This window comes from Antennarius striatus, chromosome 16, assembly GCF_040054535.1.
Source record: "Antennarius striatus isolate MH-2024 chromosome 16, ASM4005453v1, whole genome shotgun sequence".
Taxonomy (NCBI): domain Eukaryota; kingdom Metazoa; phylum Chordata; class Actinopteri; order Lophiiformes; family Antennariidae; genus Antennarius; species Antennarius striatus.
The window spans coordinates 18,879,032-18,947,826 of record NC_090791.1 but is presented as its reverse complement, the minus strand read 5'-3'; the positions used below and the strand labels follow the sequence as shown (position 1 = coordinate 18,947,826).

At 41.1% G+C, this 68,795-nt stretch overlaps 2 protein-coding genes across 3 annotated transcripts in view; both read left to right on the top strand.

Moving 5' to 3' along the window:
- Positions 1 to 2,538, top strand: part of LOC137609483 (protein starmaker-like) — a 9,774-nt gene extending 7,236 nt beyond the window's left edge. Inside the window, exons 4-6 of the mRNA XM_068336534.1 lie at positions 929 to 980; positions 2,100 to 2,136; positions 2,229 to 2,538. Of these exons, the coding sequence (XP_068192635.1) occupies positions 929 to 980; positions 2,100 to 2,136; positions 2,229 to 2,265 (126 nt within the window). The 3' untranslated portion in view covers positions 2,266 to 2,538. The remainder of the gene's footprint in view (positions 1 to 928; positions 981 to 2,099; positions 2,137 to 2,228) is intronic.
- Positions 2,539 to 17,010: 14,472 nt separating this feature from the next.
- Positions 17,011 to 56,794, top strand: abcc1 (ATP binding cassette subfamily C member 1 (ABCC1 blood group)). Of its 2 annotated transcripts, XM_068336102.1 has the most exons (31): positions 17,013 to 17,173; positions 19,805 to 19,981; positions 22,208 to 22,333; positions 23,535 to 23,672; positions 23,906 to 24,031; positions 24,638 to 24,699; positions 25,942 to 26,073; positions 27,206 to 27,433; positions 29,164 to 29,341; positions 31,284 to 31,445; positions 32,861 to 32,953; positions 33,246 to 33,449; positions 33,902 to 34,048; positions 35,429 to 35,516; positions 35,690 to 35,759; positions 36,181 to 36,307; positions 37,059 to 37,235; positions 38,632 to 38,799; positions 40,227 to 40,401; positions 40,805 to 40,865; positions 41,587 to 41,710; positions 41,796 to 42,003; positions 42,702 to 43,012; positions 43,106 to 43,305; positions 43,677 to 43,803; positions 44,534 to 44,635; positions 46,309 to 46,455; positions 47,133 to 47,291; positions 51,875 to 52,041; positions 53,395 to 53,589; positions 56,443 to 56,794. In XM_068336102.1, exons 1-31 carry the CDS (start codon positions 17,120 to 17,122, stop codon positions 56,549 to 56,551), a joined length of 4,542 nt encoding a protein of 1,513 aa, XP_068192203.1. In that variant the 5' UTR covers positions 17,013 to 17,119; the 3' UTR covers positions 56,552 to 56,794. The 2 variants fall into 2 exon arrangements, with proteins under 2 accessions (XP_068192205.1, XP_068192203.1); XM_068336104.1 differs by lacking the exons at positions 53,395 to 53,589; positions 56,443 to 56,794 and having other exon boundaries at positions 17,011 to 17,173; positions 51,894 to 52,035.
- Positions 56,795 to 68,795: the final 12,001 nt, after the last annotated feature.

Here is a 68,795-nt window from a genome sequence, read left to right as displayed (position 1 = left end):
ATTTGTTTAAGTTCCAAAGGCTGCTGATGAGTTAGAGATGCCCTACATCACATGTGTCAAACTCAAGGCCAAATTTGACCCGCCACGTCATATTATGTGGCCCGCGAGAGCATAGAAGGTGTCTAAAAATAAGTAGGTCAAAAGTGTGCTTTGAGGACACTAAATTTCCCACAGTGCAGTAATTAATCCCGTTTTAACTTTGACAAAAATGTTTTGAACAAAGTTAATGTCCAAACTTGTGTTTGATGTTATTTTTCTTTATTCACTTGGATAGTTTGATCCTTGATTATTGGAGTACTGCAGGTTTCATAACCTGACGAATTAAAATGATTCATAACAGAGCAACAAGCAAATATTTTTTTTTGTGATTGTAATGTTTTTAACTTGAATTAGTGATGAATTCAGAGTTATTTAAAATTAAGGTGTAGTTAAATACATGTTGTATTACATTGACTTACATTTATAAGTTACATCTGGCCCTTTGAGGACAGCCGTTATGCTGATGTGGCCCTCGGTGAAAATCAGTTTGACACCGCCGCCCTACATGGTAGGATCAGCCACCACTGAAGTAATGCACACATGAATGGGTGAATGCTGGTTGGAATAGAACGGTGCTATTCAAGTATGGACCATTTACCCTTTTTTTTATGGGCCATTTATCATTTATGCCATGACTGAGAGAAAGTTTGACCTAAATTTGATTCACCATCATATTCTCATGCCATTTCTAACATGTTATCAACTTTTTTGTCCTGATATAAATGCCTTCCATACAACTAACATTTTTGCATTTGTATGAATTTAGCTTTTGCAGTGCAGTCCCATTTTATCCAGCAGGTTGAAGCAGACAGCATATTTGTCAAACTAATCTTCTGATTCTGCTATAACATTACCAGCATTTATGTGTGTTTAATTTCTCTCTTCACAGATGTGCAGTTTCTGCCATGTGTGCCCTATGTGCCAATCTATTTGCCAGCCTGGTGAGTAGGTGAAAAACTGTCAATCAACAGCTTTTTATAGTATTGTATTATTATCAAATAATATGTACTTTACACATGTACAGGCTGGTGCAACGGAGAGGGATAAAAAAATAAGAGTATACAAAGGCCTAAACTCATACTGTCTTAACTTGCAATATCACATTACGTCTTTGCAGCACTTCAGTACTAGATTTAAATACTAGATAAAAATATTCTTCTTTTTATCAGTTTTTACAACTTATTGGCATGTAGGGCGGCAACAAAACACTTTCACTCCTGCCTATCTACTCCAGTTATGCCAAGGATATCCAAGCTGTAACATCTCATCTCAGATTTAACTTCCCAGTATTATACATCGTCCTCACGTTCCAAATACAATCCTGGTCTTCCATTTGACCCTCAAAATTCTTCCTGCTGGTGGCTTCCTCGCACTTCTCACCATCAGTAATCATACGAACCTCTTGTGACCTCTTGAAGCCCATCACAGCCAGGAGGACTTGGTACATTTGCTGCTGTTTCTGTGTTTTTTTGGGGCGGATTGTGTTGTTAACCCGTTACCCAAACCCCATCCTAGAGGACCAGGGGATTGCTACCCTATGACGTGTTCAGTATGGGTAACCCTAACAGGAGGTTGAGAATCCAGCTGACCTGGCTCAAAGGGTTATAGGGATGCACAAACAGCTCTATCCCATTGGGATAGGTGGCAATCCCATTGGGGCCAACCAGAATGTTGTAAAGTCATAAATTTGATTCTGTAATTTCAGACAATGTGCAGAGATATCTTTGTAAAATATAGTAACATGATATAGAGGAGCAGTTTTTAATTTTAATTGTACCTCCATCTCCCATAATATTACAGGAAGATTTAAGATTGAAACACGGTCCCAAAGAGAGCAGGATCTCCACTTTCCTGTAGACCAAAGGCTGAACAAGCCAAGTGATCCTCCCGCAGGATAATGTTTTGTTAACCAAACTAGTACTTTCAGTATTTTCAAATAAACAGAAATGAAGACCTGATCAAATCAGTCTTCATATTAGGAAATTGTAAGGAACTACTGATGTGGAATGTTGAAGTTGTTGAAAGAGTTTCCAGCTCACAGTTTGAACTCTCTTTTTTAGGAGGGTTTCTCGATGAAGTGACTGGATCAATCTACAAGTAAGACATATTTACATTTGACATATTTACATTTACTTTTTCAAACATTTGTGAGGTGGAATCCATAATCCCTGATTGTCTCTCATCCACAGGACTGTAGCTGATGTATTTGATGATGATGACAACTGAACCCAACCACATGTTGCCACTATGTGGCCAAACTAATATTTCACCTTCACGTCTGAGTTTTGTTATTTTTGTCTTTTCTTGAGAACGCTCACAGTGCCTGAGTACAATTTATTTAAAGATTAACTATAGCTGTGTACTGTTGTTCACTGGAAATTCAAAATCTGTACTTGATAAAATGAGATGAGATGAAATTAAATATTTGAGGTCATATCTGGGATTTGTTGAATAAAAAATGAGGGGACATTTTCACAGAAATATTTGTTCTTTCACCATTTTCACTCTATTTTGTTAAAACTGGAGCAAGATAAATCCAACAGGATCTAAATACATGATATGAGAACAGTGCAGTGTATCTCCACCTATATACAGTATTTGAATAAGCTCAGTTGAAAACCTCACGCTGTCACCTTCCGGCATCAACCAGGAAGTTCGGGCCGCTAGCCGAGTTAGCTCCGGTCTTCACATTTGTCCATGTCTCTTCACTTGAGGAGCCGTTTTGGCTTCGTCGAACATTGCGTTTATATTCTTTGATTGTGACGGACCTCATGTTGTCGTGTGGGGAACCCTGATGCTTTATTCACCAGCACCGAACTCAGGAAGCCGGCATCTACCCGGATGGCTGGACCATAACGTGGAAGCGGCCTTCGTCTTCGCGATCGCCTGTCCCACACACGGAGGCATTACGGCTTCATCTGACAGTCTTTTTTTTTGTGACAGCGAAGAAAAAAAGAAAACAGTCTGATATAATTTTTTTATTGTTGAATTTACACAGTTTCTCGCTAGTTAAAAATTACACTCTATTGACATGTTCTTTATCCAAAACCATGAATGCCATACTAGATAAATGAAGGTTGCTGGTAAGGATGACATGAAGGCACATCACAAACTGGCACGCAAGGGTTGGTAAAAGCAGACTAAATTCAATGAATGGTTAGCCACAAGGTGAAAGACAAACAGAAAATCACACAGGAGGAGCAGGGTTTCTGAAACAAGTGGAGGGATTACTACGAAGACAAAGGATCAGTGAATTATAACACAACGTGGTGGGGAAAAACTCACTCACTGAGAAAGAAACTCAGGGTAGGACCCAGACTCTGGTCGGTTAGGAAAGGAAATACAATGGGGAGAGACACAGGGCAAGGAAAAAAGAGAAACAGTGTGTCTGTGTGTGTGTGTGTGTGTGTGTGTGTGTATGTGTGTGTGTGTGTGTGTGTGTGTGAGAGAGAGAGAGAGAGGGGGAAGAGAGAGCAAGATAGATATTCTGATTTTTCAAAAAACATTTTATTTTAAAGTGCAACCTTTCCTGTTTTGATCGATTTTTTAACTCAACGAATAAAAATGTGTGACATGTGATGTCCAGCCTGGCTCCATGGACTAGTGCTCCTTTAAAAACCAGCACAGAGAGTTAGATTTTTGGTGCCTTTGTTTATAAAAAATATTCCAGGACTTAAAAACACCCTGATAAAAAGGAGACAGCCCAGTGTAGACTGTCCCAAAAAAATCTACATTCTACTGCACTTGTGCTAATAATCATGACGGTGGTCTACTCATGTCAGCTTATGCCACAGTTGTGATGCCACAAGATTGTTTAAAACCAGAACCCCACCTTTAAAAGATATCATAGGGAGCAACCACTTCCATTTGGAGAGTTTTTCTGTGACACCCTCGTAGTTCCCCTGGACCATGTTTTCATTACCCAGATAGACTCCCAAGTATTTCAGACCATCCTTTTTCCAAGCCTGGCTCTAGGGAAGAACTCGGAGGCCTTCACGCCACTTCCCAGCAGCAACAGCCTCACTTTTTTCCCAGTTCACCTTCACTGCTGATATAATAGAAAACTAGTTAATGACAATGGTTAAAATGTCTGTTTCCTTTTGGTTTCTACAATGATATCATCAGCATGTGCTGATAAAACAATTCTTCTATTAAAACCTGGTAAAATCAATCCTTGAATGCTAGAGGGTATTTTGTCATGAAGGAGTTTGCGAGAGAGTATGTAGAGCATCCCGGACAGAGCACAGCCCTGATGGACACCTCTACACCCTGATCTTGTAACGCGGGTGAGGTTGGACCCAAGTACAGCACAGACTGAGACCAGATCAGGAATAGTCCAAAAGTTTACTCTGAAGCTTCGCACGGAATGGCAGTAATATCACAGCGAAACAGTCTCAGTAAACAGGTATCCAGCTCACAGGTAGCAGACAAGGGATGAGCAGGCAGAGGAATCAAGGACTGAAGACTGGTCAGATTACCGGGGCAGAGACGAGGAAGACGGGTCGAAGACAGGCAGGGTCGGAACCAAGGGAGCAGTCCGGAGATTAACGCGAGAGAGCTTTGCATGATATGAAGACAATCTGGCAGAGACTGAGAGTAATGGGAGGGTATATGTACAGAACAGGCAGGTGAAAATCAGGTGAGGAAACACAGGTGAAGGTAGTTGCACTAATGAGGTGGGAGTGGCAGGCAGGTAGAGCTGGGCAGATGAGAGGAAAACCAGGAGCGAACTGTGACAGATCTTAGCTATAAAACCTTTGCTGAACCCAAGCTTCTCCATAACTCTCCAGAGGAAGTTGTGCTCAACTTGGTCAAATGCTTTTTCCTGGTCTTGAGAAATCAGGCCGGTGTTTTTACCCAATGAGCTTGAGACCTCCGAAACATCCCAAATTAGGTAGACATTGTCTACCATGGACCTGCCGGGCACACAGTAGGTCTGGTCCCGATGGATGATCTGTTCCATAGCTCCTCTCAGCCTGTTGACCAAGGCTTTGGACAGAATCTTGTAATCCACACATAGCAAAGACACAGGATGCCAGTTTTTTATGTCCTGCAGGTTTCCTTTTTTTTTGGCAGGAGCGTTAGGACGGCCCTGCGACAGGATACAGGTATGGACCAAGAACCAAGACTTTCATTAAAAACATCTAGAAGGTCTGTAGCAAAGATGTCCCAGAAGACTTTATAAAATTTGACTGTGAAGCTGTCGATGCTGGGAGCCCTCCGTCCTTGCATACTTTGCAGAGCGGCCTGTGGCTCCTGCATCTGCAACGACTTTTCAAGCTGGGAGTTGGTGTCCTCAGACACCTGAGTTAGTCCATTGCAGAACCCCTCCAACAGCATGTCCTCTTCCTCACACTCCAAGAAGTAGAGAGAGGAGTAAAACTCCTCTGCCTGCCTTGAATCTTGTTGGGTTCACTCGGTTCCTGTCCTGTGTCTGATAGCGATGTGTGGATTAGTTTCCTCTGTCCATTCTTTTTCTCCAGGTTGAAGAAGAAGCTAGAGGGAGCATCCATCTCACAGATGTTTAGGAATCGAGACCTGACCAGTACATCTTATACCATATTATTTAGCAGGTGTTTTGAAGTCCTCTCTTTGAAGACTTCAAAACATCATTCTTCAATTTTCACGCTGTGCTGATTTTTTGTTTCCTGCAGAAAATACTTGATTTTTTCTGCAGAACGTTTTTCTCTGTTGACTCTTGCTCAGATTCAACACTGGAATATCGCTATTGTCTGACACATACTCTTCTTCACTTTGATCTGTCTGTAACTGTTTCATTTATCTAATTTACCCCAAATCTTCTAGTTTTAGTTTCATTGTTTGTGTTCTTAGTTTTCTTTTTATGCTTTTGGGGGACTTTATGTCTCAGCTTCTTCCACATGTTCACCCCATGTTCTTCTAATTTCTCCTGTGTTTCACCTGTGTTTCTCCTGTCTCACTGGGTTAGGGTTAGGGTTAGGGTCACCTACCATGTCTGTTCTTCACGTACACTATTTTTTTCTGTTTCTGACCTTTTTTCCTCATTCACGTCATAATCCTTCACCTGACTTCTAACGTCTTCACCCTAATACACCCCGTGAACTCCCAACACCTCATGCACTGGACTGGACAGGTCAGCATCACGGCGCAGCCAAGTGCAAGGAACGCTCCTCACAGTGACACCCAGGTCCACAGCAGCAGTAGACACCCTGGCCGGAGCGTATGCCGTAGCAGGGGCCAGCGGTTGTCGCCACTACCTGAACCAGCAGAGCCAGCTCACCAGGCCCTCACGGTGTGTCCCTGCTCACCACAACCAAAGCATTTCATGACTGATGAGGCTGCAAACAACACATAGTCATAATCATCTACTTTAACCAGGAAGATGTGGTTGAGCTTGTCATCCCAGTTGTTCATTATTATATACAATTCTCTCCGATGAGAGAGAGAGAGAGAGAGAGAGAGAGAGAGAGAGAGAGAGAGAGAGAGAGAGAGAGAGAGAGAGAGAGAGAGAGAGAGAGAGAGAGAGAGAGAAAGAGAGTGGCAGATAGGCCAGATATAATTTGCAGTCCAAATTGTTGTGTAGTTGCTGAAGTGGGAAGTGGGGGCAAGATTTCCAATCCTTGGATTTCCTGTCAAGCAGTAGCATGAAGAAAATAGCAGTATCTTAGACTTTAAATTAAAGTCTATATAAATATTAGTAGGAAAAGCAAAGAAAGAGAAGTAACAGAAGCTCCAAAGTAATTAAAGTAACTCCCTTTATCGGGAAAGACAGAAAAAATACCCTCAGCAGTCTAGGTCAATAGCAGCTTATCTAGTAGAATCTGTGTTGTTTTTAATAGTAGTCTTCAAAAAAGGAGGAGAGTTTTGAGTCTACTCTTAAATAAGCAAAGGCTGTCTGCTCCCAGGACCGAGGCAAGGAGATTGTTCCGGAGTAAAGAAATACATCCTCAATGTAAGATGGAGCCTTACAGTGAAGAGCTTTATATGTGATCATGAGCATTTTGAATTTTATTCTAGATATAATCGGAAGCCAATATAAGGACTCTGGGAAAGGAGTGATGTGCTCTCTCCTCCCAGATGGAGTCAGTACGAGGGCAGCTGCATTCTGAGCTTGACCAGTCCGATAATAAAGGAATTGTAGTAATCCAATCTACAAGTACCGAAAGGCATGAATGATTTTCTTTCTGCCTCTTTAAAGGATAAGAAATTTCTAATTTTAGCAATTCTTCGTAAATGAAAAAACGCTGTCCGAGACACAGACTTAATATGAGAGTCAAAGGTCAGATCTTGATCAAAAATCACTCCCAACTTCCTGACATCATTAGTAGAGAATGAAGCAATGTTATCTACGTTTATTACAAACTGCAAGAGGACACAAGCCAATGTCTTATTGTGCCAGTCCCAAGCCCGGATAAATACAGAGGGTTGCTTCAGGAAGGGCAGCCGGTGTAAAACTTTTGCCAAATCAAACATGCAAATCAAACCTATGACTTCCATACCGGATCAGTTGAGGCTCGGGTAAACAACGACCGCCATCGGTGCTGTTGACCTACAGGGTGCTGGTGGAAATTAGACTACTGTTGGAGAGAAGAGGAACGCCAAGAGTATAGGACTGAGATTAGGGACGTTGAATGTTGGAACTATGACAGGAAAAGTTAGAGAGTTGGTTGACATGATGCAGAGGAGGAAGGTAGACATACTGTGTGTCCAGGAGACCAGGTGGTAAGGTAGCAAGGCTATAAGTTTAGGAGCAGGGTTCAAGTTCAAGTATCATGGTGTAGATAGGAAAAGAAATGGAGTAGGAGTTATCTTGCAGGAGGAGTTTGTTAGGAATGTCCTGGAGGTAAAAAGAGCATCAGATAGAGTGATGAATCTGAAGCTAGAAGGTGTGATGTTCAGTGTTGTTAGTGTGTATGCTCCACAGGTAGGATGTGAGCTGGAGGAGAAGGAGAAATTCTGGTTGGGTTTTGATGAAGTGATGCAGAGCATACCTAGAAGTGAGAGAGTTGTCACTGTTGCAGACTTCAATGGACATGTTGGTGCAGGAAACAGAGGTGAGGAGGTGATGAGCAGGTTTGGTATCCAGGAGAGGAACACAGAAGGACAGATGGTAACTGACTTTGCAAAAAGGATGGAAATGTCTATAGTGAATACTTTCTTCCAGAAGAGGCAAGAACATAGGGTGACCTATGAGAGTGGAGGTAGGAGCACACAGGTAGACTACATCTGAAGGAGATCAGTGACTGCAAAGTAGTGGTAGGTGAGAGTGTAGCCAAACATCATAGGATGGTGGTGTGTAGGATGACTCTGGTGGTGAGGAAGATGAAGAGGACAAAGGCAGAGCAGAAGATGAAATGGTGGAAGCTTAAAAAGGAGGAGTGTTGCATGACTTTTAGGAAGGAGTTAAGACAGGCTCTGGCTGGTCAGGAGGTGATGACTGGATGACATCTCATTAGCTGACAACTACAGCTAATGAGATCAGGGAGATAGGTAGGAGAGTACTCGTTGTGTCATCTGGAAGGAAAGTAGATAAGGAGACTTGGTGGTGGAATGAGGAGGTACAGGAGTGTACACAGAGAAAGAGGTCAGCTAAGAAGTAGTGGGACACTGAGAGGACTGAGGAGAGTAGACAGGAGTACAGGGAGATGCAGCGTAAGGTGAAGATAGAGGTAGCAAAGGCCAAATAAAGGGCTTATGATGAATTGAGTGCTAGGTTGGACAGTAAGGTGGGAGAGACTGATCTATACAGGTTGGCAAGACACAGAGACAGAGATGGGAAGGACGTGCAGCAGGTTAGGGTGATTAAGGATAGGGACGGAAGTCTATTGACAGGTGCCAGCAGTGTGATGGGAAGAGTACTTTGAAGAGTTGATGAACGTGGAAAATGAGACAGAACGAAGACAAGGAGAGGTGACTGTTGTGGACCAGGAAGTAGCAAAGATTAGCCAGGGTGAAGTGAGGAGGGCACTGAAGAGGATGAAGAGTGGAAAGGCAGTCGGTCCTGATGATATACCTGTAGAGGTATGGAAGTGTCTAGGAGAGGTGGCAGTAGAGTTTCTGACTGGGTTGTTAAACAGGATCTTAGATAGTGAGAAGATGCCTGAGGAATGGAGAAGTGTGCTGGTGCCCATTTTTAAGAGCAAGGGAGATGTGCAGAGTTGTGGCAACTACAGAGGATTAATGCTGACGAGCCACACAATGAAGTTATGGGAAAGAGTAGTGGAAGCTAGAAAAAGGGCAGAAGTGAGCATTTGTGAGCAGCAGTATGGTTTCATGCCCAAAAAGAATACTACAGATGCAGTATTTGCTTTGAGGATTTTGATAGAGAAGTACAGAGAGGGCCAGATGGAGCTGCATTGTGTTTTCGTAGATCTGGAGAAAGCTTATGACAGGGTGCCCATAGAGGAACTGTGGTATTGTATGAGGAAGTCGGGAGTGGCAGAAAAGTATGTTAGAGCTGTGCAGGACATGTACTCACACAGTGGTGAGGTGTGCTGTAGGTGTGACAGACGAGTTCAAGGTGGAAGTGGGACTGCATCAGCGATCTGCTATGAGCCCCTTCTTGTTTGCTATGGTGATGAAGGGAAAAGCTGAAAGGAAAAGAAGATCTACGTGTATTACAATGTTCAGTTTTGCAACTGTTCAGCATTAAGAAGCTGTGAAGCATCCAGGATTTAATATCCTTGAAGCAGGTCTCTAATTGAGTTAGTTGATCAGACTTGTTTGTTTTAATTGATAAATATAATTGGGTATTGTGTGCATAACAGTGAAAATTAATGTTATGTTTTCTTATATTCCCCAATGGTAACATATATAAATTAAACAGTATTGGCCCCAGAACAGATCTTTGAGGTACTCCACAGGTAAGAGTCTCTCGATCTCAGGATCTATCATTAACATGGACAAACAAATCGGTTGTATAGATATTACCTAAACTAGTTTATTGCCAAGTGTTTAATGCCCACTTTATCTTTTAATCTCCTGAGAAGAATATTGTGATCAACAATTCACGCAAAAAGGAATTCACATCTCAAAAACGATGATAGGATTTTCAAAAGTACTGTGTGTTTCCTGAACAAAGAAAACATCTAACTTTTTAACATTTATCTAACTAAAAACAGAAGCTCTTGTCTCCATGTTCCTTGCTCCATTCACATTCAACATGCCCAGTTTCAAACTACATGTTAACAAGGAGTTAAAAACAAACAAGTACTTAAAACACAGGTTTAAAAAAGCTGACAGCTCAAAAACCAACTAATTGTTCTCCACGATCACGCCTTTTACTTTTGTCATTAGTTTCTTCATTTTTAAAAACCTCTTTGCCCGTAAAAACTGGTTGGTCACTCCCTTCTGGATTTTTAAAATAAAAACGAATGCTAGAATTGCAAGACACAAACTTTTTGTGTCTTTCACAAAAACTGCAGGTATCAGCAAAGTCTGAATCATGCCACTGATGTAGAAACAAATCAAAAGCACACAAGCAAACATTTTAGCAAAACATTTGTTCCCCCACTGTTGAGCAGCTGAATTATGAAAAAATTATGATCACTAATGCTTGCATGACAGAGCTCATTACTTGTGTCCCTTGGAAACAGATCAGATTGTCGTCTGCACCACTATCAGCATATAGCCGGTGGTATCACATTGATACCTTTGAATTTCTTTATTTTGCGTTAGTGGCACGGATGGAATGAGGCGTTGTGTTTGATAACAGACTTACAATTTGGGCTTCTCTAAGTACCGTAGTTGGTCATATCTTCAAGTCTGACTTGCTTTCACTTGATTTGTTTCCACGTAGCAATTTAGTACAAACCTACAATGGGCAACAATCTGTCTCTCTATTTCTTTCTAGCTCTTTCCCTTTCTATCTGTCTGTCTGTCTGTCTGTCTGTCTGTCTGTCTGTCTGTCTGTCTGTCTGTCTGTCTGTCTGTCTGTCTGTCTGTCTGTCTGTCTGTCTGTCTGTCTGTCTGTCCATCCGTCTAGCTTTCACTAACTGGTGGGGGGCTTGTCTCTGCATTTGATGTCTCACCATTAAAAAAGAAGCCAGCAGAGATAGGCCACAGAAAAGCTTCCCAAAATGAGATAAGTGTGGTCGTCTTGTCTCCATGACATGGATGGATGGATTAATGGATGGTGTTCAATGGAAAGATAAACACAAAGAAAATTAGCTTGTTTGAAAGAGATTGGTGCACATTTATTATCACACACTAGTAGTGTCCTTGGTCTCTTCCTTGGTGAACCCATGTCAAGTCAACTGGATGACCCTTTCATTCATCAACCCAGCTTGCAGCCCGAAGGAAAACGACTGGGTGTTTCAAGCACGATGCTTTCCCCATCAAGCATGCCACTCATAACACAAAACACAACGTCTGTAGGTGACAAAGTGGGCATCTCTACTATTTCATGTGAAGTCATATTAGTCCTGTAAAATTGTCATGACTAATCTCCTTCTTCTTTTCCTTTCAGCTTTTCCCTTCAGGGGTCGCCACAGCGAATCACTTGCCTCCATCTAACCCTGTCTTCTGCGTCCTCTTCTCTCACACCAACTACCTTCATGTCCTCTTTCACTACATCCATAAACCTCCTCTTTGGTCTTCCTCTAGGCCTCCTGCCTGGCAGTTCAAAACTCAGCATCCTTCTACCAATATATTCACTATCTCTCCTCTGGACATGTCCAAACCATCTCAGTCTGGCCTCTCTGACTTTATCTCCAAAACCTCTAACATGTGCTGTCCCTCTGATGTACTCATTCCTGATCCTATCCTTCCTGGTCACTCCCAAAGAGAACCTCAGCATCTTCATCTCTGCTACCTCCAGCTCTGTCTCCTGTCTTTTCCTCAGTGACACTGTCTCTAGACCAAACAACATCGCTGGTCTCACCACAGTTTTGTACACCTTTCCTTTCATTTTATCTGAAACTCTTCTATCACACATCACACCTGACACTTTTCTCCACCCGTACCATCCTGCCTGTACGTCTTCAACTCTTTCCCCCATTCTCCATTGCTCTGAACTGTTGACCCTCTCATTCACACACATGTACTCTGTTACTGCGACTAACCTTCATTCCTCTCCTTTCCAGGACAAACCTCCACCTCTCTAGCTTCTCCTCCACCTGTTCCCTGCTCTCACTACAGATCACAATGTCATCTGCAAACATCATAGTCCATGGAGATTATTGTCTAACCTCATCTGTCAGCCTGTCCATCACCATAGTGAACAAGAAAGGGCTCAGAGCTGATCCCTGATGCAGTCCCACCTCCACCTTGAACTCCTCGGTCACACCTACAGCACACCTTACAGTCTTACAGTCCTCATACATGTCCTGCACCACTCTAACATACTTCTCTGCCACTCCAGACTTCTTCATACAATACCACAGTTCCTCTCTGGACACCCTGTCACAAGCTTTCTCCAGATCTACAAAAACACAATGCAGCTCTGTTTGGCCTTCTCTGTACTTCTCTACCAACATCCTCAAAGCAAAAACTGCATCTGTAGTACTCTTTTTTGGCATGAAACCATACTGCTGCTCACAAATGCTCACTTCTGCCCTTTGTCTAGCTTCCACTACTCTCTCCCATAACTTCATTGTATGTTTCATCAGCTTTAATCCTCTGTAGTTGCCACAACTCAGCACATCTCCCTTGCTCTTAAAAATGGGCACCAGCACACTTCTCCTCCATTCCTCAGGCATCTTCTCACTTTCTAACATACTGTTGAACAAACCAGTCAGGAACTCTACTGCCATCACTCCTAGACACTTCCAAACCCCCACAGGTATATCACCAGGACCGACTGCCTTTCCACTCTTCATCCTCTTCAATGCCTTCCTCACTTCACCCTGGCTAATCTTTGCTACTTCCTGGTCCACAGCAGCCACCTCTTCTTGTCTTTGTTCTCTCTCATTTTCCACGTTCATCAACTCTTCAAAGTACTCTTTCCATCTTCCCATCACACTACTGGCACCTGTCAATAGACTTCCATCCCTATTCTTTATCACCCTAACCTGCTGCATGTCCTTCCCATCTCTGTCTCTCTGTCTTGCCAACATGTATAGAAACATTTGAGCTAATGGCAAATCAATGGTACTGATGGAACAAGGTGCTAGCGCCGCTGATGTGATGAGAAAATGACAATGATCAACAACATCAACAAACAGTAGTCTAATTTCCACCGGCACCCTGTAGGTCAACAGCACCGATGGCGGTCATTGTTAACCCGGGCTTCGACCGATCAGACATGGAAGTCACAGGTTTGATTCGCACGTTTGATTTGGCAAAAGTTTTATGCCGGATGCCCTTCCTGACGCAACCCTCTGTATATATCTGGGTTTGAGACCGGCACAATAAGACACTGGCTTGTGTCATCTCGCGGGTACATTAAAGTTGTCATGACTAATATTCTGGAGTAAATATTTGCCAGTTTGATGATCCAGCACTCCTCAACACTCTAAATTACAAATTAGGGATATTAGGGATTTCACTTGGTGAGATTTGATCTGTGTTAAGAAGGTTAAGGTCCTGTTTACTGTTGTGAATACTGTAGTCTGGTACAGTACAATGACCAGTAGCCAGTAGTTGCAGTACAACATTTGCGGGCCAACTCTGGTACCACAATGGACATTTTTTGTGTATGAATGTGTGGAAGTCCATTCATCCATTTTTCAATCCTTATATTTGTTTAATCATCATCTTTTTGTCTGATCATCAAAGCCTAGTGCTGTTTGTGATATGCAAATTTACAGAACAGCGGCTCATCAGTTCAGCTGGGCTTGGAGAAGAGCTTTGTTCATCACACTGAGTCTATTCACAAACTAGAGATGAATCACCTCTAATTTTAATTCCTGGAGCTGATTCATAGTTCAATGACAGAAATCATGATAGCGCTTGAAGTCACATATGAAACACAAATGGTAACATAATTCACAGCCTAGATTTTTTCCTGTGAAATTCTATGACACATTCATATTAACATTTGCAAGAGTACTTCAAGGAAGTTTCTGGCACTTTACCAAATAAGTCTGCACTGTGCTGCCCCTCATGGCTAAAACCTCTGTGATTTCAAAGTTGTAATTAATCCGCTGGATCAAAATGAGTAAGTGTACACTGTATGTAATGTGTTATTTTCAAAATATGAAGAGGGCTCTACCTTCTTGCTTTACACTCTTTAATGATTACTTCAATTTGGCGTGATCTTTTTATTTTATTTATCTATTTATTTTATTTTATATACTGATTTTAATCCCTGCAGGGAAATTAGTGGCACACTCTAGTTAGTTTTGAATCATGCATGTGTACTGTATATGTGTGTGTGCAGGCCCTGAACACACAAACACACACAGGGGGCCTGTAATCATGCAGAGGAGGTAGAATGGTGGTGAGCGACTCCTTCATGATGAGCAACTTGTAAGGGGGATGGCACTCAAGAGTGCCTCGGCAGTGCTCCATAGGTGAGCTGACACCTCCCACTGTCAGGGAGGGAATCAAACCGCCGATCTTGAAACATTAGACGACCCGCTCTCCTGCGCGCACTACCACTGGACCACTGCCACCCCTCCTGATAAACTAATGCTTTCAAATCTGCTTTTGTTTTCTGGACATACAAGACTTGCTGTTTCCACCATACGTCATTATCCAAACCCCCTTTCAGGGAAATCTAGTTTGTATGAGTGGATAACTTGCTTTGGTGCAGTCCTTTTGAACCACAGATTGACAAATAAAAATATTTTGCTAGAATTGCTGGTTGATTGCTATCCTTGCAGAAGTAGCAGTTCTTTCTTCAGATGACAAGTTGCTACCATTGTACCCGTGCTTCGTGGCAAACTTTCTGCTTATCATGCATTCCTTGAATAAAGTTTATGATGGTGAGGTCACACAGTCTTTGACTATAACTCAATGAAAAATTATTTTGCAGTGTTACAGTTCAGCATCAGCTCTCCAAAGAGGCATTCACATCCGATATTTCTTCAGATGTTGCTTCTCTAGTTTCTATATATAATTTATTTTTCATATGTATTACAATATGATGATCATAGATAGATAGATAGATAGATAGATAGATAGATAGATAGATAGATAGATAGATACTTTATTAATCCCAGAGGAAATTGTATATATCCACTGCTCAGGCATTACATAACGAATAATACTGGATAAAAACCAGGAGAAAAAGAAACACTGACATCACAGGACACACCGCAAGACATATACTACAGTAACAGACACATGCAGCACTAACAGGACTTATATACTAAACTATAACTAAAATATAAACACCATAAAATTAAAAAATAAACAGTATCAAATTTAAAAAATATAACAGTATTAAATTGAAATATAAACAGTATAAAATTAAATTAAATTAAATTAAATCCATTCAACCCCGTGCTGACCTCGCCACCTCCCCCCCGCTCCTCCTGAGAGAGTCATTGTACCCCCTGATGGCACGGGGCATGAAGGAGGACCTCAGCCTCTCTGTGGAGGCGCTGTGTGACAGCAGTCTGCCGCTGAAGGTGCTTCTCTGCTGGGAGAAGGTGGTGTGCAGGGGGGGCTGGTGTTGTTCATGATGGCCCTTACTTTAGACATGGTCCTGCTCTCCAGAAGCGTCTCCACAGAGTCCAGGCTCAGCCCGACCACTGAGCCCGCTCTGCGGATGAGTCTGTTCAGACGGTCCATATCTCTTTTCCTGGCCCCCCCACCCCAACACACAATGGCGTATGACAGCACACTGGAGACTACGGACTGATAGAACATGAGAAGGAGCTTAGGACAGATGTTGAAGGAGGCCAGCCTCCTCAGGAAATACAACCTGCTCTGCCCCTTCTTGTACACACAGTTCGAGTTGAGTGACCAGTCCAGTCTGCTGTCTAGCTGCAGTCCCAGATACTTATAGTTTTCTACCACCTCCACCTCACTGCCCTTGATGATCACTGGCTGTGGAGAGGGAGGTGCCCGCCGGAAATCCAGCACCATCTCCTTGGTCTTGGAGACGTTAAGCTGGAGCTGGTTCTGTTGGCACCAGTAGTAGTTAATTGAAAAATGAAAACAATGTCAAAAACTAAGACATGCTGCAATGCATGTTTCTCAAGTCCTTTGTTTTTATGGGAAATTTCTTTTTACACTAATCACTCACATATAATTGTTGCACGCATATTGGCCTAAAACGTTGCAATAGGGAGCGATGGTCAAGGATGAGGAGTGACAGGATGACTGCGTTTCTCAAGGACACCTCGGCAGTGCTCAGAAGGTGTAGCTACAAGGCTACACAATCCTTTTTCAGACTGGTCGCCAATATCCAATTTTTAGCCCATCCAAATTGATATTGGGTATCTCTTTTGTAGTCTGAACAGTCACATACCACATGAAATCTGATTTTTGCCGGACGGATTGAAACCACATTCAGGAGGTAGTTTCATATCGGATATGGACAGCTGCATCTCAGTCTGAACAGCTCCAAACACTCCGATTGGATGCGGTGGTCTGTGATGTCATATCTGCGACGCGAGAGCCAGACGCCAGAAGGAAGAGCGTCGCGCATTACGCAGCAGTAAAACATGGGAGACGTTGAGAGTGCCCCGTGCGTCGGAAATTTTCTCCATCCCTATTAAACAGTGATACCCCCAATACACTAAGAGAACAAAACTTAGTGTATTGGTGGTTGCTGTTTGTGCCGCCGTCGCAATTATATGACCTCACACATTACACCAATCAACGACAGCCCCGCTCCAATGTCGTTGCGACGGCAACTGGTCAGATCGGCTGATAATGTGGTCCAGTCTGAACATAGCAAGATCTGGACACTTACTAAAAACAGTGTGGACAGTCAGCCCTAAAAATCGGATATGGAAGGAAATCTGATTGGTATCCGACGCGCCTGCAGTCTGAACGCAGCCTCATCGTCAGGCGCCCACTGGTCTTAAACCAGCCAAACCGACAGGTGGCAGTAATGCGAGATTACGACTACTAAATGACGTCACATACCAACTAAGAAGAACAAAGGGGGCGGGGGAAACCCGACGTCACCAACCGGTCTGCCTTAGCGAACAGGTTACAAAACAAAAACTGGCTTCCAAAAATAAAGCTGGGTGTCGAACTTTAAATGCGAATGGGGTTTGACACATTCTGCAATCCGGACAGTTTGGGTCCATTTTGGGTGAGTTTTTCTTAGACAGTCATGGTTCCTGCAAACGGGTTCGGTTGTTACCGTTAGCCGTGGGTACATGCTAACCGAAGGTTATTAGTAATATCAGATCAGTATAATGATCCAGCGCATCGAACCGAACAGGAGCTGCTTCAAATCCGAATTGGCCACGTTGAGCAAAGGAAGTGTGAACCGTTTACACGGCAGTGGAGCAGAAATACAACAGTCCGATATTAACAATGTAAAAGGAGAATTTTCTCTATTGCATGTCAGGCAGCATTAAAACAATATCCTGGAAGTGATCAAACAAATGGTTTATATGTGGCGGCATGACTTCTACCTGCGGACAGACGTTCCAGTTAAATGTCACTCGATCAAACATTTCCTTCCCTTCTCGCATCAACACTCGTCTTTTCTGCTTGAAGAGCTCCAACCTCGGGGTAATCTTACGTCACATGTTGAAAGATCCTAGTCCTAGTCATTTCTATTTTCTAATAAGAAAATTAATGTTTTCTTATTTTTATTGAAATAGAGGGTTTTAAATCGGGTTTTTTAACTTACACATAAAACGATTGTTCCATGATTTCACTCTTTTGTACATCCATTGATCATTTTAAATACTTCTAAATCATGAAAATATTATACCAATTATAGATACCGTATTCCCTGCACTATAAGGCGCACCTAAAAGCCTAAAAAAAACTCATAAACCCGTAGTGCGCCTTATAAGCCGGTGTGTCTTATATATGGATTAATATTCATATATTGGTTAAAAACATGATCTCTGAAAAAAAGCCAGCAGTCTGGCCGCCAGTCATGCCGCACTCCGCCACCAGAGGAGCCCCTCACAAGGCACTCGGGCCCACGCCCCCTAACAACGGTAGTCAAGGGGCGTCACCGAAGTCCCGGCTCTGACTGAGCTGCTCTCAGACGGTAGAGCAGACTGTAGGAGCACCGGTGGTTACGCAGCAAAACAAAAGGAACTTTCAACAATTTGACTGACTGACCTCAGTATTTCCTAACTATTTGGCGTCGGAAATAACTCACTTTAAAATTAATTGGTCTTAAAAACGCCATTGTGCTGGAATCTAGTGACGATCCATTCTATTAGTCTGTGGAAACACACGGAGAAACTGGCATAAAGGTGAATTAAAGACCCTCAAAGCTGAACTTCCAGCCTTTTTTGAAATATCAAGAGCAGTCACTGCTAGACAAAGGTGCCAACGGGTGTGCTGCATTGATTTACAAATGTAGTTGATAGCTCTGGGGGGCGGAGGGGCGCATTCAGGTTTGTGTATTCTGTCTGCAGCGACGTGCTGTGAGATTCACGGCGGTGAGACACCGACGTTAAAGTCAGTTCTAGGAGTAAAACAGCGTCACAGTTGACAGTAAATTAGCAGCCTGACATTAAAAACTAGTTAAAAAATTGTTTAGGACACACAGCAGCAAATAGCTGCACCTCACCTCCGACTGGACTACCGATCGATCGAAGCAATAATTAATAAACGAAGACGAACGTTGGAGCTTAAATATCTGCTTCGAACTTCAGATCAGATGCACTCGTAACGAATTTATCCAGTTTTTAATGTCAGATTTTTTAATAGGCGTGTTGACTTCTTTCTAAGATGGCAAATTGATCAGGTTTCCTTGATGAGGCTCAGAATGGCTTATTGACATAACAATAGGGGCCATTCAAAGGTAGTCAGGAAGTCATGAATGCAATCATGACAGACTGAGCAGTGTGGCTCTATCTAGTGGACGGATTGCGCAACTACAGCCGCTGCAGTTTATCAAATGAATTTTATTTATTTTTATTGTGGGCGCTTTATAATCCGGTGCGCCTTATATATGAAATAAATTATAAAACAAATTATTGAGGGTGCGCCTTATAGTCCAGTGCGCCTTATGGTGCGGAAAATACTGTACTTGTAAAGATATTATAAGTCAAAATGTACTTTATACTCTGTATACACTCTGTAGAACATGTTTTTTAATGAATACAACACATGCGCGAAGAAGCATTGTCATACTAAACACAACTTTCAAAAATTTTTTTTATTTTTTAGACAGAAAAATAGAGGAACCACATGTGTGTGTTTGTGCGCATTATTTAACAGTTAAAATATCTATACAGGATATAAATCATTAATTTGAACAGAAGTGAGAAAGGGTCAAACTAAAAGCAAGAGGTGAAAAAAAAGACAAACAACTGGACAGGAGGCGATGCGACACGATGTCTAGTCAAATGCACCGCGCACATGCAACAAAACAAAAAAAAAGCAAGTTCTCCAAGTAACCTTAAATAGAAGACACTGAAGAAAACCTAAGGAGAGAAACGTGAGCTACAGTGACAGCAGTCACTGTAGGGAAGGGAAGTCGCTGTGTGTGACTGGCCAATCACAGAGCGTGAAGACTCTGGCTCTTGGCTCAACCCTAGTGTATGTGTGTGTGTGTGTATATATATATATTTTGTGTGTATATACTCTACACACACACACACACACACACACAGAGGAACCATTTACACTAACAAATGCTAACTGACGGATCGTGATTCGGAGACTTGACGTAGGACCTAACTGGTGAGCACAGATGTAAAGTTGTATTAAGTGTAGTCAGCTTGTTTCTTGTTGTCTCTACCAGGATTGGAACCTTACATGGTACACAACCAACCCAGACTTCACTCACTGTTTCCAAAGCACCGTCCTTGTGTGGCTGCCTTGCCTTTACCTCTGGATATCTGCCCCCATCTACCTCTGCTGTCTCCGCAACTCTCACCGTGGCTACATATGTATGAATGACTTCAACAAAGCTAAAACTGTAAGTTCTTTATTATATTTTATGATATCAAGGTTATTGCTATTACTTTGTGTAAAAAACAATCCGTTTAAAAGCTGGTGTCAAAACAACTGATGGAGCATCGACTATGACAGGGCATCTCTGAATTTATTTCCTGTTCCTAAATAGTTTTCTACCTTCCTGACCTATCATTGTATCATTTACCAACAAACTGTGTTAAGGTTTTAGGATTTGGTTGTGTTAGGGTACCTGTAAAGATCACCAGTTCATCTTTTGAGCAAAGCAAAGTGGTGCAGGAGCTTCAAGCTGTTTCTTGAGGACGGTTCAGCGGAATGGCTCAGTCAGAGCAACTTACTATAGAACCTCTTTTTCTGGAGTCAACTCAATGCATTTATGGAAATGAGGCCTCCCTGTCATCTGACATACAGTGGCTGTAAACAATTCAGCACTTCCTCTTTGTCTCAGAGATATTGTTAAGCCACAAATACTTTTAATGTTGACCATTGTTGTGACCTCATGTCCAGGATTTGGCAAGACTCAGAAACTTGAGCCTTGATCATGCCGATCTCATGAATACTGACATAAAGAAAATTTCAGGAAAGATGGCTTCAGTTTTCTCTGTTGATCCTGTCAATGTGAAAATGGGATGTAAATGTAAAGTTAAACTCTTAACAGTATTCACAGCATTTCTGGAGCTTAGTCGAATGAATGAATGTAATGAAATCGGATTTCAGAACCATGCACTTCACTACCTTTCAAAAGCTTGGGTTCACTCAGACAATTTTGAGTTTTCCATGGAAAGTTACTTTTATTTACCATCATGTGTTGTAAAATGAATAGAAAATGCATTCATGACATTGACAATGTTAGAAATAGTAAGTTATATTTGAAATAAATAATTCATTTGTTTCAACCGCATCTTCCGTTGTGGGGGGTCGCGGGGTTCTGGAGCCTATTCCAGCTGGCTAGGGCATGAGGCGGGGGACACACTCTGGGTGCGACACCAGTGTGCTGCGTGAAATAATATTCAAACTTCGCTTTTGTAAAAGAATCCTACATTTGTAGCAATTACAGCATTGCAAACCTTTGGCATTCCAGCTACTAATTTGTTGAGGTAATCCGGAGAAATTTCATTTCGAAATTTCTAGAAGCCCCTCCCACAAGGATTGGCTGAATGGGCACTTCTTGAGTATTGTACGGTCAAGCTGCTCCCACAACAGCTCAGTGGGTTCTAAACCTGATGACCTGCTGGCTGCTCCATTACAGATAGACCAGCTGCCTGCTTCTTCTCTGAATAGTTCTCCACAGTTTGGAGGTGTGCTTCGGGTCATCGTTCTGTTGTAGGATGGAATTGGCTCCAATCAAGCTCATGAAACTGTAAAATGGATTGATAGCCTTCCTTATTGAAAATACCCTTTACCCTGAACAATTTTTTCACCTTACCAGCACCAAAGAAACCCCAGGCCATCACGTTACCCCCACCTCTATACCTTTGTAGATATTGCACCAAAAGCCAAACTTTTGCAGCTAAATAGTGATTTACCACATTAGATATATATAAAGTGTTTTTCTGATTAGTTCAAAGTTATCTTCATTGAAAAAAACAGAGCTTTTCTTTTAAAAATATGAAAATTTCTAAGTGACCCCAAACTTTTGAATGGTAGTTTATGTCCAGTGAGAAGCTGTTCTGTTATACCTTACAGTAATACACGTAAACCTCATCTTAGGTCTTTCATAGGTTCAAGGAGACGTGTGTCGAAAAATAACGTATATTGAATTTACTTTTTCTCTCCGCTAAACTAAAAATAAAATTCCCACTTATTTACTGTACTTTATTTATGAATGCATTTTGAATAATATATGGTAAATACTAATATATGTTAATCTTCAACGTTTACTATGTACTAGGTTGAAATTTTTATTTTTTATCATTGTACAGAAAAAAAATCTGAATTTATGAATATAATTTGGCAGTGTTTACCATAAATCACAGAGGCTTTACTTATGACTGAATGACAAAATAAGTCTTTTGTAGACTCACAATGCAAATACAGGAATTATTATTATTGATAAATAAAGTGATGTAAATTTTATTTTTATTTTTCTGTGTGTTTTGTGAAAACCGCCATGAACCCATTTCCTCACAACACTTTGGTATGGAAAGTCCAGCAGTGTCCAACCACGCATGCACAACCTGTATAATGTTAGTGAAACTGAAGAGAAAGCTCTGAGTTGTTCCTTTTACAGGCTGTTGGCTTTTTGCTGTGGATTATCTGCTGGTCAGATGTTTTTTACTCTTTCTGGGAAAGAAGTAATGGCAGAAGTGTTCCCGCCTTCCTTCTCATCAGTCCTACCTTACTTGGAATCACAATGGTGAGTTATTACGTTTTTCATGACAATTGTGTTGAAATTAAAAGTATTTTGTTGCATGCAGCCACACCTATATGAAATCTACAATGATTTAAATGACAACGACAACTAGACAGCAGTCAGAAAGTGCAGGATCCGTTTCAAACTTTCAAAAAAACCCTGTCTTGCAATGTCTGAAAATGGAATCCACCCTTACCTTTAAATCCACGCAAGCATATACTTGCGTTGTTTCTTTGAAATCTGTCTAGTAATTAAAAACAACAACACACACACACACACAAACACACACACACACACACACACACACACACACACACACACACACACACACACACACACACACACACTTGTTGTTTGAGAAGTGAAATTACATTTACAGGATTTACAGAAAGTGTATAATAATTAAACAAAAGTAGACCGGTGCATAAATTTGGGCATTTAAAATTGTGTTATTTATTTGAATATCTTAAGCACTAATTACTGGAACACAAAATTTTCTGGGTGAGCTCATTGACCCTTGATCTACATACACAGGCGAAGCCAATCATCAGAAAGGATATTTAAGTTGGCCAATTGCAAGTTGTTCTTGTCTTTGCATCTTCTCTGAATAGTGGGAAAATGGGAGCCTGAAAGCAAATATTATTCGACATCAGAGTTTAGGAAAACAATACAAAAAGCTAGCTCAGAGATGTCAGCTATCAGTTTCCACTGTGAGAAACAGTGAGGAAAGGCCCACAGACCAGCTCCACAGACCAGCTCCACAGACTTACAACATGAGCACATGAGGACAAGCCAGCTTCATTTTGGAATAAGGTGCTGTGGATTATACTAATTATAATTATTATACTAATTATACTAAAATTGGGTTATTTGGACATAACAAGGGTAACTAGGCATGGTGGATGAAGAACACAGCATTCCGAGACGAACACTTGCTACCCACAGTAAAATCTGTTGGTGGTTCCATCATGTTGTGGGGCTGTGTGGCAGTGCAGACATATATATATATACAGTGTATTATAACACACACACACACACACACACACACACACACACACACACACACACACACACACACACACACACACACACACACACACACACACACACACACACACACACACACAAATCACAGCCCTGTTTATTTTAAGTCTCATTTGTATGTATTTTCCAAACATGATGCATACATGTGTGTGTGCTCTAGTTACTGGCCACCCTCTTAGTCCAGTATGAACGGATGAAAGGGGTTCAGTCCTCTGGAGTAATGCTGATCTACTGGCTGCTGGCACTTCTGTGTGCCACAGTCACCTTTAGGTCCAAGATACTCCAGGCACTACATCAGGTGGGTCAACAAATTAAGTCTGTGTTAATTAAATTAAATTTGATGTCACATTTAAGTTTTGAACATGTAACTTTATTAATTTGGTTTTCTGATTGTATCATAGTAGATGTGATTAAAAAAACATCCCACGTGTGTTTGTGATGTTGTATCTAATGTTCTGCTAACAAAACAAGGTCTTACAATAGCAGATCCAGTGGGTTAAAAACTTGATCTGTTTTATATTTCATTTTAAGCCATTGACAGTGTCTGTGTGGAGGTACACCACCTTCTATATCTACTATGCTTTGCTGCTGGTTGCCCTGATCCTGTCCTGTTTGACTGACCAGCCTCCTCTCTTCTCCCAGGCCATCAAAGATTCGGTAATCTTTCATTGTGTTTGTCTCTGTCTCTGTTCCTCTCTCTTTCTCTGTCATAATATTAGGAATGGAAACATTTACACTTTTTTTTTTTTTTACAAATGTTTGTTGACTAGTTTCTGATACTAAAGCTGATAAAAAACTGCCAAGAAATTACTTTCCCCTAATTTGAATCACCAGATTTTCATAACAAATGCGGAGTCCTTCAGGTGGTGCTTTGGTTTGTTTAATCCCTTAATAACAATGCTATTTGACTCATTTCCAAACATGATGGAACTGAGCTGTGGTCTTCGCAAAGACGTTCAAAAGAAAAATGTGTATCTTGTCTAAAATAACTAATGTCCTGTAGCTGCATGTTCCTGACTTTTCAACTCGCAATGCATTTTTAGTCATATCGTCAAAATGAAGCATGTGGTCTCATACATTACTTATTTAATGTCTGAAGGATAGAAGCACTTAAACTGATGCACTAATGTGGCAAAAACACAGGGATTATTTAATGATATACAATAATATGTCATCTCTGTGTCTAGTTGCTGTTTTCAAGTATTATTATTTTTTTGAACTTCAAAAAAGTATTATTGATCTCACTATATATATTTTTTTTAGAATCCCTGCCCTGAGACAAGATCTTCTTTTCTCTCCCGAATCACTTTCTGGTGGATCACCAGGTGAGCAGACCTTTATTATCCAGGTGGTATGTGTCCATACACCACAGAAAGGTTAAACTCTTAGTAACTGTTTGAGATCTCATAAAAAGCATTTGGAAACCTAAAGTCTAAATTTAAAAATTACTAGGACTCAAAATTACATTTTGAATCCTAGAGGGTACAGCTCAGCAAAGGAAGCACTGTCCAGAGAAACCCACACTAATATCTAGTGTCATGTGCACTTGCCATAAACTTGACATATGTAAAGACTTTTAATTTTTGTATCACTGAGACTGAGGGCATGGTGTGAAAGGGTATTTAAAGATACAGTATGAACTATTAAGAATGATTCGAGTGAGCAAAATCAATTTTATAATTTTAATAATTTCAGGCATTTAACATAAAACATAAAACCTCTGGGGTTTGACAGGTTTAGTTTACAAGTTTACCACTACTACCACTACTACAACTACCAAGTTCCAGTTATCACCCTAGTAACCTGATAAGGTTAGGTGTATATTGTTGTAAGTGCATGCGTATACTTACCTGTGTTTTGTGTGAATTTTGACATTATATTATTATTTCAATTAGACACTGCTGCATTACATAGTGTGACCACAAATATACTGTAATTGCTTTCAAATATATCTGCTGGCTGAAATTCACATTTCATCTGAAGTTTTTCTTCAACGCTGTAAATGTGTTCCAGGACGACCCAAGAAAAGCAAAAAACTGTTATGTAGCGACCAAATAATTATTTTGTTATTTACGTATAATTTAAACGTTTAGGATCCCTCCCCATACTGATACTAAACCAGCAGCACGTTAGGAAGCCATTGTTATAGTTTCACAATGAAAAAATTCCACTTCACAATGCAAAAGTAAACTTGCAGGAGGAACCGTGAGTCTCTGAACATAGTGCACACATGGACGCTGTCAGCCAAATAGTTAAATAGTTTTAAAAATCCAGGTTGTAGTAAAGCGTGAATAAACGAGGAATTACTGTATTAAAAAATATATCTCATAATCTTTTGAATAGCATAGCTATGGTTTACGTCCAACTTCTTATCCTGGATGTTTTCTGATTTTATTCTGATTTTACAAGACAATTTAAAATGAAATTAAAACTTATTATGCAGTGGAATCACATCTGTATCTCATCCCTACATTAGCTCACATGTAGGTCTGATCTTTATTTTCCATGTTGTATAATTGGACATAAATATTTCTCACCTTCTGTCTCTTACTTTGTCTTTGCACCAGGATGATGGTGACGGGCTACAAGCGTCCCCTGGAGGAAAAGGATCTCTGGTCGTTGAACCCTGAAGACTGCTCCCAGAAAGTGGTTCCCAATCTGATGACTCACTGGAATGTTGAATGTCAAAAGGTCAAAAGGTCAGAATCTCAAAATAGCAGGAAAGGAGTGGTGATTGGGCATAAGCTGAGATGTCCCTCAGTCTGCCTCCACTCAGTACCAAATAGATTTACATGAAAATAGAACATTTTTCTTTCCTCTGATATTTAGCTGCATTAAAAAAAGATACATTCCTTGTATCTGTTCACTTTACAAGCAGATTTATAGTGAATAGTGAAAGTGTGCAACATCGTGTGCTCGGATAAAAGGAAAGCATTTTCAAATGTGAGCCTGAGCAGAAGCACCATTGCTGGCAGTGTAAATCGACAGCTGGCAGGAAAGGGAGAAGACTTCATCACATCTTCCCTAGCTGTGGATGAGAGCACCAACATTTGATATTGCTCAGCTGCCAGTTTATATCCGCAGAGTGGACTCAGAACACCCGCTACGTGCATCATACACCAGGAGTCATTGAGTGGAAAAGCCTTGAATGGAATGCATAATGAGCACCATAGAACGAGCATTTAATTTTATGAGACAAGGGGTTAAATTCCTGGCAATTGAAGTCTTTTTTGGAGGACTTAAATTCAGAATATGGTGACTTCCATATTAAACAGAGGTGCGGTGGCTCAGCCAAGGAGAAGGGTTAAAAAGATGTTTTAAAGATTTCCTCAGCTGACATTGAACATTGATGAGCTTGAATCCAAGATGAGACACCAAGTATCTGGTTCAGACATGTGAGCATCCATCTCAGAGCAGTAAACTGAGCTTAAATGTGTCATGGTTAATAATTTTCTTTTTTAATTATTATTGCTGCTCCAGAACGTTTTGATTTTTCTGATAAAGCCATTATTTTCTCTGGCTGTTTGTGACCTGGAGAAAAAAAAATTCAGTTGAAAATGAATCCAGAAATGCCTTAAAAAATAAATGCAACTAAAATTTAATGCTAGTTATTGTTGGTTTTAGATACAATCTGTCTTTGTTATCTCCAGGTTAAAGTGTCTGGCTTCGACCAATGGCAAACTGTTTAATTTTTGCTCTTTTTTTTCTTACTGCTACAGACACTTCAGTTTTCTTATTATTTTTTGCCTGTTGTTGCCCTGTGGGGAAATGTTGTCATCTCATCAGTTATATTTACAAAGTTTTGCTGCCTCTCCTATTCTCTTTCCCCAGGACAGAGCACAATCTTGTTTTCTCCCCTAATTGTGTCCCGCGCAACGAAAATAAAGAACAGCGATCTGCAGAGGAATCTGAAATCTTGATTGTAAAACCTCCTGTGAGAAATAAGGAGCCATCCCTTCTCAGGGCATTGTGCTTGACCTTTGGCCCTTACTTTCTCATCTCCTGCCTGTATAAGATCATCCATGACGTCCTTGTATTCACTGGGCCTGAAATCTTACGGTAAGTAAATTTTGCTTGCACTACATGACCAAATAGTGTTGCTTTTCATCAATACCTTTATGTAAAAATGGTTCAGTTCTGAAATTCCCCAACCTGCTGTATTTTGTTATTGTTCAGCTGCAACTCTGGTTTAAGGTACCAAGGTCAGATTGTATAATTTGTCGGAAAATTGAGCGTCCACTACGTGTATTGGAAAATAAGACAGTTCGAGTACTTAAAGTGTATTGTAGGGGGAAAGAACCCCAATGCAAACCACACAGTGATGCAACCAGTTGGACACTCTCAATGGCGCCTGGTGAGAATGAGCACATGATGGGGGTGGCACTTCTGCTTTTCGGAGTTTATGGAGAAAGTAGAGGTGCTTTTGCACCTTTTTGTGTCTTACACATGATGTAATCACGTTACACATTATTCCTGCGTACCACCTCTACTAATAGTCAGTGACCAAGTTCAGCTACCTGGGCTCCACCATACAGTCCATGACCAGTGAAATAAACACCAGGATTGTTACAGCCAGTCATGCCTTCCACAAACTCAAACATCCCTTGTGGAAAAAACAGCAAATAAATATGAAAAATAAGATGCACATTGCTCTGGTAAACTGTCCTGCTATATGGTGCAGAAGCATGGACCACCAACCAAGTAGTTAATTCCAAGATTGACACTTTTGATGATCAGACCCAGCGTCAACTACTCAATATTAGATGGAATGACTTTACTAGTAACAAAACACTCCGTGCCAGAACAGAGCAACCACCACCTTATATTCTAACAAGCCAGCGCAGACTGATAAGGCGTGGACACATGAATGAGGATGGACCCAAAATGCCCGGACAAGATGCCTTTGACTTTCCACCAGAAAAAGCAGGCTGGCGATGTCGTGCCGGTAGACCCAAAAGACGGTGGCACGACTGTGTCCAAGATGACCTCCTGTCCCTGTGCCACAGCCCAACAGGCGCAAAAAAGATGTGCATGGACAAGACCGGATGTAGGACCGTAGTGGCCTCTATGTTGGATTGCTGACTGGAGAACCAGGTCCAGACAAAACCTGTGTCATAATGAACACAAGTGACTGCTTTGTTAGACAAATTAGCTTTTGCTGCCAATTTGATCATTGATATTTTATTTTTGAGTACTCACATTCACAAAACAAAAATTTCAACAGTAACTACAGTGATAATAATTAACAATAATAATGTAATTTTAATACTACCTAATATTAGGTCATAGGTGGAATATTATAGATATAGGATTCTCTGGGGTCACCATGGGGGGTGGACCAGCAATATGTCCCCTGAACATTCATGAAGCCATTTGCTGGGTGTGGTCTGGTCAGTTATAATATTGATAGCAGTTTTAGGGTAAGGTAAAAACTTGGAATTTTGGAATTTTCATATACATGTAATATTTACAGAATTTATCAATGTTGGATCTCGATGATTTTCTCTTATGCAGTTATCATTTCTTACCAGTCGATTCAAAATATGATCAATAATCTTTGAAGCACATTGTTTGCCTCTTGACCATCATGTCTTGAATGTTTTTACTTCATGAAAGTGTTAAGTTCCCCAGTTACAGTAGCTGAGTTATTTGCAGTCCATGGTGTGTTTATGTAATGTTTTCTTTGTGTTTGCTGGACCCCATCAAGAATGAGGTGCAACATCTCAAGGGGTTACAGTTGGGATAAAAGAGGCCAAAGTGTTCATTTCCTTCACTTTTATCCCATGTAGGTTACTCATACACTTTGTCAAAGATGACAATGCCCACCCCTGGCAGGGCTACTTCTACACTGCTTTGCTCTTCATATGTACTTGTGTGCAGTCACTCATCCTGCAGAAGTACTTTCACGTCTGCTTCACCTCAGGCATGCGTCTTCGTACTGCCATCATTGGAGCTGTCTACCGGAAGGTAAACAACTATTTAAGTAATTACTTACAATGGGTATGGAGAGTATTCAGACCCCTTTAAATTTCTCCCTCTTTGTTTCATCGCAGCCATTTGCTAAAATCAAAAAAGTTCATTTTATTTCTCATTAATGTACACTCAGCACCTCCTCTTGACAGAAAAAAACAGAAATGTAGAAATTTTTGCAAATTTATTAAAAAACAAAAACTGAAATATCGCATGGTCATAAGTATTCAGACCCTTTGCTGTGACACTCTTATTTAACTCACATGCTGTCCATTTCTTCTGGTCCTCCTTGAGATGGTTCTACTCCTTCATTGCAATCCAACTGTATTTAATTAAACTGTTTGGACTTGATGAGGAAATGCATAAAGCTGACCTTACAGTTCACAATGCATGTCAAAGCAAGTGAGAATCATGAGGTCGAAGGAACTCCCCAAGGAGCTCAGAGACAGAATTGTGGCAAGGCACAGATCTGGCCAAGGTTACAAAAGAATTGCTGCAGCACTCAAAGTTTGTTAGAGCACAGTGGCCTCCATAATCCTCAAATGGAAGAAGTTTAGGATGACCAGAACTCTTCCTAGACCTGGCCGTCCAGCCAAACTGGGCAATCGTGGGAGAAGAGCCTTGGTCAGAGAGGTGAAGAACCCAAAGATCACTGTGGCTGAGCTCCAGAGATGCAGTAGGGAGATGGAAGAAAGTTCCACAAAGTCAACTATCACTGCGGCCCTACACTAGTCAGGGCATTATGGCAGAGTGGCCCGATGGAAGCCTCTCCTCAGTGCAAGACACATGAAATCCCGCATAGAGTTTGCTAAAAAACACCTGAAGGACTCCCAGACTATGATAAACAAGATTCTCTGGTCTGATGAGACAAAGATTTAACTTTTTGGCATTAATTCTAAGTGGTATGTGTGGAGAAAACCATGCACTGTTCATCACCTGCCCAATACAATCCCAACAGTGAAACATGGTGGTGGCAGCATCATGCTATGGGGGTGTTTTTCAGCTGCAGGGACAGGATGACTGGTTGCAATTGAAGGAAAGATGAATGCAACCAAGTACAGAGATACCCTGGAAGAAAACCTTTTCCGGAGTGCTCAGGACCTCAGACTGGGCCGAAGGTTCACCTTCCAACAAGACAATGACCCGAAACACACAGCTAAAATAACAAAGGAGTGGCTTCGGAACAACTCTGTGACCATTCTTGACTGGCCCAGCCAGAGCCCTGACCTAAACCCAATTGAGCATATCTTGAGAGACCTGAAAATGTCTGTCCACCAACATTCACCATCCAACCTGATGGAACTGGAGAGGATCTGCAAGGAAGAATGGCAGAGGATCCCCAAATCCAGGTGTGAAAAACTTGTTGCATCATTCCCAAGAAGACTCATGGCTGTACTGGATCAGGGTACTTCTACTCAATACTGAGCAAAGGGTCTGAATACTTATGACCATGTGATATTTCAGTTTTTGTTTTTTAATAAATTTGCAAAAATTTCTACATTTCTGTTTTTTTCTGTCAAGTTGGGGTGCTGAGTGTACATTAATGAGAAATAAAATTAACTTTTTTGATTTTAGCAAATGGCTGCAATGAAACAAGAGTGAGAAATTTAAAGGGGTAGAAATACTTTCCGTACCCAAGTATTTATTAAAAGGTGATTTTAATTCTGTGGTTTTGAAGACTATGAAAATGTGGTAATGAATGATAAAAAATATTTCAAGTAAAAAACTACACATTACACAGCTACTGCTCACTCTGTTTATAACCTAGAAGAAGTTGACTGATTTATCCATCAACCGATCATTGAATTATTTTTCATAGATAAATGTGTGACCTTTTTTTAAAACTTGTTTTCTTTGTCTGTTGCTTGCACACTTCAGTTGTTGAATCTACAGTCAGAGCTTTGTTGACTAAAGGTTTCCTCTGGATCTGGTCTTTCAGGCTTTAGTTATAAGCAGTGAAGCACGTCGCACGTCTACAGTGGGAGAGATTGTCAACCTGATGTCAGTTGATGCTCAGCGCTTCATGGACCTCCTCACTTACCTTAACATGACATGGTCGGCCCCTCTGCAAGTGGTGCTGGCCCTTTACTTTCTGTGGCAGGTAGAATTACAGAGCAACTACAGACATCCTATGCAGCTCGAGGTTCACCACTGTAGTCAATACATCTTTGTTCTTGTAAGAACTCATTTAAGAGGTCCAGACCTCCATCTGCAGCTTACAGTAATGGCATCATGTCTTCTGGTAGGCGATCAACAAAAGTGTTGATCAGAACCAGATATTACCTTTACCATAACAATTTCTGTTAACTGTGACAACTTCGCTAGAAACATGGTTTTGAAGGTATTATAATATTTATCTTCTCTCATGCAGGAGACTATCTTGAAATGAAACAGTGCTCCCAAGTACATGACTTTTTTTCATACTTGATAAGACAACTGTTTTGGTATTAATACACTATCCATACAAGGGCTGCAAAATATTGAAAAGAGCTGAAATTGCAATATTTTTATTTTCTATCAAAATAAAAACAGGGATTTGGACCAAATAATTTTGAAGAGCAGTTTAAATGTAGAATTAATGATCAGAGCACTTTTCCATTTCTTATATGACACCTCAATGACTGCACAAACATACTTGAGAGATGTGTTTCAGACCATCCCAACATACAACTGGACAGTATTTTTTTTAAGTCAGCATCTTGATATACTGTCAGAATGTTTGATCACCTACACCAGAGCGGGTACTGACATGAATTTCATGACATTGTGATCAAAATTTTGGGGACTAAACCTTTTATTGGCATTGACAAATCTATTGTCTTTATATTATCTATCTGGTATCTACTTGGTCTAGAACAAGACACGTGCCACCATTTAAACCATTGCTGTTGGCACTGTGATGCACTCCTTACTTGCCACTTCTCACATTTTTGACAGTTTTATGATATGGATGAAATTTAAAATAGTTTGAACTGTTCAACTTTGATTTTTTTATCCAAAACAATTATGAAAGAGCATTCATTGGCTGTAGTAATAAGTCTCAGTTTCATCAGAGTTCTAAGATATCAATCATGAATGAGAAGTGTGCTGCAAAATGCAAAATTGTAAGCAAAAAAAAAATTAAGTGTATTACAAGTCAGGAATGTGTGCTGAAGAACAGTCTATGGGATGCTCTGCTTCTCAAAGCAGAGCATCCCACCCTCATGTTCACAGGGTTCATCCTCAAGCTCACCCTGTGAACATGAGGATGGATATTTAGAGTTTGTTGAAGATGATCTGTGTTTAAATCAACTGGACTTGTAGGAAAAGCTTGAAAAGTTTCCCTAATCTCTTCCCATGTCATCTCATGACATTGTTAAATCTTAGAGTTGAAACCCAGTCATATAGGTTTTACCTATGGGCCGTAAGCCCCCTTCCCAAGGGGGACTAACTTACCACCGAGGCATTCAGATTATGGTTTGTGGAAGCATTTTCTTAATGTGTTTATTTCATATATTTGTTCCTTGTGCTTTGCAGACCCTGGGACCGTCTGTTTTGGCTGGCGTGGCAGTGATGGTTCTGATGGTTCCTGTTAATGCTGTCATCGCGATGAAAACAAAAACCTATCAAGTGCGACTTCTACACAGACAAACATTGTAAAGCAGTACAGCATTTCATGACCAGATCAACTTCTTGACCTTTCTCATCCCTTTTTAATGTTCATAGGACTCAACAATGCATGCATTAGTAGATCAGATGTACGTCGACAATGACAGCTTATCCTGACAGCATACACACATGGAACATTTATACTAAGTTCTAACAAAACCACATTTTCTCCACTGGAAGGACAGTTTTAATTTCAGTTGAAGGCATCACATGGTTTGATTTGGTCAATGTTTTGTGCATTTGTGTTGAAAAGGTGTCTCAGATGAAGAGTAAAGACAGTCGCATCAAGCTAATGAATGAGATGATGAATGGCATCAAGGTACTAAAGCTATATGCCTGGGAGCTGGCTTTCAAGGACAAGGTGTCAGAGATCCGTAAGAGTGAGCTGCAGGTCCTGAGGAAGGCTGCCTACCTGGGTGCAATTTCCACTTTCACATGGATCTGCGCTCCTTTCCTGGTGAGTTTACCACAGGAAGACGGACTTGTCCCACAGTTGAAAACGTATAGTTATGGAGCAGATCTAGTGTTGCAGAAGCAAAACACATATAACAAACTCCTTTTGTTGCACAGATTTAAAGAAAAGCATGGTCATTAATCACAGAACAGAATTTTTGATGCAGTTTAATTACATCTAAAATCTGTAACTGTTTCTTTGTTACTGAAATGTTGCTAAAAAAAATAAAGAAAAACAACAGAAACACTAAACTGCTCCCAAGTGTTGTCACAGGTGTTGGCTAGATCTCTTCACATTGTCGCATTGTTTTAAAGTCAAAGCAAGCTGTATGTCATTTGAGCGTTATTTACATATCTTGATTTTTTTGTAAATAAATATGTAATTCATCAGACATTACTTCTTAAAGTGAGAGCAGCAGTACTATCCATGATCCTGTGGTGTCTCTGCCTGTACAGGTCGCCCTGTCTACGTTTGCTGTCTATGTGATGATTGATGAAGAGAACGTGCTTGATGCCCAGAAGGCCTTTGTTTCATTGGCACTCTTCAACATACTTCGTTTTCCTCTCAATGTGCTTCCAATGGTTATCAGTAGTATAGTACAGGTTAGTGTTCCAACAGTCACATGATTAACACTAATCATCACTTGTCTCATTGGGTTCACATAATAACCTGTTCCAGGAATGATTTCACAGCAGACAAAAAAGAAATGTGAAGAAGAGGATGTGACAGAGGGTTTGAAGGATAAGTTCTACAGGAGGTTAGGGAGACCATGTATCTTGTCTGGTTTAGTGACAGTAGAAATGACCAAAAGAAAGTGGCACAGATGTGGTTTGGGCATGAATGTACAAGAGATGGTAGATGTGCAGGGATAAAAGATGTCGAGCTGCCAGGCAAAAAGGAGAAGAGGAAGACCAATTATGGTCGCATATGCGCCCAAATTTTTATCAGTGCGATTATTAAATATATTTGGGAGCACCGGTGCAACTAGGGAAAAAAATCTGGTGCGCCTTTTTTTGCGCTCCTGCGGTCCTACCAGGAAACAATGAGAGTGCGACTGCGGTTGCTCTCCTGGGCGAGGGAGAGAGGCGTGCGGAACGAAGATGGACGGAGCGGTCTTATCGTTCCGTCACTGCCTTGCTTTTGGGTAGGTGCTCCAAAAGTCTTTGTTGGTGCTACTAACTTGTAAATTTGGGAGCACCAGTGCTACCAAGAAAAAAAGTTAATTTCGAGCCCTGGCAGGTGATGTGTGCATGAAACTACTTAACAATATACTTACCCTCCTGCTGTCAGACTGTTAGGACACATTGGGGACACATGAGAGCAGGACGAACCAAGGCAAGAGTGCTTGGATGTGAACCATATCAAGTTTGACTGTAAACGTGAAAAGTACTGACAGAGGTTGTTGACTGGATTTGCATCACATTTACTGCTCATAGCAGCAAAGTTGTGGTCTACAAAAAGTACTTTTGTCATTAAGGATCTGAACCAGCTTCAATCAGCAGTAGTCCGTAAAAATCGTGTGTTTGAGAGAAATTCTTTCAATATTATTAAAGTACAATATTCTAGGAACTATTTTCATAAATTTACTGTTTGATTTGGTTATTACAAAGAGCTGATAAAAATATATTTTGCTATCAAACATAATACTGTACATGTATATACGTTGGCTTACACATAATTTTTATTATTTTCATACATGAACCAGTATACACAGAGGGGATGTTTCCTGACATACACTCATTCTGAAATGCAAACACGTTCATTCAACAAACGGCTAAATCAGATGCATACATACATGCTGAAACTGGGAGGTGCAGCAGTCATAAATATTGTATTCCCAAAACTACAAATATCAAGTTATCTTGATGTTTTCTGATACCTTTGGTATCAACAGTATCTGATACATATTAATTTAAGTAGGTAGAATGAAGCTATGTGACCGTTGATAGCACCTCCTTGTTGTTTCTCCCATGTCTGTTCAGGCCAGCGTGTCCTTAAAGCGCCTGAGGGTGTTCCTGTCCCACGAGGAGCTGCAGGAACACGGAGTAGAGCACAATCCAGGAGCAAACTGTGAGTATTTCTCTTCATCCTTGATTTTTATTGCTTTATCTGTTTTTCCCTCCTTGTCAGAATAACTTATTCTTACATGTTATGTAGATGTGTGCTTTCTATACATATAAATGTATATCACGTCTACGATATGCTGTATAGTATTTTATGATGCTGTTTTTACTTCTTCACAGTCCCATACAGTATCTCTATAGCGGATGGCGTGTTCAGCTGGTCCAGAACTCAACCACCAACACTCAAAAAGTAAGTGTCATCTCTTCTCACCTTCAGGGCACTGACCAAAAAAAATGGGATGCAATATTCAAAATATGCATTTAAGATTAAAATATACTTCATTGATCCCCGAAGGGAAATTATTAGCAAACTCTAGATCATGCTTGTTTGTTCAATCGCATGTATATCAATGTGTACAGGCCCGTAACACACACACACACACACACACACGGGGCATGTGGGCATGCAGTGCGGGGGCAGGGGGGGTTAGAGTGGGAGGCAGGTCTTTTGTGATGCGCCCCAATGAGCTGCTTATGAAGGTGCAGTTTTAAATGTGTAACTATTCACAGACTTACGATGTATCTGTTTCCTATTTTTGTGTCCAGTTTGTCAGAAATGAACCAAGCAGGTACTGAAAATAAAGTGATCTGAGTTCAATCTGTGTCTCCAGGCTGAATGTGTGCATCCCAGAAGGCTCTCTGGTGGCCGTGGTGGGCCATGTGGGCTCAGGAAAATCCTCGCTACTGTCCGCCCTGCTCGGAGAGATGGAAAAACTTGAAGGAACTGTGGTTGTCAAGGTGGCTGCTCGCTTGGGTGGGGGTGTGTTGAAAACAATAAAATGTAACATTAAAGAACACTAAAAACAACAGAAGGGATGTTTTCCTGATTTGACAAAGTGAGAACTGTAGAGTAATTGTAACACAGTTATATTCATTACAGCTCTGCCTCTCATCCACAACATTTACCTCTCACTGATTTGGTTCTCAAGCCAAGTCTTTGTGGACTGAGCTACTGCACATTTATATTTAGAATATTCTGCTAAAAGTTTTTGCTGTTTCCATGTTTCAGACAAAATGGTTGGATGATATGATGCTGATACATTTTTATTTTTTGTAGCAGAAGTCTGTAAATGAGCTGCATAAGATAATGCTTGGGTTTGATTGAGATTTTGTCATATTTAGTATTTTCTTGGAAAAGCATCACTCAGCAGATTGACTTTGTAGCTTGACCACCTTACAAAAGTAAGGCTGATGGAACATTTGTGATTTCTGAAGGTAGCCATAGTTGGTGGGGATCCTAAGAGAAACAGACTGACATGGTATTGAAATGTTTTTTTCCCCCCACAAAGATCCGCAAAATCACAGATGATGTGAGTGGTGTGGATATATTCTGTTTAAAAATTCTGAACAAGATTGCACACCTACGGACTGTCCAAAAACTGAACCTGAGTGTCTCATTTTCTCAGGAGTGGGAGTGTGGTCCTGTGATTTCTGATAGTCGTAGACATTAAATTTCTTCTGCGTGGGTCTTTTGTGTTTCATTTTGCAGGGATTGGTGGCATATGTTTCCCAGCAGGCCTGGATCCAAAATTCAACACTTAAAGACAACATCATGTTTGGTCAGGAGAGAAGAGAGACCTGGTATCAGAGTGTGGTGGAGGCGTGTGCGCTACAACCTGACTTGGAGCTTCTTCCTGCCGGAGACGAGACAGAGATTGGAGAGAAGGTATCAGCTCATGATCAACGGGCCTTTAGTCTGCAGAGTGGTACACAAGTAGGATGTTTGGTGTGGGTGTCTGGATTTAAAACGTGGGGGTTTGAGGACGTAGAAAGGCAAATACAGTATATGTCAGCTAACTGATTGGCAGTTTTTGCAAATGACATCCTTGTTGACTTAATATTGAAGTATTGATATGATTTTATGAATGCACCACATCGCTGAGATTATTGTGTGTCACGGGCCTGTACCCATATACATATGCATGAGATCAAATATTTTCATATGCATGGACAAATATTTTCCCCTACGGGGATCAATGAAGTTGATTTATTTTTTCCTTCTTTTAGCTTTTGTAGTCTAGCCTCATAACAGAGCGACATCACGCAGAGGCCAACGGTCACAGAGGGGATGTGGGCTGAGTTTAGGCCCAATGACAAACATGAAACTTAAATCTGCTGCACACTTTATTTATTTCAAATCCACACCGGTGAAACACTGTCAGTTTGGAATAACCTGTTGATTGTGCTAGTTATGACCTTTGTAACATTCATTTTACTTCAAGAAAGCACTGCATCAACAGGACACGCTTCAAGAAAATTTGTGCATCCCAGAAGTAATAACAGAATATATGGTTGAAGCGTTAGCAAGGATTCAGTTTTTCCAATAGTACAATATAAAAATTAAACACAAACTGCTAATTTAAATGATTTTATTAGTAATGTCGTCATAACTATTTAAGTAAAAAGAAAAACAGTAAAATTATGTATTTTATCAAAATATTAAAGCCTGGTAGTCATTAAAAAACTTTTAGAAATAAAGAAAGAGGTAATGTCATTTTCACTTGCTTTTTCTCCTACTTTTGATTCTTTTTCAGAGGAGTGGTGATAATCAACCTTTATTTGTATAGCGCTTAATCACATAGGCAGACATTTCCAAATGCTTAAATAGACAGACAAACCCAACAGGACTCTCCAAGCATAAGCGACAGTTTACGCTTACTCCGAAGGGTCAAACTAACTCCTCGCTGCCACTGCAGCGACGTCATGCTGCCGTTTGGTCGATTTTAATAAGGCAGAATCAAGCAGGTGAGTCTCATGACGAGAAATTCGCGTGAGACCAAAAATAATGGTGATCTCTTGGTTCGAAATTTAAGTGGAGAAATGGAAAAATTGTGAATATTTTTGTTTAATGGAAGTGCATTTAAAGATTGCGTCCCAGGGATGCACGCTGTCTGACGATCGTGCATCCCTGTCAAAAAATGTGCGTCAACGCAAGGACGCATGTAAACGAGAACACTGAAACTGCATACTCAACAAATTCACAAAATTCCAATGCTATGCAATTTGAAACATTCATACACATCACATAAAGTAATTGAGCACTCTGTTTGGCTTGTGTACAGGGAGTGAATCTTTCTGGAGGTCAGAAGCAGAGGGTGAGCCTGGCCAGGGCCGTCTACTGTGACCGTGAAGTCTACTTGCTGGATGACCCTCTGTCAGCTGTTGATGCTAATGTAGGAAAACACATCTTTGATCAAGTCATTGGCCCACAGGGACTGCTAAAGGACAAGGTGAGTCGGGATTTAACTGAAGAACAATATAGAATTTCATTTGACAGTAACATTTTTTGTCTTTTTGCTGCTTATTTTTATTCACAAATGATTTATTGGTGTTTTAGGCAGATACAGTGTGGACACAGAAAAAAACAAATTTTCTAAATTAAGTCTTATAGTGTATAGCTTGATAACTTCAATTGCAGTCTGCTGAAAAATATGCTTGTGTTCAAAGTGAGAGCTATGGAATAAAGCAAGGTTTCTATTGGGGCTGAAGTACACACTTGACAAAAACTATTCTGCAAGAAGTTATTGTTGTTCCAAGCAAATACTCTTTTTGGAGCCCTGTACATACTCAAAATCTCATGAAATTGTCTAAAAATTCAGCATGTGCTGAAATTTCTATGTGGTATGATGAACAGATTTGGACATGGCAAAGTGGCTCTCTAATGCCAACCAAAATGTAACTACACGTTTATATATATACACACACAGTAGTATGTATGTTTATATACGTACAGTAGTACCTCGAGATAAAAACTGCTCAACAGTTATTTGAGATATGATCCATCTCTCTGTCCATATTTTTGTACGACATACTAGCGAAAATCTGAGATACGATCCGTGCTTCAGGACACCGCCGCTAGTTGGTGGATGGATACAACATCAGCCGGAGACCGGATCCCGTTCTTGTTCATGAAGTGAAGTCGTAGCTCGGGTTTTCTCGTGACTTTTGCTGTTATTTTCACACTTTATCATTGTTTATGTAAATATATAATCAATAATGCACAGATAAAGTATTCCATAATTTAAAATAAGCAAATAAGTAAATCCTCTAATAATCTCTGTCGGGAAATTACTTTTTTCCCCACTCCAAATATTCACACATGCATATATACTGTACATCGTACAAGCCCATACACACACACACACACACACACACACACACACACACACTTACGGGGCCTCTAGCATGCAGATAATGGGAGGCGGTGCAGTGGGCATCTCTCACATGGGCCGCACCATGAGCAGCTTGTAATACGACGATGCCTTGCTCAAGGGCACCTCAGTCTTGCTCAGTAGGTCAACTGGCACCTCAGTTCACCTCCTGAGCTCAGAAATGGAAAGAAATAAACTTGTATCTCAAGGTATTTCTGTATGGATACCCTCCCCCCTCCCTTTCAGCAACATCTTTTGAGTCTTTGTATCAGGTGGTTTTGAGAATGGTGCCTTTAAAGACACTGTTGTTACCTTCTATGGTTTCAGCTAAATGAGTAAGAAAGATCCACATAATTTATCTGTGTGGCATTAGACAAATAAAAATGTTCTAAAATGCAGTACTTGATACCTGTTCGTGCTGAATTGCAATAAAATGATTGACTGATTCTCATGTCATACCGCCATGGGTACCACTTCCTACAGATAAAGATCTTTTGTGTGTGCAGACTCGTGTGCTGGTGACCCATGGACTGAGCTACCTGCCCCAGGCTGATTTGATCCTGGTCATGGTGGAGGGAGAGATCACCGAAATCGGCTCCTACCAGCAGCTGTTGTCCACAGACAGAGCCTTTGCTGAGTTCCTGCGAACATACGCTTCTGTCGATCACACTGACATAAATGGTAAAACACACTGCACACGTGCTGACGACACTCCTTTTCTTTATTTCTACTTCTTAAAAAAGAAAGGTGGGAGAAGTAACTTGTGATAAAAGATAAAGGAAAAGTTGAGAACTAGAGTGGGACCAGCTGTGTTTTATCGATTGGAGACAGAAGCCCGAACAGAAATGAGGTGGACCTGAAGGCGGAAGAGCAGGTGGGACAATTTTTGGGGAGGTAGATGAGCCTGGAAAGAATTGGGAATGAAAAAATTTAAAACACAATTCAGGTTGTGGATTTTTAGACAAAGTCAGAAAAGGGAGACTGGGGCGGTTTGGTTTATATTTAATGCAGATACAATATAATCCCTCAACAAGGGATTAATCCCTCTTAATTAATACATTTATTGTTTTCTTCCGACATTTAGAATCCATACCAAAGAGTGGAACCAAAGGAACAGAGAACTGCAGTGTGGCTGCTGTTGTTCAGTGAGTGAAACAGGATAATGTTGGGGCAGAATGGCACAAAAAGTTTAGCTTTATGTGCACGGGGAGTTGAAGTGTATTGACAATGCTTGTCTGAAGGAGTACTCACACTTTCTATACCGACACAAAGCTGAGAGAAGTGTGCCAAGCTGGAATCATCAGTCTCTCTGAACTGTTTTTATCCTAATCAGTTCAAAGGCACTAAATAATGGGATTTAATCATTGGCATAATTTGTGCCTCGAAAATGACCCTGAGATGGAGCCTGCTCAACTTTATGGGACTTCACTTAAAAGTGACCAACAGAAAAATGAGTTTAGATTTGACCTGCAGCGCTGGTCCTGTCAACAAAAACAACTTGTGCTGTGTCAGTGTGTATATTAGATTTTTGTAAATCCGTAATAATTATTTAATAACTGTCTAGACAATTAGAAAATCATTCTTTTTATCATGTCTTATCAAATTTATTTTGTGACAGACAGAATATTATTTTGGTTATTGCTATTATTTATAGTCTGAGCATTTCTGAACTACAAAGATTCTATTGGGTCCATGGGATTTAATTCCAGATGTTTGGTGAATGCAATTTACTTTTTAAATGGCTTGTTTGCACTGAGAACAAAGTTCTGCATATGAAACTTTCTCTCATCAGAATTATTACTTCTGTGTTATTGTACAGTAATGTGTACGAGTTATTTGTGTTGGGTATTGCGCATTCTTTTGCAGCCCAAATGTCAGCAGTGTGTCCCAGCAAACCCAAATGGACAAGAAGGACAGCATCTTGAACAAGAAGGCCAAGAACCCTGAGTTGGGCAAGCTGACAGAAGCTGACAAAGCCCGCACTGGTCGGGTAGGTAGAAGCTAGACGTGCCCAACAGTTCAATGAGCCAGTCAGAATACAAACCCTTCAACCATACCCTCTTGACCCTCCACAGGTAAAGCTGTCTGTGTTTTGGTCCTATCTGAAAGCAGTTGGTGTGCTGCTGTCCTGCATCAGTTTGCTGCTGTTTCTCACACAGCATCTTCTCTCCTTGTTCTCCAACTACTGGCTGAGCCTGTGGACCGATGACCCAGTGGTTAATGGAACTCAACCAAACAGGCTGATGAGACTTGGCGTGTACGGCAGTCTCGGCCTGTCTCAGGGTGAGGGCAGAGAAAAACAGACAAGAATAATCATAATCTTTAAATCTAGAATTTGGTATTGTGTCACCTTGAGTTGTTGCTAGTTTCTAGTTTGCACATAGTTCCTGTGTGTGTGTGTGTATGTGTGTTTACGTATATAATATATATTTATATGTACATTATGTCTACAATAATTGTAACTGTAACAATTGGTACTGTGTTGGCAAACAACCTCACTGGTGGTCATTGTTCACCTGGACCTCAACTAATCGGGTCCAATCAGGACGGATGTCTTATTTGTGATCCTCATATTTAAGGTGGCAACAGTTTTATGCTGGATGCTAAGGTTAAGTATAGTTAAACTTAATGACTATCATACAACACTTTACTAATACATATACAGGATCTTTCCATTGTTACACCAAGTGTACATATATTTGAAGTACGCTTATTTTTATGTTATAAGAGAAAAACTGACTATACTTGTACATAATTTTTTTGCTCAAACTTAGTGCACAACCATAAGACTGGAAAAATATAATGCCTTGTTTTAAAAACCACAAAATTGTAAACCTTTGATTTTTTTTAGAAGTTATTGCAGCTGAAATCTATCAAGGTTGTTTTAAAGATAACAAATCAAGTAATTACTCATCCCTTGTGATTTTTGGACTTCACTCGCTATGTCATTTTATCATTTTGCTTTATATGCTGTCATACAGGTATAGCAGTTTTTGGTTACTCCCTCTCCATGTCAATTGGGGGCATCCTGGCATCCCGCTACCTCCACCAGTCCATGTTGTATGATGTCCTACGCTCACCTATGTCCTTCTTTGAACGAACCCCAAGTGGCAACTTAGTGAACCGCTTCTCTAAGGAGATTGACACGATTGACACAGTGATCCCCAACATTATTAAGATGTTCATGGGCTCCTTGATCAGTGTGTTGGGAGCCTGTGCTGTCATCCTACTTGCCACACCACTGGTAGCTGTCATCATTCCTGTTCTTGGCCTGCTCTATTTTTTTGTGCAGGTTAGTCAGATGGTTGATAATCAAAGATTTTTTTTCTATTTATGCTGTAATTCACTGAAAAGGTCCAACATGTTTTGTCTTTCCTTCGTCCAGAGGTTTTATGTAGCATCATCTCGCCAGCTGAAGCGCTTGGAGTCGGTCAGCCGCTCGCCCATTTACACCCACTTCAATGAAACAGTGCTGGGCACCTCGGTCATCCGAGCCTTCGGCGAACAAGAGCGTTTCATCCGTGAGAGTGACCAGCGTGTGGACCACAATCAGGAGGCTTATTATCCTAGTGTAATAGCAAACAGGTTAGGGGACAATGACTGTTTATACCAAAATTACTATTAGTGTTTCTGGAGAGAAAGCTGCACCTCTACTGTTCTGTCAGCAATATATGACCTAGTATGAGTGGGTGAAGGCTGGCTTGTCTATTAGAACTCTTTGAGTACTCTGACAAACCAGATACTATATGAATATTAATTAGGCACAAGTAGGTATAGTACAGGCTAACTGATTTGTCAGTGGTTATTCAATATGCATTATTCACATAAAATGCCCAGTACTATTAATTGTTTTGAATTGATCTTGTCAGTTTACCTTTTAGTTGCATTCAATGTACTGCATACTTCCTGCAATTGTTCTATCTCCTCATTTTGTTAGTGAATCTGTGTTTGTGTAGGTGGCTTGCAGTTCGCCTGGAGTTCGTAGGAAATCTCATCGTTTCATTTGCTGCTTTGTGTGCCGTCATAGCCAGAGAGAGCCTCAGTCCAGGCATTACAGGCCTGTCCATTTCATATGCCCTCCAGGTAGGCTCTCATGTTCTAACCTTTTTTCAAATAGAGGTAGAAAACACACCATCCTGATGTTTTGTGTGTTACATAAATAGCTGTACTGTATATCATTTCAGTTCCGAAACAGTTGGGACAATGTATAAAAAGAATAATTGACAGGACGTGATATTTTGTACTCAAATGTTTTATCTTATAAATTTAAATTATTTAAAAAAAACAAAAACTTATTCTTAATTTCCTGCTGGCACACTCAGAAAACATGTTCTGTGTTTGGTTGTGGGGGGCTATCTTCACTGCCACCTATATGGCAGCACACCATACCCCATTGGTTTCCCCACGGGGGGGGGGGGGGGGGTCCCTGTTTCCTCTTTGGGCTGAGGCCTGGAGGCCTGGCAGACCTGGCCAACAGGCTCTCGGCTCTCACTGACGGGCCGTCCGTCCACGCCTGGCTCCTGACGTGAGCCCCAGGCTTTTTTCGGACAAGGTCACTTTTCTCCCTCCTCGTTTTTTTATGGAGAAATGAGTTAACTAGCAGTTTGACTAGCAGACAAACATAAGGCAGCTCTTCTATGTTAGCGCTACAATATACTAAAATTTTAATTCAGATGGTATCATATATGGGTGCAGTGGTATTCCAAGACCATTGGATAAATATTGAACAACGTATGTGCTTGGAACAATATAGAATTTAATGGGAGGTGAAAAGACAAATTTTTAAACTTGCTTTCCTCTTTCCGTTGTGCAGCTGACTGCCTCTCTTAACTGGCTTGTGAGGATGTCCTCTGATGTGGAGACCAACATTGTGGCTGTTGAGAAAGTGAAAGAGTACAGTGACACAGAGAAAGAGGTAAAATGAAATACAAATTAAAGAAATCCAAGTTGTTAATCTTTTTAGAAAGAAGTCATTACTCTCATTGTTCTTTACTTTGTCAGCGTAGACTGGACTTTCATTTGCTGTTACATGAAAACGTAATTTTTTTCCCCAGATTTTTGAATAGTGATGCCCACACATCTGACAGGTGATTCATTTAGCTTTGTATTAGATGAAGATGGTTACCTCAAAGCCACATACCACAATACATTTTGTACTGGATAATTTTGTGGGTATGTGCAAACATTACACTTAGAGTAAAAGTAACAGGAGTATCATTGCCAAAAACGGGTTATTAGATTGTAAAAAAGTCACAAAAGAAAATTAACAAAGATAGCAATCAACAAATTGCATTATGTTCAACCACTCTGCCTCAAATTGCTTCATCAAAGACATGGAAAAAAAGGGTTTATGTTTGTTTGGGAAAAGTTGGAGTCTTAATTATTATTGAAGATTTCAAAGAACTGCAGCCAGCTTCATTGATTGCTTTAATTGATATCTGTTTTGTAGTTTAATTTAGCAACACAAATAGGATTTTTATGTACAAGCACTCAACATGAATAATTTTTTCCCCTTTCTTCCATGTTTCAGGGGAAAATACTTTTATTTTTACTATATATATTTTTTACTATGTTGCTATTATCCCTGTGTAGGTTCTCATCAAGGATTCAAGGTTTCAAAGTGTTATCCATTCATTCATCTTCTACCGCTTTATCTGCTGTGTGGGGTTGCGAAGAGCTGGAGCCTATACTGACTATACAGCTGACTGAGGGCGTGAAGTGGGGGAAACTTCAGGCGCAATGCCAGTGCACCACGGAAGTGTTATGTTTAAATCAATCCAGGGGACTTAAAGAAACTTTCTTGAAGCATTTCAGCTCTCGTCCAAGAGGCTTCCGCAGTTCTAGTGGTAGTTGGTCTTGTGTCATCCAAGTCTTTTGGATGAGATTGGAGTTTCTTAAAGTCCAGTGGTTTAATTTAAACAGCTTTTGATAACCATGACCTAGATAACTGACAACCTACAGATGTTTGTGTTTACTGTCATGTGCACAGTAAAGAAAAATGGTTTTCCCTGTAAAATGTAAAACTGGCTTTACACAATGTCACCAGTTGTTCAAAAACAACACATATATAAAAAACTATATATATAAAACAATAAAAACACAATAAAGAAAGGAATGGGTGTTTATGAGCAGAGAAAGCAAAGACTTTCGCCACGGTGGGCACCATCTTGAAATCTTGACATTTATCCAGGTCATGGTATCCAAAAGTGTCTCAATCCACTCTACTTTAAGAAAGTTCTTTGAAAAAGTTTAACCTCTTATCCAGAGGCTTCTTCAGTTCTAGTGGTGGTTGATCTTGTCTCAGCTTTTTAACTCCATGTGGTGTGAAGTTATCCATGTTATGCATTCAATATTTTAAATTCTGCTGATTTTACTCTTTCATAAGATTTTAAAAAGAAATGGAAGTGTTTTACCTGTTTCAAAGTATTGTTGCCTTCTATATTTATCAAAGTTGGGAACACAAATTCCACAGGAAGCCATCGAAATAATATGGCCTGCATGGACAGGGATGGCCTTACGACTTGCAGGATCTTCACGTGTATTTGTATCTTCATGTGGAAATTTAAATGTGCATTGTTTGACCACCAGGCAGAATGGAGACACGAGCCATCCAGCCTTCCTCCAGCGTGGCCCACTGATGGCTGCATAGACATCAGAGGATTCAGTCTGCGCTACCACCACAATCTGGATCCAGCCATCCGTAACATCACCATCAGCGTTAAAGGAGGCGAGAAGGTCTGTTTCCTTAATGTCACTACACTAAAGCGAGTGCTGAACTTGTACTAAAATTCTCTTTCATTGTGAATTACCTGAATAACGGTGTATCACAGTAGGGGTGAAACATAACATGCACGGTAATGCCAGTACAATTATTAATAACGCATAAAAAAATTATAGTACGGTATAAAGACGTCATGTGATTCAGGTACATTTACACAGCACACGGCTTTGGTGAATGTGGAAGAGCTTTGGGTGTGAAAGAAAAAAAACACAGTAAGCTACTATGTAAACACTGTAAGAGAACTGTATCAATGAAGGGGTGAAACACAGTTGTTTCATCCCTTCAGATAGAAGCACCCAGTCAGTGTTAAACATGCATAAAAGTTTAAGAGTGCTCAGCTGCTAATGCTAGCTACAGCACAAAACAAAACATCCTGTTTCAAAATGACATTGCCACACCTTTGAGAGTGTTGGCTTTTGTTGTTATATGAAGTACAGTACATCCAGTCAAACGAAGCAGTCAGCATTTGTTCGGCAAAAAATATAATGCCAATCTAAATGGTGGAGAAAACTGGCTTCAAACAGCTTGTTAAATCACTAAAATATAGTGATATTATTTTAGGGCCATATCTCTAACCCCTAGTGTACAGTAAATCTGTAGGTTTTAACGGTTGCTGTTCCATCTCCATAAGGTGGGGATTGTGGGTCGCACTGGAGCAGGGAAATCATCTTTGACTCTGGGGCTATTCCGAATCATTGAGGCAGATGAGGGCCATATTTTCATCGATGGAGTAGACATTGCTCAGCTGGGTCTCCATGAACTTCGCTCCAGAATCACGATCATACCACAGGTCAGTGCTGTGAAAACATACAGGAATGTACACTGCTAACCCCAGGTGCACTATTGGAAATGTTAAGCCTAGTAGATACTACATCTTGTTATTCCTAATGTTGAAATTTTGAACTTCTGAAATGTTGATTGGCCATTATCATCATCAAGTCAAAGTCAAAGTCAGCTTTATTGTCAAATGTACCATATGTGCATGACATACAGCACAGATGAAATTGCAGTCCTCTCTGACCCATGTTAGACAGTACAACAGGCAGAACAACACAGGTAGTACAACACAGGCAGTACAACACAGGCAGGACAACACAGGCAGGACAACACAGGCAGGACACACAAGCAGTGCAACACAGGCAGTGCAACACAGGCAGTGCAACACAGGCAGTGCAACACAGGCAGTGCAACACAGGCAGTGCAACACAGGCAGTGCAACACAGGCAGTGCAACACAGGCAGTGCAACACAGGCAGTGCAACACAGGCAGTGCAACACAGGCAGTGCAACACAGGCAGTGCAACACAGGCAGTACAACACAGGCAGTACAACACAGGCAGTACAACAAGCAGTACAACACACACAGTACATCTGACAGTACATCACAAAATATAAGACGAAACACAAGGGATGGTTAACATCTCTATACACTCTAATCTCATAGGGGAAGTGACGTGTGTGCAGTCCCTGAGTTGACGGGGGGAGGGAGAGATAGGCAGTCAGGTGCTGGGGGGAGGGCAGTGCAGTGCGAGGGTAGAGTTCAAATGTCATAAATGTCTGTAAGGGAAGGGAGAGAGACACCAGTGATCTTTTCAGCTGCTCTCACAATGCGCTGCAGGGTCTTGCAGCAGGCAATGGTGCAGGCGCCATACCGCACTGTGATGCAGCTGGTCAGGATGCTCTCGATGGTGCCTCTGTAGAAAGTCAGCATGATGGGCGGTGGGGCTCTTGCTCTCCTCAGTTTGCGGAGGAAGTAGAGGCGTTGTTGGGCTTTTTTGGCAAGCGATGCGGTGTTGAGGGACCAGGACAGGTCCTCGGAGATGTGCACACCCAGGAACTTGGTGCTGGTGACCCTTTCCACTGCAGCACCATTGATGGTTAGTGGAGCATGCTGGGTGCGTGTTCTCCTGAAGTCCACAACAATCTCCTTCGTCTTCTCCACATTCAGATGGAGATTGTTGTCCTTGCACCACATTGCCAGGAGGCCCACCTCATTCCTGTAGGCTGTCTCATCGTTGTTGTTGATGAGACCCACCACAGTCATGTCGTCTGCAAACTTGACGAAAAGGTTGGAGCTGGAAGTTGGTGTGCAGTCGTGGGTCAACAGAGTGAAGAGGAGGGGGCTCAGAACACATCCTTGGGGGGCTCCCATGTTCAGCGTGATGGTGCTGGAGGTGTTGTTACCACCCCGAACTGACTGTGGTCTCCCTGTCAGGAAGTCCAGCAGCCAGGTGCATATGGAGGTGTTGAGTCCAAGCTGGTCCAGTTTATAGATTAGCTGCTGGGGGATGATTGTGTTGAATGCTGTGTTGAAGTCGATGGACAGCATTCTGGCGTATGAAACTTTGGTCTCCAGGTGGGTGAGGGTTGAGTGTAGGGCAGTGGAGATGGTGTCATCAGTCGAGCGGTTGTAAGCAAACTGAAAAGGGTCCAGGGTTAAAGGGAGGGCAGACTTGATGTGTTGCATGACTAGCTGCTCGAAGCACTTCATGAGGATGGGAGTGAGTGCAACTGGGCGGTAGTCGTTGAAGCCGGATGGGGGCGACTTCTTTGGGACTGGGATGATGGTGCTGGCTTTCAGGCAGGTAGGGACAACAGCCTGGCTCAGGGAGATGTTGAAGATGTCTGTGAAGACATCTGTGAGCTCATCAGCACAGTCTCTCAGTACACGACCAGGAATGTTGTCAGGACCTGGGGCTTTCCGTGCATTGGTCCTTCTAAGGACTTGCGTCACGCTGTCCGGAGAAAGCGTCAGCACCTGGTCGCCAGGAGGGGGTGGAGCCTTCTGTGCCGGGATGCCGTTGTCTGCCTCAAAGCTCGCCAAGAAGTCATTCAGCTGATTCAGCAGAGTGGTGCAGCTGTCGCAGGACTGCGGAAGGGGCTTGTAGTCCGTAATGGACTGAATCCCCCGCCACAGGTTCCTGGTGTCTCTGCTGTCGCTGAAGTGGGTGGCAATCCTCCTGGAGTACTGTCTCTTGGCCACTCGGATGCCTCGTGACAGGTTGGCCCTAGCTGTCCTTAGGCCTACCTCATCCCCAGCTCTGAAGGCTGCATTCCGCACCTTATGGGGCCTGTGGACTTCACCTGTCAGCCAAGGCTTCTGGTTGGCTCGAACGGAGATCGTTGTGGTGACCGTGACATCATCCATGCATTTTGTCATGTATGCAGTGTTCATCAATAGCTAGTCTTCATGTACATAAAGCTTGAGTAGATGGCAATCAATCACTGCCCTGCAGTATAGCAGGTCGTCCAATGTTCCCAAGATCAACAGTTCGATTCCCGCTTCCGCCCAGCCACCCGGACTGTGAGCTAACAGTGGGAGGTGCCTGCTCACCTCCCGAGCACTGCCGAGGCGCCCTTGAGCAAGGCTAACCAGTGACCCCACGCTCTTTTCATACATGTTCTAAGGGTGCGCTCAGCCACTTTACAGAAGAAACTCATTTCAACCGCTTGGATCTTGTCCTTTCAGTCATGACCCAAAGCTCATGACCATGAAAGTAGGAACGTAGATTGACCGGTAAATAGAGAGCTTCGTCTTACGACTCAGCTCCTGCTTCACCACAACAGACCTATACGACTGCATCACTGCAGAAGCTGCACTGATCCATCTGTCTATCTCACGTTCCATCCTTCCCTCACTCGTGAACAAGACCCCAAGATACTTAAACTCCTTCACTTGGGACAAAGACTCTCCATCAACCTGAAGAGAGCACACCATTCTTTTCCTGTCGAGAACCATGGCCCTGTCACACTCAGCTGCAAACTGTCCCAGTGCACGCTGAAGGTCCGGGTTTGATGAGGCCAACAGGACAGCATCGTCTGCAAAAAGCAGAGATGAAATCTTTTGGTCCCCAAACTGGGCTCCCTCTGGATCCTGGCTGCTCCTAGAAATTCTGTCCAAAACCAGTAATAGGGGGCAGCCCCGCCGAAGTCGAACATGCATCTGGAACAGGTCTGACTTACTGCCAGCAATGCGAACCAAGCTCTGGCTTCGGTCATACAAGGACCGGACAGCCGTCCACAAAGGACCCCGAACCCCATAATCCCCGAGCACTCCTCACAAGACACCACAAGGGTCACGATCAAATACCTTTTCCAGATCCACAAAACACATGTGAACTGGTTGGGCAAACTCAGATGAAGCCTTGAGCACTCGATGGAGAGTGTAGAGCTAGTCCAGTGTTCCACGACTGGGACGAAAATCACATCGTTCGTCCTGAATCCGCGGTTCAACTATCGGTCTAATCCTCCTCTCCAGTACCCTGGAGTAGACTTTCCCTGGGAGTCTGAGGAGTGTGATCCTCCCATAGTTGGAACACACCCTTAGGTCTCCCTTTTTTGAAAACAGGGACCACCACCCCGGTCTGCCTGTCCAGAGGTACTGTCCCCGACTGCCATGGGTTGTTACAGAAACGTGTCAACCATGACAGTCCCTGCACACCCAGAGACTTGAGGTACTCAGGGCGAATCTCATCCACCCCTGGTGCTTTGCCAGCAGGGAGTTTGGCAACCACCTCAGTGACTTCAGCTTGGGTGATGGTCAGGTCCACCTCTGAGACCTCAGGCTCTGCTTCCTATGTGTAAGACATGGTAGCAGAATTGAGGAGATCCTCAAAGTATTTTCTACACCAACCGAAAAGATCCTCAGTCGAGGTCAGCTGCTCCCCGCCTCTACTAAACAGTGTTAGCTGTGCACCGCTTTCCCCTCCTGAATGGTTTGTCAGAATTTTTCCGAGGCTGACCGATAGTCTTCCTCCATGGCCTCCCGGAACTCCTCCCAGACCCGAGTTTCTGCCTCCTCGACTACTCAGTGATCACAGCTCTGAGCAGCTGCTTCGACAATGGAGGTGGAGAACATGGTCCACTCTGACACTGATATGCTTGGTTTCATCCGGTCTTGGATAGGAGCTTCTTATGAAGTCGTGAGGAAGGCGTTCTCATTGAGAGATAGTCACTCATTCTGCTCAAGAACTGAGGTTACGCGGTTAACCTTAAGTTACGTACAGACTTTTTTTAAATGGACCTGTTATGAAACATGACATTCAGCTTGTTTTATAGAAACTGTGGTCTCATTGTTATCCACGTCAGTTGAATTCATAGAACGTATTTTGGTATTTTTTGTCCACTGTGTGCCTTTGATGTTTTAAGTGACATACAGTAAGTTGCAGAACTCACAAAAGTGCATTTTAGTGATTTGTAAAGTATGTAATATGGCTCAACAGGCATGGTGTTACTTCCTCTGAGCTCTTCATAGGTGACAGTAGAAGAAAGGCTCGTGATTATCTACTGTATCCCTGGCCTTAAATAGCTAAGTGATAAAACAAATGGTCCATGATGCGATGTACAAATGTACAACACTCTTCCTCCTTCTCAGGACCCAGTCCTCTTTTCAGGCACACTGAGGATGAATCTGGATCCTTTTGACCACTACCCCGATGAAGAAGTATGGCGAGCCCTCGAGTACTCTCATCTCAAGAGCTTTGTGTCCAGCCTGCCCGGTATGCTCAGTCATGAGTGTAGTGAAGGAGGAGAAAACCTCAGGTAGAACTACTTCATTTTTTCTTTTATTTCATATGATTTGTTATTTATAATTGTTTTCTCCCACGGTGCACAGGCATTGCGCCTGGAGTTTCCCCTGCCTCTTGGCCTCAGCTGGAATGGGCTCCAGCTCACAACAGCAGAGGAAGGGGTTGTGAAAGTGTATGAATGAATGAATTATTTTCTCATAAAATACATGTTGTTCCTTATTTTTACCAGTGCATGGTAGTAATTGGGTGCTATCGCAAAAAAGTGGCATTAGTATAATTAAAATGGCCTTCTAAACATTATTAACAAAAGAACACACACCACATGGCAGATATCAAAAGTGTGGATGACTGTAACTAATGGTGCATTTTAGTGACCTCAGATGTCATGCTGGGAGTGAATTCTTCCAGTAAATGAAGCTGGAAAACAAGATTAATGCCTCCAGTAAACACTCTTTTGAAATACAATTTATATTGTTCACATACAGCTCCATTGTAATACATTCATGGGTCTAAGTCGCTGACTACGATATGTAAAATTAATTTTAAATGAAACACAGTCAGAATTTCTAATATAAATTCACTTGAGTTTCAACTCTGTTGACATGAAGAGCAACCATCTTGGATCAGGAGTACAAGGGTGGCGGGGGGGTTCTGACTGTCTTTGTTACCAGTCCTATCTCATAAGGTCTTCCTTCCGTTTTCCCCACAAACCTCAACTGATGGATAGATAGATAGATAGATAGATAGATAGATAGATAGATATACTTTATTTATTCCAAACTGGGAAATTTAGGTGTCCCAGTAGCAGCAGAATTGTTACAGAAAATATACAGAACTGCAGAGAAAACCGCAGCTTATTGTTGGACACAAGATTGAACAGGTTTAATACTCCTGTTTGTTTCTTAATTGAGACACTCCTTGCACAGTACTACAGTAATTTGCGCTTCAAGATGTGCGACTTCACTACAGCGCAGATTTTTAGTAGGTGGTCACATGATACCGTACGCTCATGCTATTGGCTGACAGCATCCGTGTGCGCACTGCATTCCAACAACACAGTGCACTTCCGTGTATTAAAGAAACACATTTCTTCAATTCCAAATTGTTTTAAACAGTCCATTAGAGTGTGGGAAAAGGTAAGACAGACAGAAGGTGGTTTAATATCAGTATGACAGTGACACACAGAGCAGCAGCAAGCAGTCGAACCTCACCTCAGATAGGACTACCAATCGATCAAAACAAGATTTAATTAATAAAAGAAGATGAACATCGGAACTTAAATATCTGCTTTGAACTTCAGATCAGGTAATAACCCAGTTTTTGATTTATCTAATTTTTTAAACCATATCTCTGTTTGTCTCTTCAGTGTTGGTCAACGGCAGTTGTTGTGTTTGGCAAGAGCTCTGCTGAGGAAAACTAAGATCCTAGTTCTAGATGAGGCCACAGCAGCTGTTGACATGGAGACAGACAACCTAATCCAATCCACAATTCGCTCCCAGTTTGAGGATTGCACCATCCTGACAATAGCGCATCGCCTTAACACAATCATGGACTACACCAGGTAATTTATTTTACATATTCACAGGCGTCAGGAGTCTAACCTGCTCAGATTCATCTTGTGGCTATCATGGAATGTCAGGGTTGACAAACGCTGTCTAGATTGGTGTAATGTGGCACTACAACGTTGAAGATAATGTTGATTAATTGATTCTGTGTAAATTAAAGGGGTCCTGTTATGAAAAACACATTTTTTTAGGTCTCTTCAAATACATAGTTATCCTCCCTAACCCTACCAAATCGTAGAATCTGGAAAACAAACACATCCTGCATCAATAAATATTTCGAATCTTTTGGAATTCAGTGGCAGGGCAGAATCAAAACAATTGGATTCACAGAGTGCCGCATGTATCGTCACAAACGGGGCATTAGCGGTAGCAGGGTGTGGAAATTACCTGGCTCAAAGCTTCACACTGAAAGTTAGCATTTGGCTAATTAGTTAGCGCTGCTTCAGTCGTGTGTGTGGGTCCGCGGAAGGTTTATTGTTAGCGTCATAGCGAACACTGCTGCATGTATCCAAAGTGACTACACCGCTCACTGACAAAAGACCTCAGCCTGTATTTACAGCCTAATAGATACTCACTGTCACAGGGTTACATTAAACCGCCCTAAACCCTGCATGTGAAATAATTCAGGGAGAAATCGAGAGGTGAATTTATTACTCATTCCCAGCCTTGTGAGAAACAAAGGGTGGATACTCTCTCTCTGTCTCTGTCTCTCTCTCTCTCTCTCTGCCTCTCTCTCTCTCTCTCTCTGTTTCTCTCTCTCTCTCTCTCTCTCTCTCTCACACGCACAGAGTGTGCAAAAACAAGAAAAATAAGAGCAGAATACGTAGTAACGAAGTTACTGAAAGTTAAAAAAGTTCCAGACTACGGTGATCGGTTTTGCGCACGCGTTCACATGGCGCATGTAAACAAACGCACTTGAACGCGAGGGGGGAGGGAATTGTTGATAGAGAGAGCGCAGAGGCATGCCCCTTAACACAGAGCATTTCGGAGCGGAAGTGATTTGATCAATATTCAATCAAAGATATTGAGGACCGTGGATCAGTATGGGGCAAGATATTTCAAATACAGTGTAGTTGGCCATCAGGCAGCTGAATGACATGAATTAAAAAAGCATAATATGGGAAGTTTAAAAAAAAAAAGAACGGTGGCATTAAAGTTGGCATTCAGTAATGCGTTATTTTTCATAATGAATTGTCCATCATATTTTTCCACGTCTTTGTACTACAGAGACCCAACGCTAAACGCACCGTCAAAATAGAAAAGGTAAAATAGATGTTGTATCAATGCCCCTTGAGATTCAGACAGTATTTCTTCGTCCATCTGTCCTGTGGCAACTTATAGCAAACGTTACATCAAGAGTCTCAAGGTTATTTTTTAATCTGATTTTACATTTGACATTAGATAAATTGTTGTTAAAATCAGCAAACCCTACCTTTTCAAGACCTTGAGATCATCACTAATGTATCACTGCTATGCTTCATTGCTTCAAGTCATTGTATGTTGGAATGGGTTGTTATATATTCAGATTTCAGTTGGTTAGGATTAATACAATACAAATATTTTACGAAATGTTTTTAACCCTTAGACCCCTGAACTATTTAGGGCCGTTTTTTGGTACTTTTGATATTTGTCTCTATTACCACATTAAAAATGGTTTAACATACCCATGCTTGGTATGTTTATCTTCAGCACAACTTCAGCTATATGAAGAGATCGTTTTTATTTCCCTATAACTTACTATATTGACATATTGGGGCAAAATAGACACACACTGTCAAATTCGGAAATGGAAAAATGTGATGTTATTGCACATAAAAACCACAAACATGCTGATCAAATTTATTTTGAACTCTAAAAAGGTTGCCATAGGCTTCTAACATAGTTTTATAGTTTGTGTCATTTGTGCAACTCTTCAAAGGAGTTTTTTGGGCCCAAATAGACACACACAGTCAAATTCGAAAATGGACAAATTGTATTTTATTGTACATAAAAACCCAAAAAAAATGCTCATTGAATTTGATTTTGAACTCAAAAAAGGTTGCCATAGGCTTCTAACATCACTATATGTAGTTTGTGTCACTTGTGCCACTCTTCAAAGGAGTTTTTCAAAGTAAGACTATGCGCACGAAACGTGCGTAAATCGTGTGAATAATTGTTTGCGTCATTCAGACGTTTGCGTCACATGACAAGATGCACCAATCACGGTACGTGTTTGCATGCGCATGGACTAGACCAAATTAATCTCTCCGACCTGCTGCATCCTTGTGGTCCACAACACATCACTGGGTCATTGATGTAATGATTGAGGCTAGCACTTAGGGACTGTCAAGCATTCTATGGGCAGCCTTCAAAACTTGAATAATCTCCTCCTGATCAGGTCATTAACATCATGACCAATGTTCAAATCACAATTAAAAACACCTTCTGTCAATGGCCCTTTATGTTTCAACTGTTTAAGGTCCAGTTTTTATCAGTCCTTTCTTTTTACGATGCCGTTTTATTACTGAATCTGTAGCCCCCTCATAAACATATTTAGACATAATATTAGACACATTTTGTCTAATTCCCTTTCTTTGGCTAACATGTTTTTATTAGTTATTAATGGTTATTTTTATTTAACCTTTTATGTTTTAATGTTATGTTCAGCACTCAAATGACTTGACCTGTTGACTACAGGTATGTTCATGAACTGTAGACGACGCTCTTCATTTATTTACATGAGACAACATGGGCCTTCATTAAAAATAGATGTAATAATAGTTATTTATGTATAAAAAACAATGTCAAAAATAGTACATTTCTGTGTTCCTTGCACCAAAAAGATTTCATCAATATTCTGATTTCCCCAGGGTGCTGGTGATGGATAAGGGAGAGGTAGCTGAGTTTGACTCCCCTTCCAACCTCATTGCAAAAAAAGGAGCCTTTTACAAGATGGCCAAAGATGCTGGTGTGGTGTGAAAACAGAAGGTGCTTCACTTTATCCAAATGCTCTTCCCAGCTCTGACTGCCTGCTGTGCAGCACAAGGAAATTAAAAAGATTAATGTTATTATTTCTTATGTTTTAATGTTAAGCCAAGAGGGTCTTGGTGAGACATTCTCCATTCATTTTCTTGTAAACCAGGGTCTTGTTTATGAACATAGTTTTTTACTGTCTGTTACATTTTTGCAAACATTTCTGACATGAATAAAGGATGTCACATATCAAACATGGGACACATGGGTCTTGTTTCTCCTCACAGAATAATTTACTTGTTATTGAGCAAAGACTATGCTGTCAAAATGCAATGCTTCAGTAGTCAATAGCATGAGTCTCTTAGTTAGCTTTTATGGAAGTACCACAGGAACTTCTTTGTTCCACAGAATCTGTCATTACTATCTAAATAAATAGAAGACATAACTGACATCTTTTGGAGGCTAAAATAGCAAAAAAAGTTTAGACGTACTGTAGGTCGAGTGAGAACATCTAATCAACCATTTTCATTATTTCAATAAGTAAACTTTGCAGAGGTATTTGACTAGTCAATCAATTTTTGATCAATAGTGTGTATCTTGATTTCAAAAATCCACTTCATCAGTTCACAACCTGATTGAACTGTAAAAGTTTAATGAAATACAAAAAACAAGTAATCTCTTTTCCAGTCAGCAACATGAAATGTGGAGTTTACCCAACGGGGATATACAGCCCTTGATGGCAACCAAAACTGGTTACCCCACTAAGTAACCAGAAAACACTGTGTAACCAGAGAGACATGAAGCACAAAACACAGCAAACAGTGAAACATAGACTAAAGTCCTTCATACATAACACCATGACATCACACTGAACTTCAAAGGTGAGACCAATAAAATTCTACCCACCCAGGAATCAGCGTGTTTTCCTTACTGGTACTCCCCAATCTTTAGAATTAATATGATTTAAAATACAAAAACAGTAATAGACACAAAAGGCTAAAATTGCGTACTGGGCTAGCATGGTTCTTGAGAGCCTTATTTAGGCTTTACTGAGCAAAAATGAGAGAGTAGAGTGGAACTTAATTGATCCCCTAAGTAGAAATTAATTTCTCCGTCACACTACAAGCAGCACAGTGAGTACACAAAAACACAGAAAAAGCAAAAGCACACCGAAAGCACTAACACATAGAAAGTAATAAATAACCCATCAAGAATATACAAATACAGTGGTACCTCTACTTACGAAATTAATTAGTTCTGGAAGAAATTACGTAAGTACACGTTTTCCATGCAAATGCCCTAATCCGTTCCAAACCCACAAAAATTCCGACATAAATGTTTTATAAAGCATAAAAATGCATCAAAACATGTAACAAATACATGTTACATTAGATTATTACACAATAAAAGAGTTGTGCATAACGTAAAAAACAAAGAATAAATAATAATAATCCACGGTGCACTGGCGTCGTGCCCGGAGTATCCCCCGCCTCACGCCCTGAGACTGCCGGGATAGGCGCCGGCTCCCCCACGACCTGCGTTTGCGGATTAAGCGGGTTAGAAGATGAATGAATGAATGAAATAATAATAATGATGGTCATTTACCTTTTAACTGCTGTCCCCATTCTTTTTTGCCCTCTTTGGTTCATGTGCTCCTATCTCACGATGCTGAACAACAAAGTGAATTCCAGTCCTCCTTTTGAACTTCTCCAACCGCCCACGCGATGCCTTAAAGTCCTTAAACTTCCTTTTGTTTTAATAACGTGGCGATTGTAGATGCATTACGGCCATATTCTTTGGCAAGTTCAACCAAACGCATCTCTTTCTCATGCTCTTCTATTATATCTTGCTTTGTTTGTATGGACAAAAAAAACTCTTTTCTTCGTCTTTTCTTTTCGTCTTTTCTTCGTCACTTTCTTGGGGTTCATAGCGAATACGTACTCAAAAAGTTATATTTTCGCAAAACTATCAGAACACCCTCACAGGTCGAGTGCCGAATGCCGAGACACTCCATAAGCACCGTTCTAGCTCCACACAGAGGTGGAGTGGCTTCCCTCGTAGCCAATGGGATGCTAGGAAGATACGTAATAGCCAATGGCAGAGCAGCTATGAGAATGTTGCGTTCAGGAACCTGTGGGAGATTCGAGTATCAGCCGATACTGTGTTTTTACTTTACGTAAGTCGAAATTTCTTTCATAAGTAGACGTAATATTGTCCTGCTGAGAAATTTCGTAATTAGAAAATTTCTTAAGTAGAGACATTTGTAAGTAGAGGTATCACTGTAAGTAGAGGCATAAAAAGGCATAGGAATAAAACGGCATAAACAGGCCTAGTTAGGCATGGAATATATAATGGATATTACAAGTTATTACATTTCTACAAATTGAATGGATATCCAATAGAAAAGTGTTTCAGAAAACTGAAAGCAGACTGATTTAGCCAGGGAAATTCCACTATCAGACACTTCAACCCCAAAGAGAACAGAGGCCTTTGCAGTGGACATTTTTGGAGACAATGTTGACGAACTAAGGAAGGCAAAGGTGATGTCTCCAGATGTCGGTAAGTGAGGACACAACAGGGATGTAGCACAGCTGAGCATCTACTGTATATTGGATTCTTTGATGGTGAATGATTTCCAGTGGATCTACTTGGACTAGTTCCCTTAGACCAGGGGTCGGCAACCCGTGGCTCTTTAGCACCTCCCCTGTGGCTCCCTTGACATAAATCACAAAATTAAAAAAATTATACTGAGAGAAAAAAACATTCTACTCAAAGATAAAAATGTTTTATAAACAAGACTTATAATACACCCTTTAATGACACCTTTTCTTGAATATGACTATTAGGCCTACATTTCAACATTTTTGTCAACAAAGATTTGCGTCATTGCCTGCGAGGCTTTGCCAGGCAGGTGTTTGAAAACAAACCGGCGGGTGTGTGATGGCCATGGATCCCAAAGGGAGATGGGGAACGATAGCTGATGTGAACAGAATATTCAAGGAAGAATGGACCAAAATATTTGCTTTCATTTCAAGTGTGAAAGGATTGTCTGCATGTGTGCTTTACAATGAGAAACTGTCAAATACCAAAAAGAATAATTTTGAAAGACATTCCCAGGGAAGGCATGCTAAATTTGAAACCGACCATCCATTTGGGATTGAGAGGAAAAGTGATTGAAGTACTACTGGAGAAATGAGAGAAGCACAAAGATAGATTTTAGAAATGGATTGAATCTCTATACCCCAGTGCTGCTAGTTCTGTTGTAACCAGAGTGATAATAAAGCATGGAAAACCACAGATGGTGATTACAGGAAGGATTCACTCATTGAAATATCAGAGAACCTATTTTCAAACTTCAAAAACAAAATGGAGATAATACAGAAAATTAAAGACATGCCCCTCTGTGCAAAAACAGTGAAGGAAAGGACACGCAAAATCACCAATCAGCAAATCAAGAACATTAATTCAACGCCAGCAAACTCAATTAAATGTGATAAGTTGTGAGTGTGTGATCGATGTTGTCCAGACAGCGATGTCTTGCAGGTATGTAAACTCCGATGGGCCACAAGGAGAAATGATCGAATTAATAGCACTGCTTGTTTAGAACACGTCACCTAAACATGCTCAATTAAAGTGTCCAGGACTGGAACATTTTAATTGAGCTGTTTTGTCATTGGAGCTCAAGCTGACTATATTCACCAGGGATGTACAGCGAGGCTCTCCCACGTCCCCTCCCGGAAGAATCCAGAGACGCACATCAAAATGACCCACACAGTGATTTTTTACAAGGAGCAATTGTTGATGTGCAAGCTGTATTTGGAAACATTTATCGAGTTCATCAATGCATCAAAACACATTAATATAGTAATGAAAGTTAAAGCACCAAATATCGTACAACAGAGTAGTCATGTGGTGTCATTCTCTCCAGGATGTGCTGCAGGGAAAATAAACATTAAATCATGAATGCTCCTTTTTCATTTGTGGCCTCCTTAGTCATTTTGGCAGCAGGATAATATAGCTAATATAGACACAGCCTGTGTTGCCTTCATATAAGGCTTGTATAAGGCTTTAATTTTTTGCGGCTCCCGAGAGATTTGATTTTAGGTATTTGTGGTCATTTAGTTACTGTCTCAATCTTTCAGGAGAATTAACTGGATTTTGAATTTAATAACCTATGAGTAATTGATGGTGCGCCTACAATGGTGGGCAGGTCTTATGGACTGTCCGCTAAATTGGCAGTTGTGGCTTCACAGCTGTGATCATTACATTGCATTATCTCCCAAAGCCACTTATGTGCAAAACAAAGTGGTGAGAGAGACTGTGTCATGACATTTTTTAGTTGTGCCTCCAGCTTACTGTACTATCTTTTTCACCAGGTATTGTCAGATATAGCTCAATATAATGATTTGCTCATACAAAATGAAATTTGATAGTGTTGCAAAGCAGATGGTCTGAAATAATTTACCCAACTCTGGTGAAAATAGTTACTCAGGTAACAAAACTTTTTGAAAACACAACTTTTTTCATCCTGCATAGAATAAGATTTGCGTCAACACAACAGCGTTTTCAAAAAGATCTCAGTCCACACGTATCCCCATCAGTGCGTTGATCAACACGCAGGGACACGCCCCCGGATAGATAAAGTTGCGGATACAGCGTCCACACGACAATGCAGACCCAGCGTTTTCAAAAAATTTCAAATTTGCCAGCATTTTCAAAAAGTTGTGTTTTTGTCCCAGATATCTGCAATGTCGTGTGAACGGAAGGCTTCAACACAACAAAAAAGTTGCATTTTCAAAAAGTTCCGGCATCGTGTGGACGGGGCCTAAGAAGATCACAACATTTCGCCATATTTCAAAATACAAAAAAAAACAAAGAAATTGCTGTCTAAAGAGAATGGCCCATTTTTGGCCACAGTTTGCTTATTATTTAACAATTTTTATGATCTGAATCAATTCGACAAGATAAAGCTACAAGGCAGAGATAAAACAGTCATGCAACTTGTGAAGATGTTTCATGTAGTTTAGAGGAGGAGCTTAATTTTATTGATTAAGAAGTGTCCAGCCAAAATGATCTCTTTCCCATATTTCACAAATTAAGGTGTAATTATCTCCTGTAATTACGACATGATGTTATAACTACATTATAACTGCAAACTATACAAGCTCCTATATGATACCAATCAAGGAGATAACCCCCCCAAAATCTGAGGTAATTGTTGTAAATTAGTAACTAGCCCCGGGGGAAACAAACCCAATCAACTGACCTGTCTATCACTTTTGATATTGTTTACTTTTCGTGAATCCCATAATCACATTATAATATGGTCATATAAACATTTATGCAATACTTCCAGTAGCTCCAGACATGAATTAATTATCCACTAAACCTTGGGAATTCAGAATAAATACTATGGGTTGTCCGAAAATGATCATACCTCCAAATCTCTTTCAACATATCCGCGGTGAAGTACTCAAGAAAGACTCTTAATCTTGGGTCATTTTGACCCTGTTTATCTTTGTTTCCCATTGCTCTCCAATGTTCCCAGAAGGTTGTTGCTAACTTCGCTATCTCTCTTGAACTCATATTGGATAAACACTCACTGACTCCCATTAATTCCTTCAAAATGACGAGAGGAAGAGGGAAATCCGAGGAGTCTGGGAATAAAAACAAGAAAGATACTCTTGATCGGGTGGCCTCTGGGATAGATGTGCTACAGAGCTATGGGTAAGACGCAGAACAGGGACAACAAAGAACGGAGGAACTCTAACAAAGCATTCGAATAAAGGATGTCATCATCACCGGCATCAAACTTAAACCGAGAAATTATGCTGTGACCAGAGAAGGGCAAGCCGAACACAGATTATGAGACAGTGGAACAACAGGTGATTTCTCAACTGAAGGATCTGGAGATTAATACTGATCCAGACCAGATCGAGACATGTCATCCACTACCATCTGGAGGTAAGAGACCACCTGCAGTGCTGATAAAGTTCTACAACAGCAAGTATAAAATTGCTCTTCTGAAACAAGGCCCTAAACTGAGAGGAAAAGATGTACTGTATACATCAATGACAATCTCACTAAAAAGAATGCTGATATCGCTAAACAAGCTTGACAGCTGAATAAGAATGGGTTGATCGAGACACCTGGACCAACAACTGCAGGATCTTCACCAAAGCAAATGGGCTTTCTCCAGAGCAGATGAAAACGATGATGATCAAAAATATGGAAGAATTGGAGAAATTTGACCTATAATGTATGATCAAAAAATAAAAACTCTGTAACTCCAACACAACAGAGAACAGCCATCTCTGCACTGTCTGAAGAAATGAAAGATCTAATAGAGAGAACTGCTGATCAAGATAGTCTGGAAATGAAAACCGATGACTTTGTGGATTATACCCTGTCTGACCCAAATGGAATTATTGACCCTGATAATAATTTCTACAATAACACAATGAGAAAGAATTGATATCACACCCAGGAGCAATACAATAAAACTTTAAACCAGATGGTAAACTTTCACTAATTCACTTCAACAGTAGAAGTCTATACACCAATTTTGGACGCACTAAGGATTACGTAAACCAGTTTGGTAATCCATTTAAATTCATCGCTGTGACAGAAACTTGGATTAATGAAAACAAAGGCATGGATTTCTATTTGGATGGATATAACATGTCTTGTGTGAATAGGAGAAACAAATGGGGGGGGGGTTGCACTGTTTATTGAAAACAACATCAAGTTTGAGACTCTAAAAAAATATTTTACTGAATGAGTATTAGAGGACATGGATGAAGTAGCTAATAAATTTAATGAATCCTTTGTGTGTGTCGGGCCTGAGCTGGCAGGAAACATTCCTGTCTCACACTTGCACTGGGATTATTTTGACAACATGCTTCTGGAGCCAGTGAAGGACACATACAGTATATAAGACACCTGGTCAGCCAATGCGTAGCAAAAACTTCTACTGATGTGAATGGATTTGATATGAAGACAGATTAATGAATCCAATTAAGAGAAAACACAGTATTTTTACAGAAGAAAGCAAGAACAGCATTAAAAACATTTTCATTATCGTTTACTGGCGTCAAACTTTGGAACAAACTGAATAATGAAGTTAGGAGTGTGGGAACTCTATCTGCCTTTAATAAAGCTTTCAAAAACATGATTTTGCAAGGTTATATTTATCACGTAAATGATGATTAAAGGATTGCATTGTTATGGCGAATCCAACTTCATGTTGTCATACTTCCGAAATAAATATCACTGTAACCTTTATGCAGTAACTGAGATGTTGAGCGATAGCTGGATTAATAGTCAGCACATGCAATATGTTATAACTGCTACAAAATGAACATTAACAAAATTGGGCTCTTTTCCAAAACTGACAAAGACGTGTGCAAAGATGCATGCCTGTTGGACTGAATGAACGATTTAAAACAACAATGTACCAAAATAAAATAATTGATATTGAATTGTGACATGCAATGTATGAATATGGTTGACAAGTTGTTACAATGAGAAAGATGATGTTGATGATTTAGGGGACGGGAACCTTACAAGCCAATGGCTTCTACCTGTCAACCTGTTTTTTCTTTTCGGATGTTGCTAACACGGGTGATACAACACTGGTGAAAGTGAAATCTGTTGTAATAACATGTCTGGAAAGAAGAAAAATAAACTGAGAAAATACATAAATAGATCCATCATTTCCTGACACCAGGGATGATGTCAGGACATCAGGAAATGTTTTTATTTTTTCATAATGATAAACAAAATTTAAGTTACTTTTGTGGTGGAAAGTTTTTAATACAATACAATAATATCTGAGCCATCTTTGTTAAAAATTGGATTGTTGCATTTTATTAAAATTCCAAGTTTTGGTCCATGGCTTAAAAGCCATGGAAGGGGGGTATGTGATGGAAAGTTTTTAATACAATAAAATAATACAATAAAATAATATAATAAAATAATATCATTTCTTGACCCAAAAATCTAGAGTGTGTGTGTCAAATCTTTCAGCACTTGGGAGAAACGGCCCCAGGAAGTCTCGAGGTCATGAAAGATTCTACAAGAACCTAATCTGTTTTTAGAAGTGATTGCGTAAATGTCAGTATCTGTTAATAATTTTGTCTGCACTAAATGTCCGTGTGACTGATTAGGTTATGTCATCAGCCATGTGAAACTGTCGACTAGCTGTCTCTGCTAACTTCTTGAGGTCATGATGTGCCTACTGAAACTGGGGGAAAGATTAGTGGAGAGCAGAGGGAATGAAGTTAAACAACTGATTCGCACCTCCCATAGTTACGCCTTTAGAGTATAAAAAGAGATGTGATCCATTTTTTAATTTGTACTTGAAGTTTTTTCCTGTACCCAGAGTATTCTGCAACAACACACTGGAGGACTTTTTCATCGTCTCCAGAGCTCTCATCATGCTTAGATAAGTATTTGTTGAACCTGTCTGTCTGTCAATATCATCGATGATGTTATTGGACTCATACTCAACCTATTGATGATATTATTGTACTGCTACTCAACCTATACATGATTTGAATTGACAAAATAAATATCTTGTGTTTAATACACTGTCTCCTGTCCTTTAGAAAAACGAAATTCCACCACACTTTACAATATGTTTCCTGTCCCTTTAAGTCCTACAATACTTTTCATACTTCTCCAAGCACAGCCCAGGTTATTTATCGTGATCTGATTTCCAATAATGTCTTTGTAACTCATTTTTTCCAACCCTAATTTCTCATTTGATATCTTAAATCCAATATGTTTTTCTCCCTGTTGGAACATGTGACATAGTGATAAAGGTGTCTCAGAGTGTCTGAGAATGTGCAGTGATTCATATCTCCCAGAACAATAGTTGATGCATTGGTTTGACGCCTCTGAGTGACTTGATGAATCAGTCCACATTCATTGCTCTTGTTTGCCCTCGGATGGATATACACAAGAGCAACGAACAGCTGGGTGAATTCGGGTGGCACATACTGAAGATGGAGTGAGATGGACACACCCCGCCCATCAACTTGTTCGCAGTCCCAGGGACTCGATCCAGCTGGATTGGCACATCAAAGCCATCAATCCTTAATTCCCCATCCATGTCTCTGTCATCTAAAAGCATTTCCGTGATCGCCAAGAAGCAGGCGTTCCTGAATTTGTGACACAGTTTGACCCGCGCCTGCAGGGCCTCACTTTCAAATATTAGACAAAATGATGGAGGGAAGAGGTACACTTGACAGGGGCTGGGTTTCTTTTATCTTTAACAGTCCTATGTCCAATATTGTTATACATGCTTCCTCTAGGTAATTTGATAAGGAAACAGTCCATCAACTTCTATTGTTATGGTAATGATACGCAATTGTATCCATCGATTAAACTTGATGAAGTCAGTCAGTTGGGGAAATTACAGGAGTATATCAAAGAGATTAAAGATTGGATGACCAATAACTTCTTACATCTAAATTCTGGTAAAACCGAAGTCATTCTGCTCGGCCCAAAATCCGTGAGGGATGTAATGCCTGGTGATGTAGTTGCCTTGCATGGCATCACCTTTGAGGCCAAAACCACTTGTAGGTATCTAGGTGTCATCTTTGATCTGTCACACATGATACAGGTTTTGTATAACGGACTTTTACCATCTCTGAAACATTGCTAAAATCAGGCCTATTTTAAAATGGAATGATGCAGAGAAATTAATCCATGCTTTCATCGCTGGGGGTCATGGGGTCGTCAGGAAAAACATGCATCTAAGGAATTAGGTTATGTTGGCCCATAGTAGCGGCACACCCAGGGTGCAGTGGCTCAGGACCAATTCTCCAACTAACCTTGGAATTTTGTTGTACAATGTCCATCCATCCATCTTCAACCGACGTGTTCCCAGGCCAGCCAAGAGACCTAGGTCTTCCTCAAGGTCTACTCCCGTTAGGACTTGCCCGGAACACCTCCCCAGGGAGGCGTCCAGGAAGTATCCAAAGCAGATGCCCAAGCCACCTCAGCTGGTGCCGCTTGAGGTGGAGGAGGAGCGGCTCTACTCCGAGCTCCTCCCTGGTGACTGAGCTCCTCACCTTATCTCTAAGTGTGTGCCCAGCCACTCTAAGGAGGAAACTCATTTCAGTCGCTTGTATCTAGGATCTTGTCCTTTCAGTCATGACCCAAAGCTCATGACCATAGGTGAGAGGAGGAACATAGATTGACCGGTAAATCAAGAGCTTCGTCCTTTGACTCGGCTTCTTCTTCATGACAACAGACCTATACAGCGACCGCATCACTGCAGAAGCTGCACCGATCCGTCTGTCGATCTCACGTTCCATCCTTCCTTCAATCATGAACAAGACATGACTCCCTCCGGATCCTGGCTGCAACTACAAATGCTGTCCATAAAGATTATGAACAGAACCGGTGATGGAGGGCAGCCCAGCTGAAGTCCAACATGCACCTGGAACAAGTCTGACTTACTGCCGGCAATGCGAGCCGAGCTCTGGCTTCGGTCAGACAGGGACCGGACAGCCCTCAGCAGAGGACCCCTAACCCCATACTCCTGATGCACTCCCCACAAAATACCACAAGGGACACGATCGAATTCCTTCTCCAGGACTACTCAGGCTGCAGTACGTCTGGCTTTCCTGTACCTGTCAGGTACACAAGGTACACCTTATTATTGGGCGCATTCTAAAACAAGGTATCAGAAACAAAAAGTAAGTTTAGTTGATATTCATTCTACTGCGTATTTAAAAATACACTCACATGTTCATCTTTTTATCTCAATTGAACAGCTGGGCAATTTCACCATCAAACATTCCGGGTTCCTTCTTGTCATTGTTGCCGGGTACTTATTCAGCATTGATGCTGGTTTCCGCAAAGGCTCAGACAACAGTCAAAGCAGGTACTTTAGCCCATGCATTCACAATCTATTTGCATATGGTCGCATAACTTGCCTGGTGCTGCCTCACAGTCTTAGTAAAGGAGTGTTCGCCGTCTCTCATCCATCGCTCAAACGACGCTCGTGACTTCACTTTGAACACCCTGTTAACACCAAAGCCCAGTGGTTGGAGTTCTTTTGTTAATCTGTCCGGAATGATGTCAAGATCCTTATTCATTTTCTTCACTTGGTTTTTCACAGCAGTGGTGGTAGGGTGCGCATAGAGTCGCAGATCAACAGAGGCAATGAAGCGTGGGAAAAACCATGACTCTCGCAGCTCCTCTATTCCCTTTCACAACTGCGTAGCTGATAACCTGTAGTTTCAATTGTGTCTCATAAGCATGTCACTATTTTCGGGGGGGTCTTTAGCCAAACAAGTGTTGTTTTGCAGCGTACCGGTAGAACAGTGTACTTACCTACAGGAGGCGTGGTGGAAGTAAGCATACGAGCTTTATATAACTTTACATAACATTCTCTAATTGGTTTATCACTACCAGCATACATAGTGGCGTATTACGTCCCTATGTCGGCAGACATATAAAGAGAGGCAGACTGGGGTGGTTGTTACTCTTTTAAAAAGGTGGATCAAAGGGTGTGTGCTAACTGCAGGGGCATCACGCTCCTCAGCCTCCCTGGGAAAGTTTTCTCCAAGGTGCTGGAAAGGGACCATCTGGTCCCCCTTTTTAAGAAGAGGAACCACCACCCTAGTCTGCCACTCTGTCGGAACTGTCCCAGACTTCCTTGCAATGTTAAAGAGGTGTGCCATGTATGGCAGTCCCTGAACACCCAGGGCCTTTAGCATTTCAGGTTGAATCTCGTCAGCACTGAGGGCTTTGCCACTGTGAAGTTTCTTAACCACCTCGGTGACTTTGCCCAGAGAGACTGATTTGAGTCCCCCATCATCCTCCAGTTCTGCCTCTGACACAGAGGGTGGGTCAGTTGGGGTAAATGGATTTAGGAGTTCCTCAAAATATTCCTTCCAACGACCAACAAGGGGGGAGGGGACTGCATCATGGATGACTGGCCTAGGGCAGGGGCTGATAAGTGATGAAATCTATTGAAGAATTCATTCACGTTATCTGCCCACTTTTGGTCCCCCTGCAACCTGGTGATTGGGTTCTTTATGGCCAGAGATGGTCTTCAGGCCTCTCCACACCCAGCTGACATTGTTCTTCTGCAGCGGGTCCTCCATCTTCCTCCAGTAGATGTTCTTCCCCTCTCTGATCTTATTTATTTATTAAGTTTAGTTTTTTTCTTTCCAGACATGTTACGACACAGACTTCACCTTCATCACATTTGCAACATCAACAACATCTG

What these genes read in the sequence shown, in the direction of transcription:
- abcc1 (XM_068336102.1), top strand. Translation starts at nt 17,120, where the DNA reads ATGCGAATGGGGTTTGACACATTCTGCAATCCGGACAGTTTGGGTCCA. An exon ending in CAACCACCAACACTCAAAAA is followed by an intron (nt 35,760 to 36,180) that starts GTAAGTGTCATC and finishes CTGTGTCTCCAG; the next exon opens with GCTGAATGTGTGCATCCCAG. An exon ending in GAAGGAGGAGAAAACCTCAG is followed by an intron (nt 52,042 to 53,394) that starts GTAGAACTACTT and finishes TTGTCTCTTCAG; the next exon opens with TGTTGGTCAACGGCAGTTGT.